This window comes from Lissotriton helveticus, chromosome 5_1 (genome assembly GCF_964261635.1).
Source record: "Lissotriton helveticus chromosome 5_1, aLisHel1.1, whole genome shotgun sequence".
NCBI classification, from domain to species: domain Eukaryota; kingdom Metazoa; phylum Chordata; class Amphibia; order Caudata; family Salamandridae; genus Lissotriton; species Lissotriton helveticus.
Window position 1 is genome coordinate 399,233,793 of NC_136065.1, and position 72,089 is coordinate 399,305,881.

A 72,089-nucleotide genomic window follows, 5' to 3' on the forward strand; every position below is an offset into this window, starting at 1 on the left:
CTATGCCACCCGCCCTTTTCTGCGAGCTACATTCTTTAATTTCTCCAGTAAGTCTTGATCTGGCCAATCTGTCCTTGAGCTCAGCTTCTGTTCCTCGGGCTTGGAAGAATGGTAAAGTGGTTCCATTACTAAAAAAGCCCTCATTGGACCCGGGTGATCCAGGGAAATATTGACCTATTTCTCAGCTCCACTTCCTGGCCAAGTTGGTGGAATCCCATGTGAATTTCACTTTGGCTAAGTTCCTTGAACTGAACGCTATTCTTGCTACAACTCAGCACGGTTTTCGGCCTTGGCACAGCACCGAGTCTGCTCTAATGGTTGTGCTAGAAACTATCCGGGGTAGTCTGGATGTTGGGGACTCGGCAGCACTGTTCCTTTTGGACATAAGTGCCGCCTTCGATACTGTGTCCCATGAAATTCTCCTGAAACGCCTCAAGGAAGTGGGGGTGAGAAGTGTGGCTTTGGCTTGGTTTCGGTCTTTCCTGGAGGACAGGTCCTTTCAGGTCTCTGTTCCTCCATACCATTCTCGGGAGGCTGCTTTGGAGCAGGGAGTCCCACAGGACTCTGTGTTGAGCTCTCTTTTGTTCAACCTATATGTTAGACCCTTGGCGGAGGTGGCTAAGAGCAGGGGGTTGTCCTTGGTCTCTTACGCTGACGATACCCAACTGGTGTTTGCTTTCTCTAAGAAGTGTAATACCAATTTGGGTAAGTTCAAGGACGACCTCCTGGCTATCTCTGACTGGATGGCGGCTAACTGTCTACAGTTGAACGCCAGAAAATCCGAGATTCTCCTCTTTGGCAAGGACCGTGAGCTTTGGTCTGAGCAGTGCTGGCCGGAGTGCCTCAAGCCCGTCCCCCGCCCTAAAGAGGCGGTGAAAAACCTGGGCGTGTGGTTTGACAGCGACTTGACGTTTGACAAACAGACGAAAGCTGCTGCTGGGACCTTTTTCGGGCTATTGCGAGGCCTCAGACCACTGCTCGGTTTCTTTCCCCCCAAGGTGTGTCAAACTATTATCCAAGCGTCCATCATGTCCAGATTGGATTATGCTAAATGTCTCTACTTGGGTGCCAACAAGGCGAGTATTAAACACCTTCAGAGGGTCCAGAACGCGGCGGCGCAGCTTTTGGTTGCATTGCCTATTATCTCACTTGGTTGCACATGTGCTGCCAAGGCTCCATTGGCTGCCAGTGGCCCGGCGTATTGAGTTTAAGGCACTCTGCTATTCACATACGATCTTGACACTACAGGCCCCACCTGGGTTACTCCACTTGTTAGAGTACTATGTGCCGGGGTGTGTGCTTCGATCTGCCGACCTTGCGCTGGCCCGTGTTCCACGCGTCTGGAGAGCGTGGGCTGGTGGCCGTTCCTTCGGCTATCTGGCCACAAAACTCTGGAATTCACTCTCTCTCACCATGAGAGCAATGCCGAATCATTTGGCATTTCGAAAAGCCTTAAAGACCTGGCTCTTTCCCTCACAGATAGTCAAATGATTGCTGTCTCACTGTTTGGTCTCGGGTTCATGGGGTTTCTGGTTGTGCTGGGACGCCTCGTTGCTGAGGCAGCTACGCGCATTACAAATCCTAAATAAAATAAATTAAATAATTGCTAATTCACTATGAGTATACAGATGTGTATTCATATTGCATATACCTTCTACGGTTTGCATTGTTATCTGATATCAACATAGTGCCTGCTAATATCTGTATGTATGATCATCCACTAATCAGCCTGAACATGCCTAGTTAGCATTCTCGTGTAAAACTGTAAACCCACAAAACTTAACAATGCAAACTGTAGAAGTTGTATGCAATATGAATACACATCTGTATACTCATTGCGATTATATATATACAGTCAATAAATACGAACTTTGCCACTACTTGTAAATCCTGGGTGCGACTTTTCTTGGGCTGCAGCAGCGCAGCGCGAGGCGATTGAAATATATATATATATATGTATATATATATATATATATATATATATATATATATATATATATATATATATATATATATCCAAGACACTTTGCCACCAACTATCGCTCCTCTTCACCTCGGGTGCCTCCTTACCGCACGGTGGTGTGCGTTACAATATGTACAAACACACAGTTCCCATGTCTACGAACTGCTCCACAATTAAGGTCACTCCAGTCAAATTTTCGTAGTCTCTACGCCAGGTTTATTTTCCCGCGTGCACACTTATCCAGTCAACAAACGCGTTTCGGCGTGGCCGCCTTCGTCAGTGTTGTCTGATTGAGACTCACTTTTGCATTTAAATAAAGTTTCTTCAAAACATTGTCATGTGATTAAAAACAAACATAAAAAAGGCACTTCAATTATATTCATTGATATGCGGCGGGCATCTTAGAGTGTCCGAAATCAGTGTGATTATAATCATTTGTCAATATAACAGATCAATCATTATATTTCATGCAATTTACTCGCATTTTCTTTCAACAAATGTGGGTATCCTACTTTTTGTGCAAGATAACCACAATTCTTTCGCCCTGAATGGGCGCTTAGCTTGTTCAAATCACAAGCGCACTTTTCAGCGTTTCACTATTCGGTTCACAGTATTAGGCCTGGGTGGTAGTGCCCGTTGTGTCACATATAATTTTGTTATGCTGCCCTGGATGGGCTATCTCAGTACAATTGTAATATGTGACAATGATCATATATAGATGCGGTAAGTATACTTACATTCAAGCTGCAGGGAACAGGTTAGAAGGTGACACACTCTACTCTGAATCTTCTTACAGTGTGGGGATCTTACCCTATGTGTACCCACATTTCCTCTTCGTTATTCAACCCTCCAGGATTCTTTGTTTGGAGCATAATGATGTACCTTGATTCCAAGGTCCTTAGGGGCATATTATCAAGGGGGTTTATCTCCGCTTTTTTGGCTTTAAAAGCAAAGAAAGCGGAGATAAAATTATCTCCCTATTACCTAGCTGTCGCTAACACCAGTTAGCGACAGCTAGTAGGAGATAGCGACCATCTTGGGCCCCACTTTGCATGTCAGTGATATTTATCACTAATGACATGCAAAGTGGGCGTGCCAAGATGTTAGCGACTGGAAACAGTCGCTAACATCGCTATCTCCTATTACCAACTTTTGGAGATATTCGGGCTAAGCGCGAATATCTCCAAAAACTAACACCTGCCCTGAGCAGTTCTTAGCCATGTTATCCAATGGGAGGTGGATAACATGGCTAAGAGCATTAGCTCGGTAATGCATGAATATCGCTGACTTTTCAGCGATATTCATGCATTGCGGCAGTTTTTTTTCGCATTTGCGATAAACCTTGATAATAGCAAGGTTTATCTGCGATAATTTCTGATGATGCTTAGCGTTAAAAAATTCGTTGCTAAGCATCGTTAGCGATAAATATCGCTTAACGTTGGTAATATGCCCCTTAGTTTCTTAACCCAGTCTCCCCCTCTCTCTATTCTTACCAATTGGTCCAGAATGAAAAAGGTTAGCAAATTGCTATTGCTTTTATGCAATTTCTCATAGTGTCGGGCCACAGGGTAACTCTGATCTTTTGAGTTAATAGCTCTCATGTGTTCCAAAATCCTGAGTTTGGTCTGTTTCGTGGTGCTTCCCACATACTTTTTGCCACATGGGCATATTAGACAGCACACAGTAAATTCAGAGTTACAATTGAGTGATTTCGAAATCGTCACCTTTTTTGATCTCCCCGGTACCTCATATTCCTTCACTTTTTGTGAGTTTTTACAGGCCTTACATTTCATACACGGATAGAATCCCAATGCTGGGGCCTTTTTCTTTTTCTTATGTTCATAGTGGCTGTTTACTAGATGGTCCCTAAGGGAGTGGCTTTTTCGATATGTAACCAGTGGGTAGTCAGGTAAGAGTTTGCCCACCACCCCATCTGATTTCAATATGTTCCAATTTCTACGTAAGATTTGGAACATTTCTGGAGATTTGTCAGTGAAGTTAGTAATTAGCCTCACTTTCATATCCCTTGCTTTTACCCTATCTATAAGCAGTTCATTTCTGGGCCAAGCATCACTTTTCCTTTGCGCCTCATCTAGAATGCCTTTACAGTATCCCCTTAGTTCGAATCTCTTCCTGGATTCATTTTTTGCTTTCGTGTATTCTTCCTCAGTGGAACAGTTCCGCTTTATTCACAGGAACTCTCCCAGTGAGATGTTATTCACAACACTGCGTGGGTGGCAGCTCCCTGCGTGCAGGATAGTATTCCCTGCCGTGGGTTTCTTATACACGGCCGTCTGGATTTTATTGTCTTGAATGAATACCCTCAGATCCAGATAAAAAACCTCATCCCTGCTGATGTGGCTGGTGAACCTGAGGTTCTGTTGATTCTCATTCAAGATCTTGATGTATTCTTCAGCCTCCCTCTGTGTTCCACTTAGGGAGGTCACATTCAATAAATGAAATTGAAAAAAGAGCGCTTCCTTGTCATTCCCCTGTGCAGCAATCCATGAATACGGGGCGTTCCAGCCTCGAAACGCGTCGGAACTGGCTAAACATCGAAAGGCTTCGAGGAAGGCAAGCTCAGCGAGGCAGCTAATGCTGGAAGGTCTGAGGCAGCATCGAGTGCACTTCTAAAGCTCAAAGGCTTTGCTCACACAAGTATCCGCACGGCTGCCTTGGCCGTGAGAGGCAGCACCAATTTCGAGGAAGGCTGAACCAGTCGGAATGGAAATGGCCTCGGAAGGGAACCTTCCTTTCCGTGAGGCATGCTATCCCATGGGCGAAAATTCTTGCCAAACCGGACTCTTTCACCTACTTAAGGCAAACTAAATAGCTGAATGTATCACAGGGGACTGAGCCTACTCAAGGTTAACGTTATTCAGCGCTTTTCAGGACTTAAAGTACCAGCATGCACTGCGTGTCCAATGTGCCACGCCCACTTAGGGAGGTCACATTCAATATATGAAATTGAAAAAAGAGCGCTGACTTGTCATTCCCCAGTGCAGCAATCCATGAATACGGGGCGTTCCAGCCTCGAAACGCGTCGGAACTGGCTAAACATCGAAAGGCTTCGAGGAAGGCAAGCTCAGCGAGGCAGCTAATGCTGGAAGGTCTGGGGCAGCATCGAGTGCACTTCTAAAGCTCAAAGGCTTTGCTCACACATATATATATATATATATATATATATATATATATATATATATATATATATGACCAGCTTTCAGGAATCCAGCTGTGTAGGACTTATACCCACACGGATCAGTTATATCGATGATCTTTTTCTAATTTGGGATAGACCACAATCATTGGCATTGGAATTCATCCAGGAATTGCCTGTGAATGATTTGAATCTGAAGTTTACCTATAACATTAGCTGTAACTGCTGTGAATTTGTGGATGTCAGCATACAAATTGTGGGAGGTAAAATGACAACCAGTTTATTTAGAAAAGATCGGCAGGTAACACGGTTCTGCATGCCGCTAGTAATCATCCGACTTCCCTAGTACACAATATCCCCTATGGGGATATGTTGCGGGAACGCGGCAATGGCAGTACCAATGAAGCCTTCTTCATGGAACAAACTAGAATGGAATAAAGGTTCAAACAAAGGGGGCATAGCGAGAAAGTTCTGCAGAGAGCAAAAACCAAAGTGAAAGATAAAACACAGAGGAATCTATTGTGTAATCAGCCATTAGGGCAAGACCCAAGTTCCACCGGTAATGCCAGTGAAGCACCTAAAATGATCACAACGTATAGTAGGAGTGCTAACAACTTAAGGAAAGCTATGAAAGCCCACTGGAGCCTGTTATTGGCAGATCCAATAATAGGGAAACACATGGGCAAATCACCCAAAATTCACATATAGATGTCCCAGATCCCTTAAGGACCAGCTGGTCCACAGTTACCCACAGGAGAGTATTAAAAAGCCAATTGCTATTACCTGCCAAGGGGATTACAATTTGCAACTCCTGCAAAGCTTGCAGAAAAAGCAAGAGTCGTAGAACATACACCACAGGTTCAGGATTGATATAAAACCATCATGAAATCTATCCACTGCACCAGTGATTTTGTTGTCTACGTCCTGGAGTGCCCTTGCGGCCTCCAGTACATCAGCAGCACAAAATTACAACTGAACGTAAGAATTCTACAACATTTTAGAGCATTGACTAACCTTGATTTCAGTTACCCGGTAGCAAGACACTTTGCTGATAAACATCAAAGTGATAGTAACCTATTACAATTCTATGGAATAGATAGGGTTTGCCACTGATGCGAGGAGGTGACAGGGAGAGAAATCTCAGTGTTTTGGAGTCTACATATATAATTGACCTCCATACTAAAACTCCCAATGGATTAAACAGCGGAGAAGAATTGGCAACCCACTTAGGACGTTAAATCCAGTAATTTATCTATTGGAAGCAGTCCTTTTCCTTTATCATTATTAGTTTTAATCTCCTTGTTCTTATAATCACAGGTTGTAAATTTAGACAGATGAGTAACCCTGTGAAACCCAACACCGTAGGCCTAAATGAACAGTATTTGCCACAGTAGTATAGGGTAAAGGCACACATCATGACCTATCTGTAGGGTTGGTCATCGTCCATGTTACTCACAGTGGATGATCTGGCAGGTCCCATCAGTTCCTAGTAATTCTCACAATAATTGTCACTATATAAACCTTTTAGGAGGAACACTGGTACTGGTTTTCCCATTCACTTTCATATAGTGAGGGCACCAATATACAGCCTTTCCCATTAGTTCAGGTGGTACGGGGTAAAAAGAGGAGTGTTTCCCGCTATATGAGTACATGATTTAGGATTGGGTGAAAATTTGACCACTTGGTGGGAATAGTGTGAAGGTAATGAGTACATTACTCAGTACATTTCTAAACACACTAAGGGGTCGATTCCGATCCCGTAAAAAGCGCTCCGAATCGTCGTACGGAGCATTTTTTTCCATACGATTCTTACCCGTAACCGTCCCCGTACGAACGACGTAGTACGATCCACACCCAATGCAGCTATCCGTACAAATCGTACCAGGGACCGTACGAATAGAATTCCTGTACGAATCGCCCTCGGAACCCGCTGTACACGACGTTTGTACAGTTCGCGGCTGCTTTTTACGACCCGGCAAGTACGATCCGTGTTGGGTACGCTCCGCACGACCCTTTTTCTACGGGAGCTGGAAACTGCCGTAAAATCAGAGTTCGCCCCGAAACAGGTACAGAACACCCCCCCCCCCGGGTACGGCGCGTACACCCCATGATCGCAGGGGTACGCGCCGTACCCCCAGCGTACATGGGTTACGTGCCGTACCCCCAGCATACATGGGGTACGGCGCGGTACCCCTGCGATCACGGGGAGTACGCGCCGTACACCCAGAGTACATGGGGGACGTGCCGTACCCCCAGCATACATGGGGTACGCGCCGTACCTCATGTACGTTGGGGATACGGCAAGTACCCCATGTACGCTGGGGGTACGGCACGTACCCCATGAACGCTGGGGGTACGGCACGTACTCCCCGTGATCGCAGGGGTACGGCGCGTACCCCTGCGATCATGGGGTGTACGCGCCGTACGGTGTGTATGTGATTGTGCGCTTTTCCGTACGAATCGCCCTTACCTGACGTGGACCGTACGGATCGCGTCCTGGTGCCCCGGTCCGGATCGTACTTGACGGGTCGTACGGCGTCTGTACGAGTTGTACGGAAACGGCGCCGGATGCGAGTCGTACGGACGGTGATTTTACCGGATCGGAATAGGCCCCATAGTGTTGCATGCCATATATGTCCACTGTTAAATGTATCCGGATTTGCCAGTTACACATAATTATATGCCTGGATACTTCGCTATCAAATGGTAGGATTATTTGTGGAAATCGATTATGTTTATGTTTTTCAGAAATAATCGCCATATTTTGATTGCGTTTTCTCAAGATATCGTGGGTGTTAAATTTATTGACATATTATGTTAACAATGGCGAATACGGACCACATTGGGACCACTTACGAATTGAGGTGGTATTCTTAATCACATATATATGTAATTGTAATTCTGAACGAATTACGTTTAATTTATTACGCAATGGTACTCGATTTATGCAGTGGGTCCGCGACAAACATTTTTTGAATCAACTTTATTGAGACACCGTAAACGATGTAGTCACTATGTTATACAATGTGACTATTTTCTGATACACAAACTAATGGAGTTTTTTCATAAGATTGTATCAATTATGTTTCTTTGATTTTTACTCTCATTAATATGATTTCTTTGATTTGAATGTACATACATATTTACCTTGCGTAGTATGTTTACTATGTTCATGAACTATCACCCTTATTTTGAATGGAATTTGCTTGCACAAATCACTCGATAAGGTTAAACGCCGAAACACGTCATCTTGGTGCATAATAAAGGAATTGTGCAGTCTCCTGGTATGCCTCTCCTTTGTGTTCTTCATTTTGGAGGATGTTACTTTGGAAATTTAACGGCTGCTGTAGCCGCCAGCAGGCATTGTTACTGTGGGAAGGGAGCTGCTAAGTGTAGCGATTCTTTGAAGTTTGTATATATATATATATATATATATATATATATATATATATATATATATATATATATGAAAAGCTTTCAGGAATCCCGCTGTGTAGGACTTACAGGAGGTACCAGGAGGGTTTTTGGCCCCCAAGGACCCTCAGGAGTAAAGTCTACTTCATCCCCCAACCAGTAGTGCACCACGAGCCGTGGTTGCAGAGTGGTAAAGGAAGGGGGCATGGCCACCGAAGACCTCACAGAGTGACATAGTGTCAGTGACATCCTTGGGGGCCAACTACCCCTCCTGTTACCCCCAGTAATTCACACACAGCGGGATTGCAAAGAAGTCTTCAGTGGCCATGCCCCCTTTCAACTGCAAAATGTAATAAACAGACTTTATCACCCGCGACTAAAGGTGGATCATTCATAAATTTGTCAAGGGCATTAATGACTCCATTAACAAACAAAACAAAGATGTGGTAATCAAAGCATACACCCACATGGCACGCAGCCTATTATACAGGTATTCGAATGGTACATTTGTCAGAGTCCGATCTGGTTCGAGTTTAACTAACCCTGTTACTTTAAAATGTCCTTTGATTCCTGGTTGGACTCCAATTCAATCCTTGTGGAGTTGGCGTCAGCGGGTGGCTCAACAGTGGTCTGCTTAGGTTCGGGGTGGTTCCTGGTTGTGCCGTTCTACCTGTTAGGTCAGCGTTCTAGCGGCCAGCTGAATGTCACCCATTTTGTGCTCTCGCGTACTTAGCACTGCGCACTTCAACTGTCATTTTCTGGCGGACGGATGTGCTTTTCGTTAGCGCGTCTTACATCCGCATATCTTCTTAAGTTTTCTGAACTACCTGTCAGTGCGAGGTGAATGGTAATCCAGTAACCTCATTTCCCGTTTGTTGAGACGTCTAGTCTCATTCAGCCACTAATAGCGGAATTCGTGTCCTGAGTTCTTTGAACGCATTTGAGTTCGTCACTTCTCCTCTTTCAAGTTTGGAGCGGAGTTCGAGTCTGCTTCTCTCTGAACCCAGTCAGGTTGTCTTCGTGCTTCAAGAAAGAAGTGGAGTCAGGTGGTTCGTCCTTCCAGAGAGTATCCAGAAATTCGCCAGACCACAAGTAGGAGGTTTCCTTTTTGAATTCCATTTGATAAGCTCTTGAGACTTTCATGTAAAAGACTAACAGCCTGATTCATGAAGCTAAATTGCACTCGCAAAGGGAAAGATTCTCAGAATCTTGCCTTTTGCGAGTGCAATTTTGGCATTTGGGATTCACAATCCCAAATGCAAAAATCGCTAATGAAGAATTAGCTAATATGCGAGGATTAGCATTTAAGGAATCTCTATTAGAGATTCCTTAAATGCTATTCATGACACTTTCAAAAATTGCGATTTTGCAAATTTGGGCCGCTATTTACCGAGAGGTCAGACCTCTCGGTAAATAGCAAAAACGTAGAAAAATGCTTTTAAAAGCATTTTTCTAAGTTGCATGTTGCACACACACATGTCCTTTGGACATGTGTGTGCGCAACACCTGTTCAAATGTGCATTTTAGGGGTGCTACAGGGTGTCCTTTGGACACCCCTGGCACCCTTAAAATCGCTATCTTATTTGCGAGTAGTAAATTGCTACTCGCAAATAAGGGATACTCCCCATTCATTCCTATGGGCCTTTTGGCCCATAGGAATGAATGGGGAGTTATTCCTTTTTTTGCGAGTAGCAAATTTCTACTCGCAAATAGAGAACATGTAGGAATCGCTATTTATTTAGCAATTCCTACATGAATACCGTTTTGCGTGTCCTCAATAGCGAGTCGCTATGATTCGCTATTAGGGCCACGCAAAACGGCCCGTACATGAATCAGGCTGTAAGCCTTTGAGTATCGACAGCCATAATTGGTCTTCCAATTGAGTAGGTTCGAGTAAAGAGAGTTTGAGCTGAACAGTCCAAAACTACTGTTATAACTTCTGGAACTGTGTTTGCCAAAGTTTACTCATTTCATCAGCCAGCACTTGCGACAGACAACAATAGAACTTAGTAGATAGGGGTATTCAATTGTATGCATATAATTAATACTGCTGTGTACCACCATATCTTCTTCACCAGTCAACCAGTCACAGGACTATTAGTGCTACAATATTCTTTGCAGTTGAAATCTACTCTGGACATTCTAAGAGAGAGCTAATTCCACACCAGCCTAAGGTATGAGTTTGGTCTTGAGGGAGAGTAGCGTTCAAGAAGGTCAGTAGTTATGGGAACTGTTTTAATGATGTTCTTAATGTTTTAGGTGTGACTAGCTGTATAGAAGAGTCAGAAGACACCAGTGTGGACGTCTCTCTTGTTTGTCTATCCACTTCCCCTTTCCCCTAATTTCCTGGCCTTGGAGAAATCCGGGTCCAGGGAGGTGGGGGAATTTGGAAATATCAGCTGGGAGCCTCTCTTCAAGTCATCTGCTTCCACGGAGAACCTCGGAATTAAGGTACACTTCTGACAACATTTGACATTTTTAATATATCTTACTCTGGCATGGTTGTTAGTAGGAAAGCAATTAAAAAGACTTAGGGAGTCGTTTGGCATGCCAATATAATAAAGTACCCTTCCATAAAGCTTTATGTTTCATCATATCAAAGGAAGACTTGAAGTCTACAAATGACATGTACATGGCCTCCTTTTTTAAAGTACATACTTCCAGAATGGGAGAATAGACCTGAGTACTTGATCTATAGTGCTAATAATATCGCTAAAACCTGTTTGCAAGTTGAAAAGAACATTAGTCTCTCTACAGATCTATTGCAGTTTGGCCAAGAACTTTTTCCTAAAGGCTTTTTTAAAGGATGTCAATTAAACTAATTGGTCTATAATTTAACAGATCATTTTGAGATCCTTTCTTATAACCAAGAGCAATACAGCTCTGAGCTAGGATTTAGGGATAAAGGGCACTAAACCAATTGAATTAGAAATTACCATAATGTATGCTCCCCACCTCATGTTCACATTTCAATGTATCTCCCAGAAATGGAAAATATCATCCACGTCAGTCTAACTATATAGTGCAGAAAAATTGTTAACCCATACCTAGAGATTATGTGTGTTTAAGGACTGTCAGTGAGAGAGAGACTGCCATGAGATACAATATGCCAATATGATTTTGAAGGCACTGAGAAATTCTTACCATTGTGACAGTTCCCATTGGTCCTTTTGGGCTATCAAAAGGCTTTGTACTTTCCATGACCATCAGCTATTTAATCTTGTTCTTTATCCAGATGGCAGCTAAGATTTTAAATTTTTCTATATTACATATTTTAGCATGCAATGGATGGCTCTTCAATATACACCCTGCCTTCATCCAAGTAGTCTCCTAAAAAGCATTGCAAAGTTTGGAACAATAGAGCATAACAGTAAATGAGCCGTACCTTTTCAAGCATCATTACTGTATTCTACTTAGTTCTCAAACGTTCATTATGCTGTAGGTTCATGTGTTACCAGATTTGCCAAGGTAACCAGGTCATAGAATATTAATTAATTGTGGGGGTAATTCTGAACATTAATTAAATAATTTATGAGTTAATGCTCACATTTAGTGAATACTCTGCACTCATAAATGGGTACATTTGTGGGTGTACGTCAAAATTATATGTGCAAATGCCTATGTATAATCGGTGTCCAATGTGCCACGCCCACTTAGGGAGGTCACATTCAATAAATGAAATTGAAAAAAGAGCGCTGACTTGTCATTCCCCTGTGCAGCAATCCATGAATACGGGGCGTTCCAGCCTCGAAACGCGTCGGAACTGGCTAAACATCGAAAGGCTTCGAGGAAGGCAAGCTCAGCGAGGCAGCTAATGCTGGAAGGTCTGGGGCAGCATCGAGTGCACTTCTAAAGCTCAAAGGCTTTGCTCACACACATATATATATATATATATATATATATATATCCTAAATTCCGTTCCTCGCAAGCACATGCAGCTTCCTCTGCCAGCAAGTAGACACCGGACATGGACCTCGAGGTACTTTACAAATTTATTGCGCAGAAAGAGTCACAGACGTTTCGGCTCAGCGGAGCCTTGATCACATGACAGCGATTACAATGCAAGGTACACCTTTTAAAGTGCTAGTGTGTGATTTAACTGAAATCACCTGTGCAAATACGTGAATAAACATAAAAGACATACTAGGTAGGACACCCAACAGTCTTAATGCGGTATTTTCAATAGATGTAAAATACATTTAAAGAATTTAAAGAATAACATGTGAAATACATTAAATTGCTGTTCTCAATGCTAATCAGAATCCGTAACCTCTATACAATGAAGAATACATTTAAAGAATAACATGTATAATGCAATAAATTGTTATGTTCAATGCTGATAGGAATCCAAAACTCGTTCATCTAACAGTTATTGTAAAATACCATGGACAGTAAAAACGGATAAATAGTATAAAAGGACCTTATTGTTAAAAACATATATCATTTGTCTACCACTTAACTATATACATCAGCGACATTGCCTGTGGACCTAAAAAAATGCAGAATAATATAAAGTGCTATGTGCCAACATTATAAAGTGCAAATTCGTGCTAAAGTGCATCATCCTAACAAATGTGCAAATCTAGCAAAACTGTGCAAATATGCATATTTTACAATTCCTAGGCCCTACTTGGATATTTTTTTAAAAATTGGATTTTTAACTTCATCTGGTGTAAAAAGTGGTAGGGATTTCAAAAAGGTTCTTAACCGAATACCGTCTCTAATATAGCCATAAATATTGCATTGTCATACTGTTAATAATGGATTCCTAAGTCACATTTCAATTCAATCACAAACACAGAGGAATCTATTGTGTAATCAGTCATTAGGGCAAGAACCAAATTCCACCGGTAATGCCAGTGAAGCACCTAAAATGATCACAACGTACAGTAGGGGTGCTAACAACTTAAGGAAAGCTATGAAAGCCCACTGGAGCCTGTTATTGGCAGATCCAATAATAGGGAAACACATGGGCAAATCACCCAAAATTCACATATAGATGTCCCAGATCCCTTAAGGACCAGCTGGTCCACAGTTACCCACAGGAGAGTATTAAAAAGCCAATTGCTATTACCTGCCAAGGGGATTACAATTTTCAACTCCTGCAAAGCTTGCAGAAAAAGCAAGAGTCGTAGAACATACACCACAGGTTCAGGATTGATATAAAACCATCATGAAATCTATCAACTGCACCAGTGATTTTGTTGTCTACGTCCTGGAGTGCCCTTGCGGCCTCCAGTACATTAGCAGAACAAAATTACAACTGAACGTAAGAATTCTACAACATTTTAGAGCAGTGACTAACCTTGATTTCAGTTACCCGGTAGCAAGACACTTTGCTGATAAACATCAAAGTGATAGTAATCTATTACAATTCTATGGAATAGATAGGGTTTGCCACTGATGCGAGGAGGTGACAGGGAGAGGAATCTCAGTGTTTTGGAGTCTACATATATAATTGACCTCCATACTAAAACTCCCAATGGATTAAATAGCGGAGAAGAATTGGCAACCCACTTAGGACGTTAAATCCAGTAATGTATCTATTGGAAGCAGTCCTTTTCCTTTATCATTATTAGTTTTAATCTCCTTGTTCTTATAATCACAGGTTGTAAATTTGGACAGATGAGTAACCCTGTGAAACCCAACACCGTAGGCCTAAATGAACAGTATTTGCCACAGTAGTATAGGGTAAAGGCACACATCATGACCTATCTGTAGGGTTGGTCATCGTCCATGTTACTCACAGTGGATGATCTGGCAGGTCCCATCAGTTCCTAGTAATTCTCACAATAATTTTCACTATATAAACCTTTTAGGAGGAACACTGGTACTGGTTTTCCCATTCACTTTCATATAGTGAGGGCACCAATATACAGCCTTTCCCATTAGTTCAGGTGGTACGGGGTAAAAAGAGGAGTGTTTCCCGCTATATGAGTACATGATTTAGGATTGGGTGAAAATTTGACCACTTGGTGGGATTAGTGTGAAGGTAATGAGTACATTACTCAGTAAATTTCTAAACACACTAAGGGGTCGATTCCGATCCTGTAAAAAGCGCTCCGAATCGTCGTACGGAGTATTTTTTTCCATACGATTCTTACCCGTAACCGTCCCCGTACGAACGACGTAGTACGATCCACACCCAATGCAGCTATCCGTACGAATCGTACCAGGGACCGCACGAATAGAATTCCTGTACGAATCGCCCTCGGAACCCGCTGTACACGATGTTTGTACGGTTCGCGGCTGCTTTTTACGACCCGGCAAGTACGATCCGTGTTGGGTACTCTCCGTACGACCCTTTTTCTACGCGAGCTGGAAACTGCCGTAAAATCAGAGTTCGCCCCGAAACAGGTACAGAACACCCCCCCCCCCGGGTACGGCGCGTACACCCCATGATCGCAGGGGTACGTGCCGTACCCCCAGCGTACATGGGTTACGTGCCGTACCCCCAGCGTACATGGGGTACGGCGCGGTACCCCTGCGATCACGGGGAGTACGCGCCGTACCCCCAGCATACATGGGGTACGCGCCGTACCCCATGTACGTTGGGGATACGGCAAGTACCCCATGTACGCTGGGGGTACGGCACGTACTCCCCGTGATCGCAGGGGTACGGAGCGTACCCCTGCGATCATGGGGTGTACGCGCCGTACGGTGTGTATGTGATTGTGCGCTTTTCCGTACGAATCGCCCTTACCTGACGTGGACCGTACGGATCGCGTCCTGGTGCCCCGGTCCGGATCGTACTTGACGGGTCGTACGGCGTCTGTACGAGTTGTACGGAAACGGCGCCGGATGCGAGTCGTACGGACGGTGATTTTAGCGGATCGGAATAGGCCCCATAGTGTTGCATGCCATATATGTCCACTGTTAAATGTTTCTGGATTTGCCAGTTACACATAATTATATGCCTGGATACTTCGCTATCAAATGGTAGGATTATTTGTGGAAATCGATTATGTTTATGTTTTTCAGAAATAATCGCCATATTTTGATTGCGTTTTCTCAAGATATCGTGGGTGTTAAATTTATTGACATATTATGTTAACAATGGCGAATACGGACCACATTGGGACCACTTACGAATTGAGGTGGTATTCTTAATCACATATATATGTAATTGTAATTCTGAACGAATTACGTTTAATTAATTACGCAATGGTACTCGATTTATGCAGTGGGTCCGCGACAAACATTTTTTGAATCAACTTTATTGAGACACCGTAAACGATGAAGTCACTATGTTATACAATGTGACTATTTTCTGATACACAAACTAATGGAGTTTTTTCATAAGATTGTATCAATTATGTTTTTTTGATTTTTACTCTCATTAATATGATTTCTTTGATTTGAATGTACATACATATTTACCTTGCGTAGTATGTTTACTATGTTCATGAACTATCACCCTTATTTTGAATGGAATTTGCATGCACAAATCACTCGATAAGGTTAAACGCCGAAACGCGTCATCTTGGTGCATAATAAAGGAATTGTGCAGTCTCCTGGTATGCCTCTCCTTTGTGTTCTTCATTTTGGAGGATGTTACTTTGGAAATTTAACGGCTGTTGTAGCCGCCAGCAGGCACTGTTACCGTGGGAAGGGAGCTGCTAAGTGTAGCGATTCTTTGGAGTTTGTGTATATATATATATATATATATATATATATATATATATATATGAACAGCTTTCAGGAATCCCGCTGTGTAGGACTTACAGGAGGTACCAGGAGGGTTTTTGGCCCCCAAGGACCCTCAGGAGTAAAGTCTACTTCATCCCCCAACCAGTAGTGCACCACGAGCCGTGGTTGCAGAGTGGTAAAGGAAGGGGGCACGGCCACCGAAGACCTCACAGAGTGACATAGTGTCAGTGACATCCTTGGGGGCCAACTACCCCTCCTGTTACCCCCAGTAATTCACACACAGCGGGATTGCAAAGAAGTCTTCAGTGGCCATGCCCCCTTTCAACTGCAAAATGTAATAAACAGACTTTATCACCCGCGACTAAAGGTGGATCATTCATAAATTTGTCAAGGGCATTAATGACTCCATTAACAAGCAAAACAAAGATGTGGTAATCAAAGCATACACCCACTTGGCACGCAGCCTATTATACAGGTATTCGAATGGTACATTTGACATTTTTAATATATCTTACTCTGGCATGGTTGTTAGTAGGAAAGCAATTAAAAAGACTTAGGGAGTCGTTTGGCATGCCAATATAATAAAGTACCCTTCCATAAAGCTTTATGTTTCATCATATCAAAGGAAGACTTGAAGTCTACAAATGACATGTACATGGCCTCCTTTTTTAAAGTACATACTTCCAGAATGGGAGAATAGACCTGAGTACTTGATCTATAGTGCTAATAATATCGCTAAAACCTGTTTGCAAGTTGAAAAGAACATTAGTCTCTCTACAGATCTATTGCAGTTTGGCCAAGAACTTTTTCCTATAGGCTTTTTTAAAGGATGTCAATTAAACTAATTGGTCTATAATTTAACAGATCATTTTGAGATCCTTTCTTATAACCAAGAGCAATACAGCTCTGAGCTAGGGTTTAGGGATAAAGGGCACTAAACCAATTGAATTAGAAATTACCATGATGTATGCTCCCCACCTCATGTTCACATTTCAATGGATCTCCCAGAAATGGAAAATATCATCCACGTCAGTCTAACTATATAGTGCAGAAAAATTGTTAACCCATACCTAGAGATTATGTGTGTTTAAGGACTGTCAGTGAGAGAGAGACTGCCATGAGATACAATATGCCAATATGCTTTTGAAGGCACTGAGAAATTCTTACCATTGTGACAGTTCCCATTGGTCCTTTTGGGCTGTTAAAAGGCTTTGTACTCTCCATGACCATCAGCTATTTAATCTTGTTCTTTATCCAGATGGCAGCTAAGATTTTACATTTTTCTATATTACATATTTTAGCATGCAATGGATGGCTCTTCAATATACACCCTGCCTTCATCCAAGTAGTCTCCTAAAAAGCATTGCAAAGTTTGGAACAATAGAGCATAACAGTAAATGAGCCGTACCTTTTCAAGCATCATTACTGTATTCTACTTAGTTCTCAAACGTTCATTATGCTGTAGGTTCATGTGTTACCAGATTTGCCAAGGTAACCAGGTCATAGAATATTAATTAATTGTGGGGGTAATTCTGAACATTAATTAAATAATTTATAAGTTAATGCTCACATTTAGTGAATACTCTGCACTCATAAATGGGTACATTTGTGGGTGTAGGTCAAAATTATATGTGCAAATGCCTATGTATAATCGGTGTCCAATGTGCCACGCCCACTTAGGGAGGTCACATTCAATAAATGAAATTGAAAAAAGAGCGCTGACTTGTCATTCCCCAGTGCAGCAATCCATGAATACGGGGCGTTCCAGCCTCGAAACGCGTCAGAACTGGCTAAACATCGAAAGGCTTTGAGGAAGGCAAGCTCAGCGAGGCAGCTAATGCTGGAAGGTCTGGGGCAGCATCGAGTGCACTTCTAAATCTCAAAGGCTTTGCTCACACACATATATATATATATATATATATATATATATATATATATATATATATATATATATATATATATATATATATATATATATGACCAGCTTTCAGGAATCCAGCTGTGTAGGACTTATACCCACATGGATCAGTTATATCGATGATCTTTTTCTAATTTGGGATAGACCACAATCATTGGCATTGGAATTCATCCAGGAATTGCCTGTGAATGATTTGAATCTGAAGTTTACCTATAACATTAGCTGTAACTACTGTGAATTTGTGGATGTCAGCATACAAATTGTGGGAGGTAAAATGACAACCAGTTTATTTAGAAAAGATCGGCAGGTAACACGGTTTTGCATGCCGCTAGTAATCATCCGACTTCCCTAGTACACAATATCCCCTATGGGGATATGTTGCGGGAACGCGGCAATGGCAGTACCAATGAAGCCTTCTTCATGGAACAAACTAGAATGGAATAAAGGTTCAAACAAAGGGGGCATAGCGAGAAAGTTCTGCAGAGAGCAAAAACCAAAGTGAAAGATAAAACACAGAGGAATCTATTGTGTAATCAGCCATTAGGGCAAGACCCAAGTTCCACCGGTAATGCCAGTGAAGCACCTAAAATGATCACAAGGTACAGTAGGGGTGCTAACAACTTAAGGAAAGCTATGAAAGCCCACTGGAGCCTGTTATTGGCAGATCCAATAATAGGGAAACACATGGGCAAATCACCCAATATTCACATATAGATGTCCCAGATCCCTTAAGGACCAGCTGGTCCACAGTTACCCACAGGAGAGTATTAAAAAGCCAATTGCTATTACCTGCCAAGGGGATTACAATTTGCAACTCCTGCAAAGCTTGCAGAAAAAGCAAGAGTCGTAGAACATACACCACAGGTTCAGGATTGATATAAAACCATCATGAAATCTATCAACTGCACCAGTGATTTTGTTGTCTACGTCCTGGAGTGCCCTTGCGGCCTCCAGTACATTAGCAGCACAAAATTACAACTGAACGTAAGAATTCTACAACATTTTAGAGCAGTGACTAACCTTGATTTCAGTTACCCGGTAGCAAGACACTTTTTCTACGAGAGCTGGAAACTGCCGTAAAATCAGAGTTCGCCCCGAAACAGGTACAGAACACCCCTCCCCCCCCCCCGGGTATGGCGCGTACACCCCATGATCGCAGGGGTACGCGCCGTACCCCCAGCGTACATGGGTTACGTGCCGTACCCCCAGCGTACATGGGGTACGGCGCGGTACCCCTGCGATCACGGGGAGTACGCGCCGTACACCCAGAGTACATGGGGGACGTGCCGTACCCCCAGCATACATGGGGTACGCGCCGTACCCCATGTACGTTGGGGATACGGCAAGTACCCCATGTACGCTGGGGGTACGGCACGTACCCCATGAACGCTGGGGATACGGCACATACTCCCCATGATCGCAGGGTTACGGCGCGTACCCCTGCGATCATGGGGTGTACGCGCCGTACGTTGTGTATGTGATTGTTCGCTTTTCCGTACGAATCGCCCTTACCTGACGTGGACCGTACGGATCGCGTCCTGGTGCCCCGGTCCGGATCGTACTTGACGGGTCGTACGGCGTCTGTACGAGTTGTACGGAAACGGCGCCGGATGCGAGTCGTACGGACGGTGATTTTACCGGATCGGAATAGGCCCCATAGTGTTGCATGCCATATATGTCCACTGTTGAGGAGGAGCTTCGCGCGCACCCAAGATGGTCGCGTGAGCACAGGGCTCCCAGACCCTCGCCACCTCCATCGACTATCCTGTACTTTATCCTGGTTCGGACGACGGGTGTTTATTGGCATAGTTCTACTGATCATTTATCTGTTTCAGAAAACTTTTTTGGACTTCGGGGTCCAGAGCTTCAGACTGTCGCAGTTTTCTGGCCTGCTCCATGGTGACGCCCCGAGCTATCTTGTCTGGCCTGCCGTCCAGTAAGTGAACAACAACGGACTACCAGACTTGCATGGGCTGGCGACCGCTTTTGGTTTCGATTCCTGTCCGGAGATCAACCTGACTTTGTCAGCTGTGTGGACGGCCGGACGTGCCTACACTTTTGGTCTATCCGCTCCTGCTGCCGATTTGTCGTGGCTTTTGGTTCTGGGACTGGCACCACCTTCGCCCTTTCGGTCCTGCATTTGACACCGCAGTCACCATTTTTACCCGACAACAGGCGACCCGTGCGGGTCCAGGATCCAAGATGGCCACCAAGCCAGAGAGTGGGAAGCGCGGGCCTAAACCGGGCGTGGGAGGGAGTGCTTTGCAAACGAACATTATGGACCGGTACACCCTTACTAAAGGATCGCCGGGAGCAGCATCTAAACCCTCGACGACAATGTCGGAGGACTCATCGATTGAGGAAGAGCCCTCGTTGCGGGATCTCATGGGCGCCATCACCGGTATGAAGGCTTCACTGGGGCAACAATATGAGGCCTTGACTCTCAAACTGGATACTGTGTCGATTGATGTCAATCTGATCAGGGCGGATTTGGCGAAGACGAACTAAAAGGTCAAGTCCCTAGATCTTAAGACAACTAGTCTGGTCACCGACGTCTCTGACTTACAGGCTGAAGTCGGGAATCTGAGGAAAGCCAATGACTATTTCTCTGGGCGCCTAGAGGACTATGAAAGCCTTGCCAGGCGCAATAACATCCGCCTGATTGGGGTCCCGGAATCATCGACTGCTGCCTCGACGGACTTATTGGTGGAAGACCTGGTGCTGAATCACTTGGCGCCCAAGGGTCTCAGCAAGTTTTTCGCTGTCGAGCGTGCACATAGAATCCCCGGCGGCACACCTAAATCGGGTGCTAACCCTCGACCCATCATTGCGAGGATCTTTCATTTCCGGGACAGAGACGCTATCCTGCAGGCTTCGAGGCAGTCTGGTCCCATTGCCTTTGAGAACTCTACTGTCAGCTTCTATCCGGACTTTACACAACAGGTCCAGAAACAGAGGCTGGGGTTTCAAGGGGTCAAGAAGAGACTCCGGGAAAGGTCTATGAAGTATGCCATGCTCTTCCCGGCCCGTTTGCGGGTGGTTCATAGGGATCGTTCTTTTTTCTTCGACCATCCTGGGGTCGTGAGTGACTGGCTTGACTCGTTGCCTACGGATCAAGAACCTTTTGAGGACTCTGGCAGGTCGGATCGGGCGGACGGTGGCCTGACGGAGCAGGAGTAGATGTCGACTTTGACCCCGTGCCCTTCACGTTGGCTTTGAACTGTGCTATGCTGTGTCATTAATGTTTGCAAGTAATAGTCTTTTTGGGGGTGGGTGGGGGGTGAACGGGTCCTTTCTCCTCCTGGGTTTTCTTTTCGTAGATTAGTTGGGTGATTGGGCGACAGGCACACTGCAAGTTTATGGGGCTCTTTGGTCTTCAGCAGGGGTGCGGGGTGGGGGGTATAGTTGTTTTGACATTGTTGGGGGGACTGGGTTGTTGGTTTGAATTTTATCGTTACTTGCAAGGCCAAGGAAAGGCACACTCCTGTTTTTTGCAGTTGCTTCGGGTGTGGGGCGGGGGAGGGGCTGAATTCGGGGATGGGGGTAGGGGACTTCGGATATTGTGTTGGAACGTGAACGGGTTGGGGGATGGGATTAAGAGGAGGGTGGTGCTGCAATTGCTGAAACGTTTGACTCCAGATGTTGTCTTACTGAAGGAGACTCATTTGCTCGGCAACAAGTGCTACGCTCTGAATAGGCGTGGTTATCGCCTTGTGGCGCACTCGGGTTTCACTTCGGGCTCCAGAGGGGCGGGCATTCTGGTTCGGACCTCCCTCCCCTTGGCTATTGATGATGTCATACTGGATGATAAGAGACGATACGCCGCCATTGTGGGGCGCTGGGAAGGGAAGGTTCTTATCCTGATTTCCGTGTACGTGCCCCCGGGCCTCCAGGCCTCCAGGCCACCACATTCGCTGATCTGAGTGGACTTATCCTGGGTCTCCCCGAGGGTCTGCTTTTGGTTGGGGGTGATTTTAATGCGGTGGTCTCGGGGATGTGTGACCGTCACCCTCCCAGGGAACTGCCGAAGGCCCAGACCTGGTTGGGTGACTTCCTGGAGACGCTGGGGCTCACTGATTGCTGGCGATTGCTTCACCCGGGGCAGTTGCAATATACCTATCATTCTGGTGCTCATGGTAGTCTCTTGAGGTTAGATCATATATTACTGCCCTCGGCCCATGCATCCCTCATACGGGAAGTTAAACATCTGGCAAGGGGTATCTCGGACCATTCTCCGCTTTGGCTGGTGGTTGATGCACGGCAGGGCTCGGCAGGCCGAGTGGCTCCGATTAACCCCTGGTATTTGAAGGACCCCAAGGTCAGGGCTGAGCTGGTTAAAACACATGATTGTTATTTTGCGGAAAATGTGGGCTCTGTTTCCTCCCCTAGTGTACTTTGGGAAGCTTACAAGACTGTCATTCGTGGCCGGGCCCTCTCGTTGATTGGTAGCGTGAAGTTGGCCAACCGTGCTGAGATGGTTCGCCTTGAGGGGGAGGTCACGGCCCTGGAGGGGTGCTTGGAATCTGGGGTCACCGCTGAGGGGTTACATCTACTGGAGTTGAAACAACATGAATACAGGGCTCTGGTCACTGAAGCTGCTAAGGAAATGGGAAGGGAACAGCAGGGCCGCCTGTATGATGTGGGTGATAAGGCTGGTAAATTGCTTGCTTGGCTGGATAAGAGGGAGAATGCAAGTCGTGTCGTCCCTGTGATTGTTGCGGAGAATGGAGAGTGTTGTACAGACCCTGCTGATATTGTTACATGTTTTGCCGATTATTTCCGCGAGGTGTATTCCCAGGTGTCTGATCGATCTGAACAGGACTCCCACCTGCTATTGAGTGACATTACACTTCCCCGATTTCCTGACATTGATAGAGATGCTCTGGATGCACCGCCTACTGTGGATGAGATTGCCGCTGCTGTCCATTCGGTCCGATCCGGCAAGGCTTCGGGCCCGAATGGACTCCCCATTGAGCTATATAAACTACGCCCGGACTCGCTGGCTCCACATCTGCGCTCTATGTTTCTTGAGTCTTTGGAGGTGGGTTCTCTCCCGCCAGACCAGAGACTGGCCACTATTGTCGTCATCCATAAAGATGGTAAACCTCGGGATCGCTGTGCCTCTTTTAGACCCATTTAGTTGATTAATGCGGAGCCTAAAATCTTGGCCAGGCTGCTGGCGACACGTTTGGCGACTGTCATTGGGGACCTGGTTCACCCTGATCAATCCGGCTTTATACCGCATCGCAACACGGCGCTTAACCTCCGAAGGTTGCATGGCGTCTTGGCACGGGCCGAGACGCTACGTGAGCCCGCCATCTTGGCGTCCTTGGACGCTACGATGGCGTTTGATACAATAGAATGGCCGTATTTGTGGGCGGTTCTTGCCAAGTTTGGTTTCGGTCCGGAGTTCGTTCGGTGGGTCAAATTGCTTTACGCCGGTCCCATGGCTCAGGTGGTGGTCAATGGTCGGGTCTCTGCACCCTTTGCACTGGGCAGGGGGACGCGACAGGGTTGTCCCCTGTCCCCCTTGTTGTTTGCTCTTGCCTTGGAACCGCTGGCGGCCTGGTTGAGGTGGGAGCCGTCCCTGAAGGGCATTAGATGGAATTCGGAGTTTGAGGACCGTGTATCTCTCTACGCTGATGATATTCTGCTGTATCTCACATCTCCCCGTAAATCCCTCATTGTACTGTTCGATGTCTTAACGTCCTTTCGCAAAAACTCGGGTCTTGTCATCAATTGGTCGAAGTCCTGTGTATACGTCCTGTCGGGAGACGCCCCCCTTCTGCCAAGTGGTTGTCCTATCGCGATTGTGAGAGATGGATTTAAATACCTAGGCATTTTTATCACTCTGAAACCTGAACTGCGGTTTGACCGTAACTTGCTGCCCCCTCTTCAGCGCCTTCGGGCAGATGTTGTCGCTTGGGGGAAACTTCCTCTCTCTCCCCTAGGTAGAGCGGCATTGCTTAAGATGATGTCACTGCCCCGCTTCCTCTACGCATTGCAAAACACACTTGACGTTGTCCCGGCTAAATATTTCCGTGAGGTTGAGAGTTTACAGAGACAACTGGTGTGGGGGGGTAGGCCCCGGATCGCCATCGTTAAACTGTCGGTCCCGTGGTACGACGGTGGAATTGCTTTGCCTGATATCCGTCGCTATTATTGGGCGTCTCAATTGGGGGCAATAAATCATTGCATGTATGGCCCTTTGCCGAATCCGGCCTTCGCGATGGACAAATGGTTGTTACCGGGGGGTGACTATAATAGAGCCCTCTACTCGAAACTTACCCCTTGAAACGTGACGGGCCCCACTAGGACGGCTGTCCAGGTGTGGAGACGTGCTTCCATGGCGCTTGGGTGGTCTGATACATTGACTCGTGCCACCCCACTGTACGCGTCCGATAGACTTGGCTCACTCTGGCAGTCGAAGGGGTTTGATAGGTGGGACTTGATCGGTATTAGCAAGATTGATGATGTTTGGACTAAGGGGAGAATGAAGACGTTTGAGGAATTGAAAACCGAGTACGCTCTGAGCGATCGCGAATTTTTTCGCTATGCGCAGGTCCACCACGCGGTGATCTCGGTTTTCCCTTCGGGTGTGGAGATTCCGGAGTCGTCCCCGCTTGAGGACAGGGTACTGGACGGACATGTTCCTGATAGTACGATTTCGCTTATTTATAAAAAATTGATCAACTCCAGGTCTGATCTCCTGTTTCGCCTTAGAGAGGTCTGGATTGGTGATGGGCTGGAGCTGGACGATGAGGACTGGCAGGCGGCGATCTCCTCCCCTAAAGAGGTGGCCATCCAGGCGCGTCTTAGATTTGTGCAACTCAAAATCCTGCATAGAGTGTATGTGACTGGTCCCCGTTTGGTACACATGAGTTTCTCTGTGGATGGTTTGTGTCGGCGTGGGTGCGGTCTCCTGGGCACCTTTTTACATATCATCTGGGAGTGCCCTGAGATAGTGCGATTCTGGACCCGTGTGCTGTGGTAAATAAATAATTAAATACCGGTTCTATTTTTCAGGATACTCTATAAACAGATAGCTCAATAAATAAGAGTCAGGATTCGAGGTATCTTGAGTCTACAGGCTTTAATAAGGCATAAAGGACAGGAACAGGACAGCCTGCATGGGAATAGGATGGCAGCTGCCGGGGACAGGATCTGGGAGCATAAGGGGTAACTTTTTAATATGGGTGCACAATATATATACTTAAACAAAATACATTACATCCAATACAGTAGGCGTAGCAGTGGGCGTTTCTAGTAGCAGTCGCGAAAGATAAGGCATAAAGTGGGTGTAACAAGAGGCGTGTACAGGGCGTATACATAGACATGTGATGTAAACGTAACAGAAGTGTCATAAACGGGGCGGAAACATGGAGGGGGCTACCTGAGCAGCTGGGACCTCTAACCTAGTGGTGCGCGCAAACGGGCAATGACGTGTTACCAGGGAGAACTGGGGGCTATGACTTCTGCGCTAGAAGAGGAGACTAAAGTCTGGAGTGTCAGAGCGACATGTACCTAGGGCATATCTGGTATCTGGTGTTTAGAGTACATGTTGATAGAATCCAAAAGTTATCAGGGCAAAGGCTACTTGATACTAGGACTAGTGCGTGCATTATTCTACATGTATTGCGGGTGCTAGGAATATTCTATGAATATTAATACAGTATTTCTCTTACATGGAGACATAAAGGCTAGACCATGACGGAAACTATTGATGCGATTCAGTAGCTTAGGAATGCAGAGAAGGAGGGCTGGACTGATAACTAGAAGCATAACATACTCTTGGCAGACTGGGAGGCAGAGCCAGGCCGGGCCGGGCACTGCGAGGCAGGAAGTAAGCGAAGGGTCAGGGATGCAGGTGGGGGCTGTATTGCTCCTCTGAGAGGGTTTCAGGAGACAGGAGCTGAATCTGAGTCCGGGCCCTTTTGAGGCCTAGAAACGGGGACTTTATTCTGAATTAACGTGCACACTGTAAAACGTGGCAACATAGGTCTAATACTCGTAGCTTTCACGAGAACTGGAAACTGGCATACTAGAGATGGACACAACTATAATTGCGTCTTTAATCGATCAGAGGGGAATACATATGCATATTTATCATGCACATATAACATAAGATGGGGAACACGTAGGCACATATAACATGGCAAAATTTACTTTTCCACATTCCCTCCTTGTGCCCTACGTTTCCATCAGGAAACATCTATATTCATGATACCATCTATCATTTCATATAGCATCATTTGCTCGTCTCGAATCGTCTTGGAACGGGATTTAGGACTAGGAATACAAGAGGTAGCACAAATGCCGCAAATCGCAGGGCCACATTGTATACAGAGGCAGCAACTGAATATGATCATTACTGCAATACCTAGGAATGACAATACTTTCCATCCCCAGGCAGATATAATACTCCAGAGCCAACCGGACCATGTCCAGGTGCCTGGATTCTGGTGTAATTGATGGGCAATTTTATGAAGTCTGGTTATAGCTGAATAAACAGACGGCGCGTTATTAGGAATGAAAATGCAGCAACTAGATCCGATGACTCTACATGCTCCTCCTCTATCGGCCAGTATGACGTCAAGAACGAGACGATTTTGGAGCACGACAAATCTCATAGCAGATTGCTCTTCAGTTAAGTTACCTAGAGCAGAAGTAGTCTCATTCACTACTGCTTCAAGGGTTCTGGTAAGTCTACGTATTAACTTACTATTCTGGACAGGTCCTATAAAGAAGAAGAAACCTTTATTGAAGTCTTGATATTGTTCTAGAGTAGTTTCAGTTTGATCGACAATTGGGGACTCGATCTCCCTTCTATGTCTAACGTGTACTAGATGTGTGTTTCTGTGATAATCGGATGGGGCTAGAAAAACTGGTGGCAGTAGGAAGGCAATGTAACATGTTCCATCCCAATCGAGGGGCAGACGGACATATGCGGTCTGACCACAAACAAAATAAGAATGACGTGAGGCTTTGAAAATAGATTTCCCACTGTCACTATACTTGACAGTAGTAGTACAATCACTATGTCCTACATGTGCGGAACCATTCTTTCTGACACATAATTCGCCTTTGACTGGTAGTACTGAAATAGCAGGCAAATCTGGAGTAGTATCAGACTGGACATTCAGGACCATGAAATTCGAAGAATAATTACCTAAATCATATACTTCATTTTCTAGATCTAACCCTGTTCTATGGGAGAGACCTTTCTTGTCTGGGAAACATGTTCTATTCAGAAGGGACATATCTGTGGTGGATGACGTTAACGTGGACCATGCTCCACACGAACCATTATGTGAAAACGGATAAGGAAAGAGAGGCAGAACGCCCTTTGGTGTCTGGAAAGGGGGGAGTCGACCACACACCCAGCAATTAGTGGCATTGCTGGTCTGGTGTGAATAGTGTAACATTCTGATAAATGTGTTATTTCGCATAGCAAGACGATAGGATAGCTCATGAGGAGGCAGATCACTAAATGTGTGCTCTACTGTAGCATTAGAAAACATATTTACATGTGAAATTGGAAAACATAAATGTAAAGCATAACTTGTGCAGGTAACCATTAGACTCAAAAATAGCAAAAAACTTAGAACAATAATACATTTGATAGAGTTTTGACTAACTCTCTCACTATGGGGGTCTATCTCATGTAGTGTAGCTCCTATTTTCCCAATAGGCTCTGCGCATTGGAATAGTACCTACAGCAGTAAAGGCCTAGGCCAGACGTTAACTAGGTCTACTACTGTCGATACTAGACTTAATTTTTGGGTTTGCCAGCTAAGCTCAGAGTTCGCTAGAAACTTTCTCGAATGTTCAGGTAAGAATTACCTCCCCTGATTAGACAAGAAGGGATTTAGTTTCTGACAACCATAGAACATGACAACTTTGCTCTCCCCTAATCAAGAGTCAATCTCAAGAGTCGTGTGAGCACAAGGCAATTATTTTACTCAGTCAGTACGTGCATTCTTAGTCTCATCAGAATGTAGAGAAAAGGAAGAGACGGGCGTGTTCAATGAAAGGTGTTATTTATTGATCAGTCTCTTTTCTCGTACAAGAGAAATGGATCGATATTATTGCAATACTTATAGTTAAGTAAAGTGCATACATTAAAAGCAATAGTATAAAATAATACTGTAAAAACATTGATATGGTTTCTGAGCCATATGATGTTTTAAAATGATTAAAATATATTTACATACACATATACATTTGACTAAACGTACTCAACTGGTGTTTCTAAATACGCCGACCCCGTGTACCTGACCTAAGTCTAATGCGTGGGCGGGAATAGAAAGTTACAGTTTAAGTTAAGTTTGTTTTTGCCAAGTGAATAACTAAAGAATTCTCTGTGAGGGGTTATTCAGTTCTGTACCTGGAATTTAGGATGAATGAGGAATGGTATCTCTTTCTCTGCTCTCGATATTCCAGGCTGCCTGCGAGGGCTACCCGGAAGCGCCGGTGCTGGGTCTCTCGGCTTGAGATAGCAGCGCGTCTCTCAGCGCGTCAGGAAGGCGGGGCTGCTGCCAGCGGGGTCTGCTTCTGCTCTCGGCTTCGGCAAGGGTGGCTGCTCCGTCTTGTCACCACGCGTGTGTTTGCATAGGGCAAGGTCGGCAATATTTATACCTTAAAGGTGCCGAGATTGACGTAAGGATGGACATAGATACGTCAATAAAGATGTCATACGACTTGCTCGTTAGCACATTCTTTACTAAAGTTCTCTGTGAAATCAAAACAATGGCCGCACGGATTATCCAGGTTGTCATAGGTTTGATTTGTTATGAGAACGTCGTATGCCTTATCAGGGGATGGAGGAATGTCGCTTGTCTAATTAGATCTCAAGCGTTATGACCTAATCAGATAACACGTTCCTGTGCCGTAGTGTGACTGCGTCAGATAACGGTATCTGCATCATGGGGGTTTTCTTGCCTCATGGGCTGACTGTTAGTTAACTTGATAGCTAGTTTAACCAGAATAGGGTCAGGAATAGGGGGATCGATTCAGAACCTATAGAAATACACGACACCCACTCCACGCTAACTATGGTCATATCTACTAATCTATGCATAGTATAACATAGTACAACATACTATAGAGTATAGTGTATACCTTACCACCCCAAAATACATAAATGCATTTTGAAATTTTCAAATATACTGAAAAATTGCAGTCATATATATCGTATGCACTTAAGCTATGAATTAAATGCAAAAGTAAAACACGTATTGTTATGCATTATTGCTTTTTGGTATATGAGAAATACACATGAAATGGCTCTTAATATGGCTATACAGAAAGGAAGTTCGAGACCATTTCATCACATAATAAAATATTTGTGAACATACCAGCGGGCAGCTAAAGTCTATATAAAGTATCTAAAAATAGAAATCTTAGTTCTCTAGGAATAGTTTCTTACTTTAAGCAGAATATCAGTGTCCCGGAAAAAATATAGGAAGAAAAATATTTTAGGGGCTTGCTGAAAAAATTGCTGTCCGTGAACTGGATTGTAATTGTTCATGTGACTTTATTTTTAAAGTTGAAGGCCGAATTCAGGGAACGCCGTGTGCGAGTTTACTCAAAAGTCTCTATTTCTGTTCTGGCGTGAACATCATAACATTCAGGCTTTCGAAAAAACTGTCAACAGCTTCATGGGAAAGTTCCACTAAGTCGGAAATAGGGGTAACCATGCATTCGTGCGCATGATTGTCTCCATTGACATTCTGATTCGCATTGCTGACAGAAGGTCGTACCTGTTCGATGTTGCTTTCATCTTGAACTTCACTACTCTTCAATCGTAGTGGTGAAGATTCCAGGAATGCCGTCATCAGGATTGGCAGCCTTTGAGGGCAGCACAAAGCGTGAACCTTGGTAGGAACCAACAGTGTATCTGCATCCACCGGCGCATCCGATTGTAGCGTCAGACAGGTGTCTAACACGCATTCTTCTCCGCATAGCAGACACCTTAGTACAGGTAAAACACACCTTTGCCACATTGGTCGAAATGATAGAAACCAAGTCATATTTAGGTCTCTAAGCCGGGAGAGTCCCAGGATTTTTGATATCCGGTCCCGGTATCCAATGGCTAGGATCGTATCTTCCATTGTCGCGAGAGTTTGATCTGTGACATGGGTTGCCATAACGAAAAATAAGGACTAGGAATAGGATTCCTGCAATTAGTCCCAGGATCAGGGGAAGTCCGCCAAAAATCGAATGGACGAAATCTGGAAAAATACCCAGTATGGCTTTGAATGGTGTTAATGCCATCGAAAATACTGTCTTAAATACCTTTGAGACCCCTGTGGTATCAGAAATATTTAAGATTTCGCTCAGGATTTCCGCGAAATGTACGGGGGAATTAGTTGATAATAATGTATGTATCTCTGCAGTCGTCCTTGCGACTTGTAGATCATACGTTTCTTTTGATGACGTGAGCCTTGTAGGCGTCTGTAGAAGCACTGTTTTCATTCTGCTTAAAGTGTCTATTCGAATAGAAGTAATTTTCAAACTGGGCCATGCCCTTGCCTCCCAGTCTGGAAAGGAGCTGGGGAACAAAAAACGTCCACAGCACTTGACCTTGGCCGTCGTAGTGACTAGATAAGGAGTCCCGGGCATAAGACTACAACATCTGCGGTCTACAATAAGAATGTAACTCCCATTATAGAGTCTTTGAAAGAATGGTTCTATTACAGTTGCAGGTGCGCCTTGCTGGTGACATGAAAGGTTGTATGAATTCCCTTCACAGGCTCCGTGCACACTAATACCGTTACACAGAAGCGTGCCGCTTAGTGACATAGCACAATTGTTGCCACTAAGAAACACTTTCTGTCCTTTATTACTGACACATGCATGTGAATAGGGCAGGTTCCAAGTTGTTTTAAGGTACCCCTTTCCCAATTTCTCGTACATGCCAGCCTGTATATATTTTTGGCAGTATTGAAACCTGAAGGTTGAGATTGGAATATTTATGATTCCGTGGATTATCCATTCACTGACAGGTCGTTCTGACATTGTCATTGGTAATCTTTCTAGTTTTTCAATGCTCAAGATTGTATAATCAGCACCCTTCTGCGCCATACCGATTTGTCTATCAGTAAGGTTAAAGATTTGGAATAGTGACGTTGTGTTGATTAAACGCCAAGGCACATAGCCTGAACGCAGATTTTGTAACGTCCAGCCAAGCTGTACAATAGAACGCAATTGTGACTGACCATGTTGTAATAACAGTAAGTCTTGCGATAATATATCGATTGCTGAAGACACAATGCTGTCCAATGAAAAAATTCTGGAGGACAGAGTCATTAACCCATTGTCCACTACAGAAAGTGATTTTTCCAAATTAATACGGTCAATTTCCCGTATTCTCTCTGCTGTTTCAATTTGAGTAACCTTCCAGGCTTCATTGTATGCTGCATATACAGAGGCTGCTATGAAACGCTTTTGACGCTGTTTGCGTGGTCCCATTATGAAATCACGCAAGTCAGCACCATCAGTAAGTAAAGTTAGGTGTTGCTTAATTTCAGGCAGTGTGGAAGTTTGTAGCCATTGAAGGCATAATTTGCCCACACTGTAGGTGGTTATTATCCCTGGGTGATGTCTTTGAGGATATCTAGGGTCTGGCCTGTTCATTTTGAAACCCTGTGTTTTATTCAGGAATCTATCTTGACAGTTATTTGTATCTGTGGGCCAGATCAACCATTGTTTCCAATCAGGATGTGTTCTGTTTTGGTTAAGTATATGGTTTACGTCTATTTCTTCATCTGTATCAGAGCTATTGCTAAACATTGTTGGCTTTGGAATAGACAGGTTATTTAAATCTTTGATTTTGGCTAAGCCAAGACAGGTGGTTTGTTGAACAGTGTCATTTAAAAATATCATTTGTTCTGGGATCATGCAGGCTCTAAACAAAGCTTCTAAACCCTGTACTTGCCATTCTTTTGTACCCCAAACACTTTTCAAATCAACATTTTTGTCCCAATAATCAAATCCAAAAGTATTCATTTTTTCAAAGAATGAATCTGAATATATCAATTTTGTGTTGGTTATCATGGTTTTGGTCCCTGTCTTGTTTGACAATTTGTAATAAAATGTTTCAGCATTACTTGTGTTAAAACCTTGAAAGTATGAATATTTGTCATAAACGGTTCTTGAACTCCCTTTTGGAGGTGTTGGACAATGTTCCCATTGATTATAATTTAAAACATTTCTAGGTTGTGCAGATTTATGCAAGAAATGGTTACCATAATGGTTATAGCAATACATACTATCATAATTTGTAGAACCTTGCAAATAATCATGTTTTGTAAATTTAGCAGACATTACTAAGTCAGACATCATATTGTTAATACTTTCAAAGTCCCAATCATCAGCAAATGAGTTTGGTTTTGCAAAGTCACTCAAGGAGATCTTGATTTGGTGTGGATATTTCAGGATCTCGACCGGACCATAAATTTCATAGTAAGTGTTGTCCCAGGCTACCCCACCAGGTATTGGAATTGCTGTGAAGTTGGCTGAAGAAAGTTCTGAAGAAAGTTCTCTTTTCTCGACGTGCGAAGATGTGTGTGGTTTGAGGACCAAGTTGATGTTCTGACTTGCTGTGTCCATTTTAGCATATTTTCCCTCAATGAAGCGTCCCAAAGTAAATACCATGATGAGCCAAAGTATGAGGATAAATGCACCAAAACCCATCCAAAATTCAATCCATGGAGAAATCAGATATGTTTCTTTCAGTTGTTTCAAAAGTTCCTTAGCTTTGTCTTTAAAGGATTTGGATGATGGCTGTGTCTTTGATTCACTGAAACCTTCAGAGGAATCATCGAAGTTGATGAAGTAACCAGATGCAGTTCTGTCAATTGTTCCAATTGGTTCAGGATTTTTGTTTCTTGCATTTTCACTTGGTACTTCAGTGTAGATTGGTGTGTCTCTGCTAAATGTTTTTATTTGGGTTTTCAGAGGTCTGAGTTCTATTGCATTGTTGCATAGTCCTTGTTGTTCTTCTGTAGGCGTTTCGAATGTGATGAGCCTCTTTGATAGGACCTCTGTAATGGTAGCAAACCTTGGTGTTCTGCTACTTATTGGGAGTCCACTTGGCCTACTGTTTGTTATTGGCCACATGTTGTGGTTTTACCAGGTCGATGGATACAACTCGGTTCTCCTTTTTTCCAGCAAGTGGCGGTAGTATAACTGATCTTGTCCCGTTGACAGACAAGACAGGAACTGCTTTTCTGTAAGAAGGCCCAAATTCCTTCTTTACCGCGATCTTCTCCCTGACTAGATCCCCGACTTTTGGAATCCAGACAGGTCTTGCTGGGACAGGTGGTGATTCTTCAGTGGTTGTTGGCTGTTGTTTCAACTGTATGTTGCTCAGGTCTTTTCTTGTTTTGTTTAAGTCCTGCAAAATAGCCAAACGGTCTTTGACATCAAAGGTTTTTCCTATTACCACTGAAGTCTGACTATCAAGGTCAGAGATCAACATCCTAGTTCCGAATAATAATTCGTACGGACTGAATCCCCTCAGAGAATTTCTTGGCAAGTTATTTAGACTACGTTGGACACTTATTAGATGTTTGACCCACCCAGCTCCCGAACCTAATATCCTTTCTATTATAGATTGCTTTCTGCCTTGGTTTTTTCTTTACACCATCCCATACCCTCAGGAAGGAAGTGAGAAGATTCCCGCTGGGCTGTGCTCATTTGGCCATGTTTCCCCCCCAGGCTGGTTTGCCTGAGTGAAAGAAATGGTCGAACGTAGCATGCTCTTAGCGTATATGCCATTTAGACTCGCAAATCTTGTATAACAGTCCGGACGTCAGCCGAGTGCTGGTGATCTACATTATAAGTGGAAACTAGCCTGTATATGTTAATCGCAAGCCATTCTTTTTAGTGGTGATGTTATCTGCAGTCAGATTCCACCGTATTTTATTTTTTCTCTCCCCACTGCGATTTCTGTTGCAGTTTGGGCAGTTTTTTACAAACATGGTATGATGTAGGCTCATGCCTGGCTACCAGTACCGTGATTGTAAATCTTCCAGAGAATCTTTTAGTTTGAGGTGTCCAAGACCCTCACCCATATGTGCGTCTGCGATTAGCAAGCTTCTCCTGTCCATGTTTGGAATCACTCTATCCCCCACTCCAGGGATTCGAGCAAAAGGGACGGAGTTTGCATCGATTATGTATGTATAATTGAGTGGATAGTTGATCGGTAACGCTGAGCAGTCGCCTTTTGATGACGTTTTCACTGCCAGCAATGTTTCACCGTCAATGTATTTTAATGTACGCTTTTTTCGATCTACGGGAGCCGGTTTAGTGGCTGCCGCTGCGGCTGCTTCAGCCAATGAATTCCCTACAACGTGAACGCCATCACGCTGATGACTCAGTGAGTGAGTCACGTGAGTCTTTGGTAGTTCTTTTTGTAAAAGAGCTATTTGTTCCCAGAGCAGTCTCTGCTTTATTGGTGCATCTGTGTCATCTTTGTAACCGTTCTGAATCCATGTCTGCAAATCGCTGTTATATGATTTGACGCAGTAATATGAATCTGACACTATAAGTGTCGGGAATTCGCGATCCGCATTATCTAGCGCCATTTTCAATGCGATTATTTCAGTTTGTTGTTCTGAATTAGTTTCTACTGAGTGTGATTTTGTTAATAGAGGTTTTAATATACCTCCGCGCCACACTTCTTTTGTAATCTCACATGTGGGGTTGTATGCTTGTTCTCCCCAAACGGACGGTTGAGCATGTCCGTCTGTGTAGATTACACAGGCGTAATGTCGTAGAGGCAGGAAGTCGATTGGCAGAGGATACGTCTTTTCATATTTTAGATTTTTCAATTCTTCTAGTTCTGGATCAAAGTAGTAGTATACTTTGTCCGTTGTGATTGAATTCACCCATTGTATCCATTCCGGATTCAATGTTGTTGTTGGTAAATTACACGGTGTTGTTAGTGCCTCAAAGGCTGATTCTGCTGTTCTGACTGTGATATGTCTACCGTCAGCTATGTCTTTTTCTCTAGCTATTGCGGTTTGAACTGCACGAATGATTTTTTCTGTGTTACTGAATTTCTGTTCAGCTTCTGTGTACATGTGTGATTTGACTGCAATTGGTACCTTATCTCCCTCATTAGAGGTTAGGTACGTGAATCCGCATCTCCCTGGGATGACTCGAATCACAAGGTTGCGTGTATTATCACGTGTTTCTAATTTTGTTTTAATTAGCATGTCTGTTTGTAAGGATCTCAAAATTTCTGTGTGTGTTTGAGTCCAACTGGATCTTTTAAAGTCTGGCTTAATTAGATCATAAAGGGGTTTGACCCTTTCTGCGTAATTTGCAATGTATGTTCTTCCGAAATTTAGGAAACCTAGAATTGACTGTAGGTTTTTTAGTGTTTTAGGAGCTTGGATTACGGCACATTTCTCTAGGAAATTGTCTGCCAGGCTTTTACCTTCACTTGATAGCTCATATCCTAAAAATAGGACTGTCAGATGGGCAATTCTGGACTTTTTAAAGTTGAATTTGTAACCCTCTGCAGCGAACCCAAGTATTATGGTGTTCACTCTTTTCAAGTGAGTCTCCAAGTCATCATCTGTTAAGTAAATGTCATCAACATAAGATAATGCTTCATCATCATATAGTTGTAGTAATTCTGTTACTCTCGCTGAGAATACCCCCGGGCTGTTCTTGTACCCCTGGGCTAACCGACAGAATTGTTTTTGAGTGCCATTTACTGAGAATGCAGTTAAATATCTGCTCTCTGGTGCTATGTTTTGACAAAAGAATCCATTGGAGATGTCCAAGGTTGTTTTGTATTTTTTGCGCACTATGTTATTCATTAGTGCAGCACTGTGTGAGTTTTGCACTGCAAAAGTTTTGCAACATGTGTTAAGGTGTCGGTAATCCAAAACTAGACGATATGAGTTGTCTGGTTTGGCGACCGGAAACAAAGGATTGTTCATTTGTGAGGTGCAAGTTTCAATCACCCCCTGGTATTCTAGCTGATCTAGTATTTCATTTACTTGTTTTTTAGCTTCTTGCTTAATTGGGTACTGCCTTTGTGCAGTCGGTTGTGATTTTAACTGGATTTTGTGAGGAGGGGAGTCCTCATCCCATCCTACATGATTTTTATATAAAGCAGGTGCTAAGGCCACTGCCCACTTTCTAGCAAGTGTGTATTTTTTATGAATCGGGATTTGATTCGAGAAGGCAGGCATAATTACTTCTTCGCCATGAGGGCACTCCCTGACAAACTCTGGTGGCCAGTCTTTTTCAGCTAGAAGGATGTCATAGCCCTTGGAGAGGTTATCCCAAAATAGTCCCCTTATTTTCCTAGTCTTATCTCCCTCTATACGTAATGTTATCTCGTATATCTTGTGGGGCTTGCTAACTCTGGTATCTGCAGTTTCCACTTGAAGGTATTCATTCGTGTCCACTGTCTCCAGATGATTCATAAGGACTTTGCGAGCTATGCTCACCTCTGCTGCGCTGTCTAGCATTGTCTGAGCCCACTCTCCGTTTTTCAGTTGTGTCCTCAGTATTCTCGGCATTGTTAACTACCTTGATACTGGCTACCTTCTTTTTTGGAAATTGTAATTTCTTTTTCAGTTGAGCAGGTTCCTTGTCTTTGGACTTGGCGTGCTCTTCTGATCGTCCTCTTCTTTCCGATTTCTGCGAGGAATTCTGGAAAGATTGAGAGGGACGCGTATCAATGTCTTGATATCTATCAGGTTTTTTAATATTATCCCTATTTCTAAGGTTATATCTATTCCCAGAGGGGTCACTCTGCGGTGACCTCTGTCTTTGGTTTGGAGATTTCTCTCTTCGCCTAGGAGACCTTCCTCGGGACTGGAATTTCTTTTCTTTAGGATTGGATTGTTTGTTTCCATCCCAGTTCTTTTTCGGTGAATTATTATTATTAAAAAATATTTTTTCTGGACTTGTAGTCAGTTGCGGTTTTACTGGTATTCCACCTAGACTATCTCTGCCTAGTTCTTCATAGGATTTTTCTATGATTCTGGCAATTTCAGCTGGTTGGTCTGCTATATCTGTCTCTTTTAACCTCTGGCGGATCGCCACGTTTGCTGCTTCACCTTTTATGTTGGCTAATAATATAGCCGAGACCTGCTTGAAGTCTTTCAGTAATTTCATACCAAGAGTTAAAGCAGGTTCTGGACCGTATTCATCTTGAATTTGTTTTAGCACATCTGGTATTACCGAAATGGATGGAACACCGTGCGTTTTTGTATAGATGGAAGCAAAGACTGTACCCCAAGTGTCACAGTCCTCAATGTGTGGTGCGATTCCCATTGGGAGACATATAGTCAGAATCCTGTGTTTTTCTAATGGGGTGGTGTCAGGAAACACCGCCTCTATTTGGGTGATTTTCTGTGCCAACCAGAATGGTATTTGTTCCCGTTTAGCTGGAACTTTACCTAGGCAGGATTGGATGTTCTGTGGTGTAATTTTATTTGTGTTCCCCTGGTGAGGGGTCAGCTGTGGTAGTTTAATCGCTGGCTGAATTGTTGAAGTCCGCATTACATACTGAACTAATTGTCTATGAATTTTTAGTAATTGTTTCAGCTGTGTTAATAGTTCAGCTGCAGGCATCCTATCGATGTCTGGATGTGGTGTGTATCCGGCTAGGACCGGCCACGTTGCTCCTGGTCTTCCTAAAGGACCGAGCCTTGTAATGTGATTGTTATGTTTTAGGGCGCCATCAAATAAGAGCAAATGCTCTTGGAATTTGAGTGGTACTTCCACCTCCTCGAAAGGAGTGTAAATGTCAGGTGGTACCTCAATTTTGTAATAGTGGAAGTACTTTGTTACAGCATTAGCTGCTGGAAAATGCATCCATGTATAGTATACCTCTGTCTGCCGATATTCGTGTGCCTCGATTACGAATATGACTGTGCCACCTCTAGGTGTCAGTCCATTTTCTATAAGTTTTAAGGTTATAGATCTCATTTTGGCGACCTGGATGAGTATTATATCCGGGTCTGCTTCGAGTGCTGTAGTATCAGCTGCTGCTATTTCAGCTGCTAATCTAACTGCTTCTCTTTCTTCATCACTGTCTCCCATTTTACTGACAGGATGGTATTATGTTTATTTGCAGATCAGGTTTCTTTATGGAAACAGAGATTAGATGCACAATATTTTGGAACTATTTATCCTTCAACGTTGACTAGACCAAGAACCATACATAGGAGTTCCCTCCTGCGAGGTTTTGGAGGATATTACCTTTCACCCACTCCAGACGTCTTTGGAGTATGTGGGAAAAGGGGTCTGAGTGAGAAAGCACGACTGAGTTACTCTAAATGCCTTACGTTAGTTTTATCGCCCTTTCCAAACGCGTTGGGCGCCATGTAGTGTAGCTCCTATTTTCCCAATAGGCTCTGCGCATTGGAATAGTACCTACAGCAGTAAAGGCCTAGGCCAGACGTTAACTAGGTCTACTACTGTCGATACTAGACTTAATTTTTGGGTTTGCCAGCTAAGCTCAGAGTTCGCTAGAAACTTTCTCGAATGTTCAGGAAAGAATTACCTCCCCTGATTAGACAAGAAGGGATTTAGTTTCTGACAACCATAGAACATGACAACTTTGCTCTCCCCTAATCAAGAGTCAATCTCAAGAGTCGTGTGAGCACAAGGCAATTATTTTACTCAGTCAGTACGTGCATTCTTAGTCTCATCAGAATGTAGAGAAAAGGAAGAGACGGGCGTGTTCAATAAAAGGTGTTATTTATTGATCAGTCTCTTTTCTCGTACAAGAGAAATGGATCGATATTATTGCAATACTTATAGTTAAGTAAAGTGCATACATTAAAAGCAATAGTATAAAATAATACTGTAAAAACATTGATATGGTTTCTGAGCCATATGATGTTTTAAAATGATTAAAATATATTTACATACACATATACATTTGACTAAACGTACTCAACTGGTGTTTCTAAATACGCCTACCCCGTGTACCTGACCTAAGTCTAATGCGTGGGCGGGAATAGAAAGTTACAGTTTAAGTTAAGTTTGTTTTTGCCAAGTGAATAACTAAAGAATTCTCTGTGAGGGGTTATTCAGTTCTGTACCTGGAATTTAGGATGAATGAGGAATGGTATCTCTTTCTCTGCTCTCGATATTCCAGGCTGCCTGCGAGGGCTACCCGGAAGCGCCGGTGCTGGGTCTCTCGGCTTGAGATAGCAGCGCGTCTCTCAGCGCGTCAGGAAGGCGGGGCTGCTGCCAGCGGGGTCTGCTTCTGCTCTCGGCTTCGGCAAGGGTGGCTGCTCCGTCTTGTCACCACGCGTGTGTTTGCATAGGGCAAGGTCGGCAATATTTATACCTTAAAGGTGCCGAGATTGACGTAAGGATGGACATAGATACGTCAATAAAGATGTCATACGACTTGCTCGTTAGCACATTCTTTACTAAAGTTCTCTGTGAAATCAAAACAATGGCCGCACGGATTATCCAGGTTGTCATAGGTTTGATTTGTTATGAGAACGTCGTATGCCTTATCAGGGGCTGGAGGAATGTCGCTTGTCTAATTAGATCTCAAGCGTTATGACCTAATCAGATAACACGTTCCTGTGCCGTAGTGTGACTGCGTCAGATAACGGTATCTGCATCATGGGGGTTTTCTTGCCTCATGGGCTGACTGTTAGTTAACTTGATAGCTAGTTTAACCAGAATAGGGTCAGGAATAGGGGGATCGATTCAGAACCTATAGAAATACACGACACTCATACATGTCAGAAACCTGTCTAACCGTTTCACCCGAGAGGGACTTAGACAATTAAACTGGCTGACTTATTTTACTAGACCGGAGTTTCTTTTTATACTCCTGCTGCGGAGTTTCCTCTAACAGGGGAGGCTTGAGTTCAGAGTCTGTTTTTAGGCAGTCTGTAGGAAGGAGGCAGTCCTTTGCAAAAGTCCTTTCACGCACTCCATGGAATTTCTTGATGTGGGACAGGTGGACCCATCCTTTCCTGCCCTCCAACTTCACGGCGGTCCTTGTTGTTAACAAGACGAGACGGGGCTCCTTCCAGCGGGGCTCCAGCGGACTTGAACGATCAAAATTCCGCACCAACACGAGGCTTCCTGGAATGACTTCATGCGGTTTCACCTCGGTGTTGTCTGGAAATGCGGCGGCAACCTGTGAACGACAAGAGTGTAGGGCAGACATCAAGGAAGCTAGGTAATCTGTGAGCATATTACTGGAAACATCGGTAATACTTCGGGGTCTAGGTGTACCCCACATGTTTGGGGGGCGGCCGAATACGACCTCATACGGGGACAGACCTGATCTGGAATGTGCAACCATTCGCATATAAAATAGAGCAACTGGCAGGGCAACTAGCCAGTCTACACCTTTTTCTTTACACACTTTTGCAATGCGGATTTTCAGGGTCTGATTATGTCTCTCTACGAGACCGGCTGCTTCGGGATGGCGCACACAATGGAACTTCCACTGGTATCCCAACAGAAGGGAAACATGTTTCATAAGCTCGGATGAGAATGGCTGGCCGTTATCTGAATACACGACCCTAGGGAGTCCATAGCGGGGAAAGAATTCACGAACCAACTGCCTGGCAGTGGTCGCGGCTGTGTAATCTGGGACTGGATATGCTTCTGTCCACCTGGACAAAGCGCATACAACTACGAGGACATACTTGAAACCTCGACATCGCTCCATCTGAATATAATCCATCTGGAGGACTTCAAAAGGGTGGTCAGGAGGTTGGAATCCACCTTGTTCCACCGGGACACTTTTACCTGGATTGAATTGACAACATATCATACAAGTACGGACTTTCTGCTTGGCTGCAGCTCGTAAATGTTTGTTGAACCAAAGGTTTTGGATACTGTCTAACATAGCTTTTTCTCCTAGATGTGCTGGACTATGTGCGGTATTAATAATGACTTGAACCATCGAGTCGGGGAGAAACCATGTGGCTTTTCCCTTCGTCACCCATCCTTGATCTGTCTGGACCCCTCCTTGTTCGGACCATTTCTTGATTTCTTCAGGAGTAGCATGTGACTGTATGTCTATGACATCTTGAGTAGGGTCCTTAACTGTCATACAAGTAGTCTGATCTGGAGTGAGTGTCTGTGTCATGTTAACTGGAATGTCTGGAGTCTGAGCTGTAAGCTTGGCTGTTCGATCTGCTAGATCGTTACCTTGGGAAATAATGTCAGTGACTTTCGTATGGGCCTTGCACTTCATGATAGCAATAGCTGTCGGTAAATGTATTGCATCTAACAGAGCTTGAATGAGGAGACCATGCTGAATCTTGGTTCCATGAGAAGTCATAAAACCTCTCTCCTGCCAGAGCACTCCAAAGTCGTGTACGACTCCGAATGCGTAACGTGAATCTGTATATATGTTTACTTTCATGTTCTTGGCACGTATGCAGGCTTGGGTCAGAGCGACTAGCTCTGCTGCTTGAGCAGACAGGGTGTCAATACGATGTGTTTCTATAACTTCAGTTTCAGTAGTCACTGCATACGCGGCTACTAGTTCTCCTGTACTTGTTCTCATACATGAACCATCCACATAAAGTGTCAGGTCAGGATTAGGTAATGCAATATCTGTCAGGTCTTGTCTTAGCTTGGTCATAGTGTTAACAACTTCCACACAGTCATGTGTGGCAGGATTTGAAGTAACTGACGGTAACAGTGTAGCAGGATTTAGAATGTTGCAGAGTCTGATTTCTATGTGTGGCTGGAACAGTGTCAGTTCATAACCTGTTAAACGTGCAATTGTCAAGTGCTGAGTCTGTGTTCGGTTTAAAAGAACTTCCACGGAATGTGGAACTTGTACTATCAGGGAGTGTCCTAATACTATGGAATCGCTTTGTCTGATAGCTAGTGCTGTGGCTGCAACTGACTTGAGGCACGCAGGCAGAGCCTGGGCTACTGGATCTAATGTGCTCGAAAAATAAGCACAGGGCTTGTACTGTCCTGCTTGATCTTGTGTGAGAACAGATAATGCTGTACCATCACGTTCTGTGACAAAGAGTGTAAAAGGCTTACTATAGTTCGGTGTTGCTAGAACAGGTGCTTGGCATAAGGCTTTCTTTAATTCATTGAAAACAAATGTATGTTCCTGGGTCCAAGGGAGGACAGTCGATACGGCTGCCTCCTGTGTCGTTAACTGTATCAGTGGCTTGGCTAGAAATGCATACTGAGGAATCCATTGTCTGCAATAAGAAGTGAGGCCGATAAAAGCTCGTACCTCCTTCTGTGTCTTGGGCTGTGGAAGACTCGCTATTAGCTGGATACGGTCTGGTGTCAACTGCCTACCCCACTTGGACAGTAAGTGTCCTAGGTATACCACTTGCTGGACACAGAATTGTAATTTGGAAGGGGACACCTTGTGCCCCTGCTCGGCCAGAAAATACAGGACTGTTAGTGACGCTCGCTCGCAGTCTCGTTCAGAACGGGCTGTGATCAGTAGATCATCGACATACTGGAGCAGGGCAGTGTCAGTTGGCATGTGAATATTGTCTAGTTGTCTCTTAAGTGCTTGACTGTAAATGCTAGGACTTTCTGTGAAACCTTGAGGAGCTTGTGTGAATTTATAGCTTCTTCCATTTAAACAAAAACCGAAAAGGTACTGGCTGTCTGGATGAATGGGGACACTGAAAAATGCGTTCTTGAGATCGATAACAGTGAAAAACGTAGCTTCAGAATCAATGGCTGTCAATAGGGATGAAATATCTGGGACTACTGGATACTGAGGTATAATACATTTATTAAGTTCTCGAAGGTCAATCACTAATCGATATACTGGAGGTGCATTTGGATCAGTACGTTTCATGACTGGAATGATAGGAGAATTACATACATTGGAGTCAGTTTCTACAACCACTCCTTGGACAATAAGCTCGTCAATAATTTTGGATAAGGCTGCTACAGCCTCAGGTGGCAATCTGTACTGTCTGATTCGTGGCAAAACTATACCTTGCTTGAGAGTCACACGATGGGGTGTGATTTGCATATAACCAACATCAGTTGGACCTTGCGCCCATAAATGCTGTGGTACATTCAATAATCTTGGATCAAAATCACGTAATACATAGTGACCTTTATTTTCGGGACATGCTTTCGTGAGTAACAAATCAGTAGTTCGGGACAATGGACCAACTTCTAGAGTAACTGGTTTTGAAATTTCGTTAACAATCGGCTTTCCTGAAAATCCAAGGGAAACATTTCTAGAGCCTGAGAGCGGAGCCCCTGGAACTTCGTCATGACTGATAGTAGTCCTACTTGCCCCTGTATCAATCAGAAACTTTCTGTCTTTCCCTAATACTTGACTGTGTACATAGGGACCCTCTTGATCTACAGGTATCTCGATGAGAGGCAAGACTACCTCCCTCTTTAGGCTGTTTCATGAATATTGTTGGTACTCTGGATAATCTGACTGGGCATACTGGTACATCTGCTGTGTAACATGCTGTGTTGCAGCGATAGGCTGCGGTACTGGAACTGTCTGTTGTGCATTCTGTGGTGACTGAGAAGTCTGTGAAACTTGTTCTTGTCTAGGCGGACGTGGTCTTTCTTTAGTCTTGCCAGTAGCTATGTTGTGTTTCAGAACTGCACACTCGTTTATAAAATGACCTGGCTGTTTACAGTAATTGCAAGTCCCTTTAACGGGAGCTGCAGGATGACTGGCTTGATTCTGACCCCTCTTCCGACTGTCTTGCGGAACAGATTGTGCAACTAATACTTTCATTTTCGTGTCTTTCATACGTCTCCTCTCGTGATCTTGTTCTTCCCTGATTCTGTTCTGGTGATACTGGAGCATCTGTAACATTTGGGACGGAGTATTAGCTTGCCAACTACTTTCAACTTTCAAAACTCGATTTTTAACTTGTGGACTTAAATTCTCGACTAGTTTGGTAACAAAAAGATGAGGGTACGACTCGCTACCTGTCTTCAGACCACTGTTAATAATAAAACATTTTTCAAATCTAGAATAAAAATCACTAGTGTCTTCGTCTTGTTTCTGTTTACATGCTGAGATTGCATCCCAATCTTCCTTTTTCGTGGTTAGTAACCTTGGCAACACCTGGATCAATAACTCGGGCAATTCTTTAACCTTTCCCCCTAGACCGGTACCTGGTACTCGTGAAGTATCTTCAGCTTCTAGAGCTGTCCAATCTATCTTTTTCTCTCCCACCTCCCATTCTTTTTCCTTGAGTTTTTCATATACCCCTGCGAGCAACAGGACCTTTAACATTTTAATGATATCTGGATACGTGTATTCTCCCATACGGAGCATGTCTTTTAATTCTCGATGGAACCCTGCTGGATCTTTGTCGTGACAGGGGATTAACTTCTTCATCTCTAAGAGTTCCATCTTGGTGATAGGGGTGTAAACAAATACTCGTTCTAGATCACCACCCGTCGTCCTAACTGGGTGTACTTCTCGTAACGAATGCTGTCTATCTATGTAAAATGATTTACTTTCTGGAGGTGAGACATGAACAAAATGCGGATTCAGAAACGTTCTATATTTGTGGCGCTGTTCTAGAATAATACTAATTAAATCGGTACCTAGACCTCTCCATCTATACTGGAGTAACTCGTTCAGAACATCATGTAACGGACCTGGATCAGAATGTTGTCCCTCATACAGTGTAATGAGGTGCTGGATCATATACATACCCACCAGTCGCTGCTCGGCTGGGGGCAGTTTCAGAAACAATTGTGCCACTATTTCGTCTGGAAAAGTGGTAGAATCAGTAGTCCATCGGACTGCTGATCGGGCTAGTTCTTGTTCATGCATGGTACTAAGTTCACTATAACCGATTCGTGATTTCAGAATGTGATCGGTAGCTTGAAATACTTGTTCGAGAGAACCTTGTTCTGGTGCTGGAGGAGGGAAAACTTTCTTGTGATCTAGGCGTGAATGTCGGTCGGAAAGTCTAGTTTTACCTACATACGCTATTCTGGAGGGATTCTCGCTGTCTACCTCTTCAGTAGAAGAGTCGTCTTCTTTCTCGGTTGCTTGTAGTGCTTCTCGTTTCTCGTGTAACTTTATTATTTCCCTACGTATTTTCTTGTACATACTCTCTATACAGTTCTGGGTCTTGTGTCTTCCCTCGGCTATATGGTCACTCCACCTGGTCAGGACTTTCATTTCTTCCGGATCTTTTTCCGGATAATCTTGTTCTCTTATTAAACAATTAATTAAAAACTTTAAAAGCATGAGCTGGATCTCGACTTTTCGTTGAGCCATGGCATCGCCAATACTTCCTGGGTCTGCTCCTGTACGGATAAAATGATATATTCTGTCTAGATAACCTTTCATATTCGGCAGGGTGTCCAAATATTCGGTCACCCGTCTTACACGCAATGAATATATAACCATATTATCATCACCTGGGACTGGATCATAACGGCATTCGGTAAGGGCTCGCTTGATATCGGCAACTGACTGATGCTTGGGCGAACGCTGTAACGCTCGGGCATGTAGCTCGATTAATGTCACACGTCTGTGCTGAGGCGGGGTTCCAGGAGGACTTCCCTCCGAGGCCCCTTGACTAGAATCGTCGACGGGTATTGTACGGGCTGGGAGAGTGACTGATGTAGCGGATACATGTACTGTAGGCTGGACCGGGGGTACCGTAACAGGTGCTGTAACGGGTGCCCCGGTGGCTGGAGGAACAGGAATTACATTATTTACGGGAGCTGGCGGAACAGGATTTGCATATTCTGGGACTGTGTCGTCCAAATAGGACGAGAGAAAAATATCAGCTGCGGTCGGTTTGTGACGTAGCTTAATCGGAACTAATGATGGCGGAAAATTACTGGATGCTTCCGGGGTTGCTTTTGGCAAGCCCTCGGCAAGAAGAGGATACATACCCTTTATAAGGGCATTTCTCTGTCTGTCTGACTGTTCGGTTTTAACTCGTTCACCTACTTCGATTAATTCCCTTTCTTGGGCTCTTTCTGAGGATTCCCTACTTAATTCTGTTTTTCTGATTTCTTTTTCGGTTCTTTTATGAGATTCTTTGCGCCATAACTCGATGGCATCTTTCTGGGACTGTCTGGATTTCTTTTTCCATAATGCTTCTTCTACTCGCATGATGCACTCGGCATCCCATGTACCTGATACAGGCCATCTATATTTCTCGTCTAATTCCTTGGTATACTCGACCCATAATTCTAGATATAATATGGCACTTAAGCCATGCTTATGATACATGAAGTGACCTGGACTGTCCCTAGGCGGGACAGGAACTGCTTCCTCTAACAGACCTTTTCTGGTTTTTAACTGACGTAATTTCGAGAACAGAGGCATGACTTAGACTGGAATCTGGACACAAATACAATACACAATAAACACAATAATAACTTGAAAAACAAATCACTCATACCACGACATTGAGAACACATGAAATAACATTTAAAATGACAGTTCGGACAGAATATTACCTGGAATACTTGAGAACAGGACACATGAATTTCTCGAGAACAGAACTTACTAGAGTTACTAGATGCACTGCTAAAACAGTACGAAACTTACCGGTCCCATAAAGAGACACGTCAGGACCCGCGTCCACCTAGGTGAACACTTCGTGTTGGATCTGTGTACCCAAACCCACGGACCAGAGACAAATTAATTGACCCTGTCTAGATACTACCCCAGCAACGGTACTCACCGGGCAGCAAGAACGGAAGGCCTCGGACTGGACTGGACTGCTACGACGACGGACTACGAACTTCGGACTTCAGTTACAGGTGGGCCTCCGGATACCTCGGACCTTGGACTCTCGGCTTGGGCTCTGGTCGGGACTCGCCGCGTTCCTCCACCGCCTCGTCTGGACGCTGGACCGCAACCTCCGTCTCCTCCGTGGGCCTGAGGGATACTTGAAGCAGAAATATCTGCACGTGCACGGTATGGTTCCGTCACGGCTGCAGAGGATCAGGGGGCCTGCGTGGCTTCTCCGGCGCGTGGGGAAAGGGCAAGTCCCTGTTCGGGCGCCATTATGTGGTAAATAAATAATTAAATACCGGTTCTATTTTTCAGGATACTCTATAAACAGATAGCTCAATAAATAAGAGTCAGGATTCGAGGTATCTTGAGTCTACAGGCTTTAATAAGGCATAAAGGACAGGAACAGGACAGCCTGCATGGGAATAGGATGGCAGCTGCCGGGGACAGGATCTGGGAGCATAAGGGGTAACTTTTTAATATGGGTGCACAATATATATACTTAAACAAAATACATTACATCCAATACAGTAGGCGTAGCAGTGGGCGTTTCTAGTAGCTGTCGCGAAAGATAAGGCATAAAGTGGGTGTAACAAGAGGCGTGTACAGGGCGTATACATAGACATGTGATGTAAACGTAACAGAAGTGTCATAAACGGGGCGGAAACATGGAGGGGGCTACCTGAGCAGCTGGGACCTCTAACCTAGTGGTGCGCGCAAACGGGCAATGACGTGTTACCAGGGAGAACTGGGGGCTATGACTTCTGCGCTAGAAGAGGAGACTAAAGTCTGGAGTGTCAGAGCGACATGTACCTAGGGCATATCTGGTATCTGGTGTTTAGAGTACATGTTGATAGAATCCAAAAGTTATCAGGGCAAAGGCTACTTGATACTAGGACTAGTGCGTGCATTATTCTACATGTATTGCGGGTGCTAGGAATATTCTATGAATATTAATACAGTATTTCTCTTACATGGAGACATAAAGGCTAGACCATGACGGAAACTATTGATGCGATTCAGTAGCTTAGGAATGCAGAGAAGGAGGGCTGGACTGATAACTAGAAGCATAACATACTCTTGGCAGACTGGGAGGCAGAGCCAGGCCGGGCCGGGCACTGCGAGGCAGGAAGTAAGCGAAGGGTCAGGGATGCAGGTGGGGGCTGTATCGCTCCTCGGAGAGGGTTTCAGGAGACAGGAGCTGAATCTGAGTCCGGGCCCTTTTGAGGCCTAGAAACGGGGACTTTATTCTGAATTAACGTGCACACTGTAAAACGTGGCAACATAGGTCTAATACTCGTAGCTTTCACGAGAACTGGAAACTGGCATACTAGAGATGGACACAACTATAATTGCGTCTTTAATCGATCAGAGGGGAATACATATGCATATTGATCATGCACATATAACATAAGATGGGGAACACGTAGGCACATATAACATGGCAAAATTTACTTTTCCACATTGCACGAGGTGATGAGTGAGGTTACGGGGGTGCGATCAATGCCGGAGGCTAGGAGATGCTTGCTGAATGTTTGGGAACCAAACGATTACTCCGTATCGCAGCTTCGATGGGTGACCTTGGGCAATATGATCGCCAAAAGAGACATTGCGCAACTGTGGGGCGCTCAGGGACCACCCGGGATTCGGAAATGGAAACAAAACATGGACTGGTGCATGTTCAGGGAAAAAACTGTATATATTTCTCGGGGTACCCCCCGCAAATGGGGGAAGATATGGACTCAGTGGAACACTTACCGTGGCGATATATGTACTCCCCTCTCCCTGACCCAGATGTCGCACCTACGTCCCCGTAACCCGAGGGTTCCTCCACTTACTACTGTGTATTGATTACATTTTGTTCCTTCTGCCCCCCCCCGCGAGACTCTTTCTCGATGGAACAAACGCTCATTGGTTGACCTTCCCGCTCACACACCATGTAATGCAACGTTGTTTATATTGCTGTCTCTCTTTTTCTTTATTCCTTGCAAGTTGTTTGTGTTTATGTTATAAAATTAATAAAAAGTTTCAACAAAAAAAAATATATGTCAACTGTTAAATGTTTCCGGATTTGCCAGTTACACATAATTATATGCCTGGATACTTCGCTATCAAATGGTAGGATTATTTGTGGAAATCGATTATGTTTATGTTTTTCAGAAATAATCGCCATATTTTGATTGCGTTTTCTCAAGATATCATGGGTGTTAAATTTATTGACATATTATGTTAACAATGGCGAATACGGACCACACTGGGACCACTTACGAATTGAGGTGGTATTCTTAATCACATATATATGTAATTGTAATTCTGAACGAATTACGTTTAATTAATTACGCAATGGTACTCGATTTATGCAGTGGGTCCGCGACAAACATTTTTTGAATCAACTTTATTGATACACCGTAAACGATGAAGTCACTATGTTATACAATGTGACTATTTTCTGATACACAAACTAATGGAGTTTTTTCATAAGATTGTATCAACTATGTTTCTTTGATTTTTACTCTCATTAATATGATTTCTTTGATTTGAATTTACATACATATTTACCTTGCGTAGTATGTTTACTATGTTCATGAACTATCACCCTTATTTTGAATGGAATTTGCTTGCACAAATCACTCGATAAGGTTAAACGCCGAAACGCGTCATCTTGGTGCATAATAAAGGAATTGTGCAGTCTCCTGGTATGCCTCTCCTTTGTGTTCTTCATTTTGGAGGATGTTACTTTGGAAATTTAACGGCTGCTGTAGCCGCCAGCAGGCACTGTTACCGTGGGAAGGGAGCTGCTAAGTGTAGCGATTCTTTGGAGTTTGTATATATATATATATATATATGAACAGCTTTCAGGAATCCCGCTGTGCAGGACTTACAGGAGGTACCAGGAGGGTTTTTGGCCCCCAAGGACCCTCAGGAGTAAAGTCTACTTCATCCCCCAACCAGTAGTGCACCACGAGCCGTGGTTGCAGAGTGGTAAAGGAAGGGGGCATGTCCACCGAAGACCTCACAGAGTGACATAGTGTCAGTGACATCCTTGGGGGCCAACTACCCCTCATGTTACCCCCAGTAATTCACACACAGCGGGATTGCAAAGAAGTCTTCAGTGGCCATGCCCCCTTTCAACTGCAAAATGTAATAAACAGACTTTATCGCCCGCGACTAAAGGTGGATCATTCATAAATTTGTCAAGGGCATTAATGATTCCATTAACAAACAAAACAAAGATGTGGTAATCAAAGCATACACCCACATGGCACGCAGCCTATTATACAGGTATTCGAATGGTAAATTTGACATTTTTAATATATCTTACTCTGGCATGGTTGTTAGTAGGAAAGCAATTAAAAAGACTTAGGGAGTCGTTTGGCAAGCCAATATAATAAAGTACCCTTCCATAAAGCTTTATGTTTCATCATATCAAAGGAAGACTTGAAGTCTACAAATGACATGTACATGGCCTCCTTTTTTAAAGTACATACTTCCAGAATGGGAGAATAGACCTGAGTACTTGATCTATAGTGCTAATATTATCGCTAAAACCTGTTTGCAAGTTGAAAAGAACATTAGTCTCTCTACAGATCTATTGCAGTTTGGCCAAGAACTTTTTCCTAAAGGCTTTTTTAAAGGATGTCAATTAAACTAATTGGTCTATAATTTAACAGATCATTTTGAGATCCTTTCTTATAACCAAGAGCAGTACAGCTCTGAGCTAGGATTTAGGGATAAAGGGCACTAAACCAATTGAATTAGAAATTACCATAATGTATGCTCCCCACCTCATGTTCACATTTCAATGGATCTCCCAGAAATGGGAAATATCATCCACGTCAGTCTAACTATATAGTGCAGAAAAATTGTTAACCCATACCTAGATATTATGTGTGTTTAAGGACTGTCAGTGAGAGAGACTGCAATGAGATACAATATGCCAATATACTTTTGAAGGCACTGAGAAATTCTTACCATTGTGACAGTTCCCATTGGTCCTTTTGGGCTGTTAAAAGGCTTTGTACTCTCCATGACCATCAGCTATTTAATCTTGTTCTTTATCCAGATGGCAGCTAAGATTTTAAATTTTTCTATATTACATATTTTGGCATGCAATGGATGGCTCTTCAATATACACCCTGCCTTCATCCAAGTAGTCTCCTAAAAAGCATTGCAAAGTTTGGAACAATAGAGCATAACAGTAAATGAGCCGTACCTTTTCAAGCATCATTACTGTATTCTACTTAGTTCTCAAATGTTCATTATGCTGTAGGTTCATGTGTTACCAGATTTGCCAAGGTAACCAGGTCATAGAATATTAATTAATTGTGGGGGTAATTCTGAACATTAATTAAATCATTTATAAGTTAATGCTCACATTTAGTGAATACTCTGCACTCATAAATGGGTACATTTGTGGGTGTAGGTCAAAATTATATGTGCAAATGCCTATGTATAATCGGCACTGAGATGTTACCTGCATGCAGGCAAGGTATGTAATGATGTTATGCTGTTTTATAATAGTGCACCTACCACAGGTTTCATAATATCTGTGAAGCTGCTAAGTGTTGAAAGCTCAGTGATGGGCTGTCAAATTGAGATGCTCCGGTGGAGGATCTTGTCTTGTGATCATCAACAACAACCTCTGGTTATTCCTCCATAGTGCTTGTTTAAAATTCCTCTCCAAATCCAGATTGTTTTATGCTTTTCACCAAGTTTTTTTTTGCTTGTCTTCTCGTGTCAAGTGGTTTTGTGTTTTTATGCCTGATCTCCAAGTGTTCTCTGCAACCCTATATCCAGTGTTGTCTAGTCAATAGACCACCAGACTAGACCACTGCACTGATGCTCTGATGGGCAAGATATCTGTGTCCCAGGCTAATAGTAGTAGATTGCATGCTATTTTATGTGTAGCAGCTAATTTCTGGGCCCCACCAAGATCAAAAGATTGAGTAATATTTCTACTCTGCTGAATTATCTTTCATTGCATTTATTGTCTTTTTCTTCATTGAGATATAGTAGAACATGATCTGTATGCAATAGTTGTCAAACATTTGGTGTTTTTGGTTGATCTAGCTGAAGTGCAAGCGTTCTGTGATGGGCATCCCAGCTAGGATGGCGCTGTCTAGTTATTGCTGGTGTCAATGTATGTAGAAGTATGTTAACGTCTTGACTTAAAATTGCCGGTCATGTGAAATTTTGTCTGAATACGGAAACAGGGGTTAGTTAACTGGGCATAAACATAGGTGTATGGTGTGCAAACGGTTTTGTGAATAGTGCTAAGTAGCTAAAGTTGTTTTATCAACCATACATGCTTCTTTTTTGAGCTACTGTAAATACCTGGATAATATTAACTGTCTTACTTTCAAATTTATCAAATAGCTGTTGAAAAAAATTAAGCTGTCTTTTAAAAATTCCAAATGCTATTATATTGCAGATAACTAGCATTATTAGATGAGTAACCAATCTTTCTCAGAGATAAAAAAACTTTGGACACATGAAATTGATGGGTATATCTTATAAAACATAAGATCAAATAGGACATATCCACTCTGATGGTGGAGTGCTCCCTTCTTCAAAATATTAAGAAGAGTAAAAAAAAAGAGTATTGAACTTAAACAATTACAAATATTTTTATGTTAAATATTATTTTTAATTAATTGCATTTAACTATTTTAAATGTAGAATAAATGAAGATGTACTACAGCACTATTAACAATTGTAAATTAAACTGCCATTATTTTGAATATTTTCAATATATTACATTAAATGTTTTAAAGTTCAAATTAAAAACACCTAAAGAAAAAATATACATTTTGTTATTATGCATTAAAATATAAAGGGGTTGATTCTGAACTCGTTCGAGAGGGCTCCGATTCGGATTTGGAATTGCCTAAACCGATCTGGAGCCATTGTTCGTGACCGATTTGTTCCCAGTTCCGAATGACCAAGTACGATGGCTGGAAAGCCTCTGGCTGACCGAATCAGTACCGGAAGGCATTCGGAGAGCTAGAGCCCTCCGGAGCTGAATCGTACAGCTCTTGGAGTAGGTTTTCATAGCGAACAAGTATGATGAACAATTCAGACAGCATTTCCAATTCGGTTTGCCCGGATCAAAAAGACTTTAGGAATCGGTCTTTGGGGGCCCGTAGCAGGCCCCCCTTCACCCGGAGTCCTCCGGATCGGGCCCGTGGGAGTACCCATGGGTACCATCTTCTCAACCATATACAGTGTGGCAGGCACCAAAGGGTGCCAGCCACAGGGTGCACGATTATCCCCAACCACCCCTTGTGTCAATGCCAACCTTTGTTCGCGTTCGGAACAAAGGCTCCCATTGAAGTCAATGGGAGCCCGACCAAATCAGATCTGGATGCATTCAAATGCATTGTACTCATTCGGTCAGACTCGCCCTATTCGAGTCGTCCGGAATGCATTCCGGACCAAAGTCGTTCGGTATGCTTTCCGAACGAGATCGGAATCGGGCCCAAAATGTGATGTATACAATTAATTTTAAATAATTTATTTATGAAAATGTATATATATCAACGAATAAGCCTCTGAATAACAAGGAATACTGAGACACTACTTGTATGCAGTAATCCAATTTAATGCATAGCTTTGCCGACGCCTTTCAGCCGTAGTATTAGGAAGCTATGCATTAAATTGCAACATTGAGTATATGTATACCTTTGGGCATTTACCAAACTGCATGTTGTGGCATTGATGAACTCACCTATGTAGCTTGTTATTTTCAGGTGCATGAAATGTGCAGATAGGTGTTTTGAGCCACAGTTCAAGGAGGTTATTTAGATGTATTTCACATGATTTATTGCATGTTCCAACATGGCGGTCACTCATTATGTTCGTACATGGTACCTGTTGCTTATTTTCTCATTGAAGTGTTTCACTGTTTATTGCAAGTATGTACAATGGCGTTTGTCAGCTTCACTCTCAAAAAGTGGCCAGGGTTACAGCTGAAAAACATCAGGGAAGCTATGCATTAAATTGGATTACTGCATGTAAGAAGTGTCTGAGTATTCCTTGAGATTCAGAGGATTATTCATTGCTTTCAAGGCTACCAGAGCCCAACTCAGACCCCCATTGCGAGCCTTGGAACTCAGGGACTGTTTCTTGATACCTGGTTTAAAAAGAGAGTTCTTTCATTATTCAATAGTTTATGAGATACTGCAGACCGAAAGCGCTTCAGCTCGACACCTTGAGCCTTGCTCACCGATGGGCGTGCTTAACAAAACTGCAGTTTTTAAAGAGAAAGTGCATGTTCTTCTAATAAAACTAAAAGAAATGCCACAACCAATTCATCCTTTCATACAGCCTTTTTTCCACGTTCCTAGATTTCATTAAGTCATAAACCATTGAAATTCATTGCATTTCATAATCACAAATGTTACATCCATAAGTAATATTTATGTTGCATATACATCATTTATCTTAAATATACAATTCCTTTATATTCTGATTCGAACACCCTCTCATAAATCTTGCTACTATGTGCAAAATATTATCCTTATTCTTACGTTTTCTCTTTTTTTCCTCAAAGAAGGGGAGAGAGTGGTGAGAGGACATAGTGGGTTTCTGTTTACCGCTTGAAGCAGCCTTCCAGGCAGGAGTGGCAATATGCAAACAGAACTATATATATATATTACTTCCTGCTGGTTTTAATTTATCTTCAATCACAGTGAGTGAGTGAGAGAAGAGGAATGCTAGTTTTCTTCTCCCAAATATAAACACAAAACCAAAAGGGCAGCTAGGAAAAACTTACCAGAGAGGACAGTGATAGGGGAAATCCAAAGATTTTGAAGTAGACGCCTCACCCACTTAACACTGGCATTCTTCATCATTGGAACCTATCCACACCCTGGGATGATGGTACAACCAGGGAGGATTCAACCAAAAAAGGGGTGAGTTCATATATACATCATAGGTGGATATGTGGCATGGATCCAGGAGGTATGAGATAAAAATGTCTCTTGATAATCCCAGGGAAATGTCCTTTAATAAGTGGGTACCTTAGATATTACTAAAAGCAGAGATTGGGTCTTGATTTTGAGCTGCAATATCTAAAATAAAACCCTATTAAAGGCCACATGTGTCGGCCCGCCTTAAAAGCCCATAAGAGTCTTTGGCCTTCGTCAGGGCTGGAAGTGTCCCTGAAAATGTAAGCAGTCATGCCTTGCAAAAAATGAGCCCTATGCCTCTCCCCTTGAATCAAGGAAACTTTCCTTCAAAACCCTTTATTCAGGTGGTTCAGATGTCATGCACATCTGGCGGGAGGCACCCTCCTGTAGTCACACATTCATCAAGGTAGTGTGCCTGTGAACAAAACATGAATCGTTCTGCATCAGACTGCCACTTAACTTATCCAGCTATGATTTATGTAAGAAACACCACCTTTTTTGGTTGAGTCCGCCCTGGTTGTAACATCATACCAGGGTGTGGATAGGTGGCGATGATGAAGCATGCAAATTTTAAGTGGGCAAGGCGTTTACTCCAAAATCTTTGGATTTCACCCATGACTGTCCTCTCTGGTAAGTTTTTCCTAGCTGCCCTTGTATGTTTGCGTTTTTACTTTATGTCCTTACCTCCATTATTACAGGGGGTGTTGCAGTACCAGTGGTTGGCCATGTGTGGTGCTAGATTTACTCTGCTCTGAGCTGGAGTACTTTTACCACTGTCTGGGTCCTTTTTGGCTGCAGTTACTTTAGAAGTGCAATTTGTGAATAGGAACAGGCTTACTCTTTTGTGGTTGAGTGTGTGTCCCTCTCTAAACCCTTACCTAACCGTCTCAATAAAACCCACCAGTTTAGTAGTAGGTATGCCCCTTTTTCAAGCTATTCTTCGATCCCTCCCACATTTACCACTGGGTAATAAATGTAACTCTCTATAAAAAGGTAGGAGAGGTGGAGCTGGGTGTTTACACTCATAGATTTGTAAATTGCCTTTTGTAGGTAGTAAGTAGTACTGCTGTAGTACTACTTTAGGTACTACAAAATTGACTGTTTGAATCTGGCCCTTTGTTTGTATTTAAGGTAATAGAAAATAAATATCTGAAAAGGCACCCTGTCGTCTGGATCCCCACTATGGGATTGCCATTTAACTGTAAAACTAGGGGCCACATGTACAAACAATTCTGTTTGTAATTCCCAAATAGTAATGTTATACAATTCATTATTTGGTAATGGTTAACAGCAATGCACAAATGTGTATTTTACACATTTTGCGATTCCCATTGAGTTGCAAATAGACCCACCTCATGAATATTAATGAGGCAGGTCTCGGTTTGCGACCCATTGGGAATAACATAAATCACAGGGATGGTGGCTTGCTGGGAGCAGCAGACCACCATGTCCCTCACTACTTTTCAATAAAGTAATCTTTTTTTTTTATAAATGCAGCCCATTTTCCTTAAAGAAAAATGGGGTGTTTTTCAAAAAGAAAACTGAAATGTCTGTTGGACGACTGCATGCTCCTAAAAATCAGTTTACAAACTTACACAAAGGAGAAAGGAGCTCTTTGAGACCCCTTCCCATTTGGCAATGGGTTGCCACCTACTTGAAGTAGGTGGTAAAATGCGATGTTTTGAAACAGCATTTCGTTTGCAGAACATTCACACATACAACATCAATTCGGTATTATGAAGTGACGCGACCACATAAACGCTTTGTACATGTGGCCCTAGGTACCCTTTCAAAGAAAACTTCTATATGAGAGAATGGATGTTTGTCATTGCCAGAGAAGACCAGTCTGTAAAACACAATTGAAAGTTTACTGGTTTTAGGTAGGTAATAGTCAATTGTTTGTATTTTTGAAGCGTTTAATAAGCCTTTGTATTGATAAACTAATATACTATCTATTTGATTTGAAGTGTAATAAATAGTAAACTGGTCCAAAGCTGTAGTGTAGCTCCTATCTTCCCAATAGGCTCTGCGCATTGGAATAGTACCTACAGCAGTAAAGGCCTAGGCCAGACGTTAACTAGGTCTACTACTGTCGATACTAGACTTAATTTTTGGGTTTGCCAGCTAAGCTCAGAGTTCGCTAGAAACTTTCTCGAATGTTCAGGAAAGAATTACCTCCCCTGATTAGACAAGAAGGGATTTAGTTTCTGACAACCATAGAACATGACAACTTTGCTCTCCCCTAATCAAGAGTCAATCTCAAGAGTCGTGTGAGCACAAGGCAATTATTTTACTCAGTCAGTACGTGCATTCTTAGTCTCATCAGAATGTAGAGAAAAGGAAGAGACGGGCGTGTTCAATAAAAAGGTGTTATTTATTGATCAGTCTCTTTTCTCATACATGAGAAATGGATCGATATTATTGCAATACTTATATTTAAGTAAAGTGCATACATTAGAAGCAATAGTATAAAATAATACTGTAAAAACATTGATATGGTTTCTGAGCCATATGATGTTTAAAATGATTAAAATATATTTACATACACATATACATTTGACTAAACGTACTCAACTGGTGTTTCTAAATACGCCTACCCCGTGTACCTGACCTAAGTCTAATGCGTGGGCGGGAATAGAAAGTTACAGTTTAAGTTAAGTTTGTTTTTGCCAAGTGAATAACTAAAGAATTCTCTAGGAGGGGTTATTCAGTTCTGTACCTGGAAGTTAGGATGAATGAGGAATGGTATCTCTTTCTCTGCTCTCGATATTCCAGGCTGCCTGCGAGGGCTACCCGGAAGCGCCGGTGCTGGGTCTCTCGGCTTGAGATAGCAGCGCGTCTCTCAGCGCGTCAGGAAGGCGGGGCTGCTGCCAGCGGGGTCTGCTTCTGCTCTCGGCTTCGGCAAGTGTGGCTGCTCCGTCTTGTCACCACGCGTGTCTTTGCATAGGGCAAGGTCGGCAATATTTATACCTTAAAGGTGCCGAGATTGACGTAAGGATGGACATAGGTACGTCAATAAAGATGTCATACGACTTGCTCGTTAGCACATTCTTTTGCAAAAGTTCTCTGTGAAATCAAAACAATGGCCGCACGGATTATCCAGGTTGTCATAGGTTTGATTTGTTATGAGAACGTCGTATGCCTTATCAGGGGCTGGAGGAATGTCGCTTGTCTAATTAGATCTCAAGCGTTATGACCTAATCAGATAACACGTTCCTGTGCCGTAGTGTGACTGCGTCAGATAACGGTATCTGCATCATGGGGGCTGTTCTTGCCTCATGGGCCGACTGTTAGTTAACTTGATAGTTAGTTTAACCAGAATAGGGTCAGGAATAGGGGGATCGATTCAGAATCTATAGAAATACACGACACCCACTCCACGCTAACTATGGTCATATCTACTAATCTATGCATAGTATAACATAGTACAACATACTATAGAGTATAGTGTATACCTTACCACCCCAAAAATACATAAATGCATTTTGAAATTTTCAAATATACTGAAAAATTGCAGTCATATATATTGTATGCACTTAAGCTATGAATTAAATGCAAAAGTAAACACGCATTGTTATGCATTATTGCTTTTTGGTATATGAAAAATACACATGAAATGGCTCTTAATATGGCTATACAGAAAGGAAGTTCGAGACCATTTCATCACATAATAAAATATTTGTGAACATACCAGCGGGCAGCTAAAGTCTATATAAAGTATCTAAAAATAGAAATCTTAGTTCTCTAGGAATAGTTTCTTACTTTAAGCAGAAGATCAGTGTCCCGGGAAAAAATATGTAGAAAAATATTTTTAGGGGCTTGCTGAAAAAATTGCTGTCCGTGAACTGGAGAGAAATTGTTCATGTGACTTTATTTTTAAAGTTGAAGGCCGAATTCAGGGAACGCCGTGTGCGAGTTTACTCAAAAGTCTCTATTTCTGTTCCGGAGAGAACATCATATCATTCAGGCTTTCGAAAAAACTGTCAACAGCTTCATGGGAAAGTTCCACTAAGTCGGGAATAGGGGTAACCATGCATTCGTGCGCATGATTGTCTCCATTGACATTCTGATTTGCATCACTGACAGAAGGTCGTACCTGTTCGATGCTGCTTTCATCTTGAACTTCACTACCCTTCAATCGTAGTGGTGAAGATTCCAGGAATGCCGTCATCAGGATTGGCAGCCTTTGAGGGCAGCACAAAGCGTGAACCTTGGTAGGAACCAACAGTGTATCTGCATCCACCGGCGCATCCGATTGTAGCGTCAGACAGGTGTCTAACACGCATTCTTCTCCGCATAGCAGACACCTTAGTACAGGTAAAACACACCTTTGCCACATTGGTCGAAATGATAGAAACCAAGTCATGTTTAGGTCTCTAAGCCGGGAGAGTCCCAGGATTTTTGATATCCGGTCCCGGTATCCAATGGCTAGGATCGTATCTTCCATTGTCGCGAGAGTTTGATCTGTGACATGGGTTGCCATAACGAAAAATAAGGACTAGGAATAGGATTCCTGCAATTAGTCCCAGGATCAGGGGAAGTCCGCCAAAAATCGAATGGACGAAATCTGGAAAAATACCCAGTATGGCTTTGAATGGTGTTAATGCCATCGAAAATACTGTCTTAAATACCTTTGAGACCCCAGTGGTATCAGAAATATTTAAGATTTCGCTCAGGATTTCCGCGAAATGTACGGGGGAATTAGTTGATAATAATGTATGTATCTCTGCAGTCGTCCTTGCGACTTGTAGATCATACGTTTCTTTTGATGACGTGAGCCTTGTAGGCGTCTGAAGAAGCACTGTTTTCATTCTGCTTAAAGTGTCTATTCGAATAGAAGTAATTTTCAAACTGGGCCATGCCCTCGCCTCCCTGTCTGGAAAGGAGCTGGGGAACAAAGAACGTCCACAGCACTTGACCTTCGCCGTCGTAGTGACGAGATAAGGAGTCCCGGGCATAAGACTACAACATCTGCGGTCTACAATAAGAATGTAACTCCCATTATAGAGTCTTTGAAAGAATGGTTCTATTTCAGTTGCAGGTGCGCCTTGCTGGTGACATGAAAGGTTGTATGAATTCCCTTCACAGGCTCCGTGCAAACTAATACCGTTACACAGAAGCGTGCCGCTTAGTGACATAGCACAATTGTTGCCACTAAGAAACACTTTCTGTCCTTTATTACTGACACATACATGTGAATAGGGCAGGTTCCAAGTTGTTTTAAGGTACCCCTTTCCCAATTTTTCGTACATGCCAGCCTGTATATATTTTTGGCAGTATTGAAACCTGAAGGTTGAGATTGGAATATTTATGATTCCGTGGATTATCCATTCACTGACAGGTCGTTCTGACATTGTCATTGGTAATCTTTCTAGTTTTTCAATGCTCAAGATTGTATAATCAGCACCCTTTTGCGCCATACCGATTTGTCTATCAGTAAGGTTAAAGAATTGGAATAGTGACGTTGTGTTGATTAAACGCCAAGGCACATAGCCTGAACGCAGATTTTGTAACGTCCAGCCAAGCTGTACAATAGAACGCAATTGTGACTGACCATATTGTAATAACAGTAAGTCTTGCGATAATATATTGATTGCTGAAGACACAATGCTGTCCAATGAAAATATTCTGGAGGACAGAGTCATTAACCCATTGTCCACTACAGAAAGTGATTTTTCCAAATTGATACGGTCAATTTCCCGTATTCTTTCTGCTGTTTCAATTTTAGTAACCTTCCAGGCCTCATTGTATGCTGCATATACAGAGGCTGCTATGAAACGCTTTTGACGCTGTTTGCGTGGTCCCATTATGAAATCACGCAAGTCAGCACCATCAGTAAGTAAAGTTAGGTGTTGCTTAATTTCAGGCAGTGTGGAAGTCTGTAGCCATTGAAGGCATAATTTGCCCACACTGTAGGTTGTTATTATCCCTGGGTGATGTCTTTGGGGATATCTAGGGTCTGGCCTGGTCATTTTGAAACCCTGTGTTTTATTCAGGAATCTATCTTGACAGTTATTTGTATCTGTGGGCCAGATCAACCATTGTTTCCAATCAGGATGTGTTCTGTTTTGGTTAAGTATATGGTTTATGTCTATTTCTTCATCTGTATCAGAGTTATTGCTAAACATTGTTGGCTTTGGAATAGACAGGTTATTTAAATCTTTGATTTTGGCTAAGCCAAGACAGGTGGTTTGTTGAACAGTGTCATTTAAAAATATCATTTGTTCTGGGATCATGCAGGCTCTAAACAAAGCTTCTAAACCCTGTACTTGCCATTCTTTTGTACCCCAAACACTTTTCAAATCAACATTTTTGTCCCAATAATCAAATCCAAAAGTATTCATTTTTTCAAAGAATGAATCTGAATATATCAATTTTGTGTTGGTTATCATGGTTTTCATCCCTGTCTTGTTTGACAATTTGTAATAAAATGTTTCAGCATTACTTGTGTTAAAACCTTGAAAGTATGAATATTTGTCATAAACGGTTCTTGAACTCCCTTTTGGAGGTGTTGCACAATGTTCCCATTGATTATAATTTAAAACATTTCTAGGTTGTGCAGATTTATGCAAGAAATGGTTACCAAAATGGTTATAGCAATACATACTATCATAATTTGTAGAACCTTGCAAATAATCATGTTTTGTAAATTTAGCAGACATTACTAAGTCAGACATCATGTTGTTAATACTTTCGAAGTCCCAATCATCAGCAAATGAGTTTGGTTTTGCAAAGTCACTCAAGGAGATCTTGATTTGGTGTGGATATTTCAGGATCTCGACCGGACCATAAATTTCATAGTCAGTGTTGTCCCAGGCTACCCCACCAGGTATTGGAATTGCTGTGAAGTTGGCTGAAGAAAGTTCTGGAGAAAGTTCTCTTTTCTCGATGTGTGAAGATGTCTGTGGTTTGAGGACCAAGTTGATGTTCTGACTTGCTGTGTCCATTTTAGCATATTTTCCCTCAATGAAGCGTCCCAAAGTAAATACCATGATGAGCCAAAGTATGAGGATAAATGCACCAAAACCCACCCAAAATTCAATCCATGGAGAAACCAGATATGTTTCTTTCAGTTGTTTCAAAAGTTCCTTAGCTTTGTCTTTAAAGGATTTTGATGATGGCTGTGTCTTTTGTTCGCTGAAACCTTCAGAGGAATCATCGAAGTTGATGAAGTAACCAGATGCAGTTCTGTCAATTGTTCCAATTGGTTCAGGATTTTTGTTTCTTGCATTTTCACTTGGTACTTCATTGTAGATTGGTGTGTCTCTGCTAAATGTTTTTATTTGGGTTTTCAGAGGTCTGAGTTCTATTGCATTGTTGCATAGTCCTTGCTGTTCTTCTGTAGGCGTTTCGAATGTGATGAGCCTCTTTGTTAGGACCTCTGTACTTGTAGCAAACCTTGGTGTTCTGCTACTTATTGGGAGTCCACTTGGCCTACTGTTTGTTATCGGCCACATGTTGTGGTTTTACCAGGTCGATGGATACAACTCGGTTCTCCTTTTTTCCAGCAAGTGGCGGTAGTACAACTGATCTTGTCCCGTTGACAGACAAGACAGGAACTGCTTTTCTGTAAGAAGGCCCAAATTCCTTCTTTACCGCGATCTTCTCCCTGACTAGATCCCCGACTTTTGGAATCCAGACAGGTCTTGCTGGGACAGGTGGTGATTCTTCAGTGGTTGTTGGCTGTTGTTTCAACTGTATGTTGCTCAGGCCTTTTCTTGTTTTGTTTAAGTCCTGCAAAATAGCCAAACGGTCTTTGACATCAAAGGTTTTTTCTATTACCACTGAAGTCTGACTATCAAGGTCAGAGATCAACATCCTAGTTCCGAATAATAATTCGTACGGACTGAATCCCCTCAGAGAATTTCTTGGCAAGTTATTTAGACTACGTTGGACACTTATTAGATGTTTGACCCACCCAGCTCCCGAACCTAATATCCTTTCTATTATAGATTGCTTTCTGCCTTGGTTTTTTCTTTACACCATCCCATACCCTCAGGAAGGAAGTGAGAAGATTCCCGCTGGGCTGTGCTCATTTGGCCATGTTTCCCCCCCAGGCTGGATTGCCTGAGTGAAAGAAATGGTCGAACGTAGCATGCTCTTAGCGTATATGCCATTTAGACTTGCAAATCTTTGTATAACAGTCCGGACGTCAGCCGAGTGCTGAGGATCTACATTATAAGTGGAAACTAGCCTGTATATGTTAATCTCATGCCATTCTTTTTAGTGGTGATGTTATCTGCAGTCAGATTCCACCGTATTTTATTTTTTCTCTCCCCACTGCGATTTCTGTTGCAGTTTGGGCAGTTTTTTACAAACATGGTATGATGTAGGCTCATGCCTGGCCACCAGTACCGTGATTGTAAATCTTCCAGAGAATCTTTTAGTTTGAGGTGTCCAAGACCCTCGCCCATATGTGCGTCTGCGATTAACAAGTGTCTCCTGTCCATGTTTGGAATCACTCTATCCCCCACTCCAGGGATTCGAGAAAAAGGGACGGAGTTTGCATCGATTATGTATGTATAATTGAGTGGATAGTTGATCGGTAACGCTGAGCAGTCGCCTTTTGATGACGTTTTCACCGCCAGCAATGTTTCACCGTCAATGTATTTTAATGTACGCTTTTTTCGATCTACGGGAGCCGTTTTAGTGGCTGCCGCTGCGGCTGCTTCAGCCAATGAATTCCCTACAACGTGAACGCCATCACGCTGATGACTCAGTGAGTGTGTCACGTGAGTCTTTGGTAGTTCTTTTTGTAAAAGAGCTATTTGTTCCCAGAGCAGTCTCTGCTTTATTGGTGCATCTGTGTCATCTTTGTAACCGTTCTGAATCCATGTCTGCAAATCGCTGTTATATGATTTGACGCAGTAATATGAATCTGACACTATAAGTGTCGGGAATTCGCGATCCGCATTATCTAGCGCCATTTTCAATGCGATTATTTCAGTTTGTTGTTCTGAATTAGTTTCTACTGAGTGTGATTTTGTTAATAGAGGTTTTAATATACCTCCGCGCCACACTTCTTTTGTAATCTCACATGTGGGGTTGTATGCTTGTTCTCCCCAAACGTACGGTTGAGCATGTCCGTCTGTGTAGATTACACAGGCGTAATGTCGTAGAGGCAGAATGTCGATTGGCAGAGGATACGTTTTTTCATATTTTAGATTTTTTAATTCTTCTTGTACTCAAAAAATTGTCAACCAGGCTATACTTGATAATTCATATCCTTCGTATAGAACTTTTAGATGGGCAATTCTGGATTTTTTGAAGTTGAATTTGTAACTCTCTGCAGCGAAACCAAGTATTATGGTGTTCACTCTTTTCAAGTGAGTATCCAAGTCATCATCTGTTAAGTAAATGTCATCGACATAAGATAATGCTTCATCATCATATAGTTGTAGTAATTCTGTTACTCTCGCTGAGAATACCCCCGGGCTGTTCTTGTACCCCTGGGCTAACCGACAGAATTGTTTTTGAGTGCCATTTACTGAGAATGCAGTTAAATATCTGCTCTCTGGTGCTATGTTTTGACAAAAGAATCCATTGGAGATGTCCAAGGTTGTTTTGTATTTTTTGCGCACTATGTTATTCATTAGTGCAGCACTGTGTGAGTTTTGCACTGCAAAAGTTTTGCAACATGTGTTAAGGTGTCGGTAATCCAAAACTAGACGATATGAATTGTCTGGTTTGGAGACCGGAAACAAAGGATTGTTCATTTGTGAGGTGCAAGTTTCAATCACCCCCTGGTATTCTAGCTGATCTAGTATTTTATTTACCTGTTTTTTAGCTTCTTGCTTAATTGGGTACTGCCTTTGTGCAGTTGGTTGTGATTTTAACTGGATTTTGTGAGGAGGAGAATCCTCATCCCATCCTAAGTGATTTTTATATAAAGCAGGTGCTAAGGCCACTGCCCACTTTCTAGCAAGTGTATATTTTTTATGAATCGGGATTTGATTCGAGAAGGCAGGCATAATTACTTCTTCGCCATGAGGGCACTCCCTGACAAACTCTGGTGGTCAGTCTTTTTCAGCTAGAAGGATGTCATAGCCCTTGGAGAGGTTATCCCAAAATAGTCCCCTTATTCTCCTAGTCTTATCTCCCTCTATACGTAATGTTATCTCGTATATCTTGTGGGGCTTGCTAACTCTGGTATCTGCAGTTTCCACTTGAAGATATTCATTCGTGTCCACTGTCTCCAGATGATTCATAAGGACTTTGCGAGCTATGCTCACCTCTGCTGCGCTGTCTAGCATTGTCTGAGCCCATTCTCCGTTTTTCAGTTGTGTCCTCAGTATTCTCGGCATTGTTAACTACCTTGATACTGGCTACCTTCTTTTTTGGAAATTGTAATTTCTTTTTTAGTTGAGCAGGTTCCTTGTCTTTGGACTTGGCGTGCTCTTCTGATCGTCCTCTTCTTTCCGATTTCTGCGAGGAATTCTGAAAAGATTGAGAGGGACGTGTATCAATGTCTTGATATCTATCAGGTTTTTTAATATTATCCCTATTTCTAAGGTTATATCTATTCCCAGAGGGGTCACTCTGCGGTGACCTCTGTCTTTGGTTTGGAGATTTCTCTCTTCGCCTAGGAGACCTTCCTCTGGACTGGAATTTCTTTTCTTTGGGATTGGATTGTTTGTTTCCATCCCAGTTCTTTTTTGGTGAATTATTATTAAAAAATATTTTTTCTGGACTAGTAGTCAGTTGCGGTTTTACTGGTATTCCACCTAGACTATCTCTGCCTAGTTCTTCATAGGATTTTTCTATGATTCTGGCTATTTCAGCTGGTTGGTCTGCTATATCTGTCTCTTTTAACCTCTGGCGGATCGCCACGTTTGCTGCTTCACCTTTTATGTTGGCTAGTAATATAGCCGAGACCTGCTTGAAGTCTTTCAGTAATTTCATACCAAGAGTTAAAGCAGGTTCTGGACCGTATTCATCTTGAATTTGTTTTAGCACATCTGGTATCACCGAAATGGATGGGACACCGTGCGTTTTTGTGTAGATGGAAGCAAAGACTGTACCCCAAGTGTCACAGTCCTCAATGTGTGGTGCGATTCCCATTGGGAGACATATAGTCAGAATCCTGTGTTTTTCTAATGGGGTGGTGTCAGGAAACACCGCCTCTATTTGGGTGATTTTCTGTGCCAACCAGAATGGTATTTGTTCCCGTTTAGCTGGGACTTTACCTAGGCAGGATTGGATGTTCTGTGGTGTAATTTTATTTGTGTTCCCCTGGTGAGGGGTCAGCTGTGGAAGTTTAATCGCTGGCTGAATTGTTGAAGTCCGCATTACATACTGAACTAATTGTCTGTGAATTTTTAGTAATTGTTTTAGCTGTATTAACAGCTGTGGTGCAGGCATCTCGTCGATGTCTGGATGTGGTGTGTATCCGGCTAGGACCGGCCACGTTGCTCCTGGTCTTCCTAAAGGACCGAGCCTTGTAATGTGATTGTTATGTTTTAGGGCGCCATCAAATAAGAGCAAATGCTCTTGGAATTTGAGTGGTACTTCCACCTCCTCGAAAGGAGTGTATGTTTCAGGAGGTTCCTCTACTTTGTAATAGTGGAAGTACTTTGTTACAGCATTAGCTGCTGGAAAATGTATCCATGTATAGTATACCTCTGTCTGCCGATATTCGTGTGCCTCAATTACGAATATGACTGTGCCACCTCTAGGTGTCAGTCCATTTTCTATAAGTTTTAAAGTTATAGATCTCCTTTTAATGACCGGAATGAGTGTTATATTCGGGTCTGCTGCTTGCATGGTAGCATCAGCATCTGCGAGTTCAGTTGCTAATCTAACTGCCTCTCTTTCATCATCACTTTCAGCCATTTTACTGACCGGATGGTATTATGTTTGTTTGCAGATCAGGTTTCTTTATGGAAACAGAGATTAGATGCACAATATTTTGGAACACTGTTTATCCTTCAACGTTGACTAGACCAAGAACCATACATAGGAGTTCCCTCCTGCGAGGTTTTGGAGGATATTACCTTTCACCCACTCCAGACGTCTTTGGAGTATGTGGGAAAAGGGGTCTGAGTGAGAAAGCACGACTGAGTTACTCTAAATGTCTTACGTTAGTTTTATCGCCCTTTCCAAACGCGTTGGGCGCCATGTAGTGTAGCTCCTATCTTCCCAATAGGCTCTGCGCATTGGAATAGTACCTACAGCAGTAAAGGCCTAGGCCAGACGTTAACTAGGTCTACTACTGTCGATACTAGACTTAATTTTTGGGTTTGCCAGCTAAGCTCAGAGTTCGCTAGAAACTTTCTCGAATGTTCAGGAAAGAATTACCTCCCCTGATTAGACAAGAAGGGATTTAGTTTCTGACAACCATAGAACATGACAACTTTGCTCTCCCCTAATCAAGAGTCAATCTCAAGAGTCGTGTGAGCACAAGGCAATTATTTTACTCAGTCAGTACGTGCATTCTTAGTCTCATCAGAATGTAGAGAAAAGGAAGAGACGGGCGTGTTCAATAAAAAGGTGTTATTTATTGATCAGTCTCTTTTCTCATACATGAGAAATGGATCGATATTATTGCAATACTTATATTTAAGTAAAGTGCATACATTAGAAGCAATAGTATAAAATAATACTGTAAAAACATTGATATGGTTTCTGAGCCATATGATGTTTAAAATGATTAAAATATATTTACATACACATATACATTTGACTAAACGTACTCAACTGGTGTTTCTAAATACGCCTACCCCGTGTACCTGACCTAAGTCTAATGCGTGGGCGGGAATAGAAAGTTACAGTTTAAGTTAAGTTTGTTTTTGCCAAGTGAATAACTAAAGAATTCTCTAGGAGGGGTTATTCAGTTCTGTACCTGGAAGTTAGGATGATGAGGAATGGTATCTCTTTCTCTGCTCTCGATATTCCAGGCTGCCTGCGAGGGCTACCCGGAAGCGCCGGTGCTGGGTCTCTCGGCTTGAGATAGCAGCGCGTCTCTCAGCGCGTCAGGAAGGCGGGGCTGCTGCCAGCGGGGTCTGCTTCTGCTCTCGGCTTCGGCAAGTGTGGCTGCTCCGTCTTGTCACCACGCGTGTCTTTGCATAGGGCAAGGTCGGCAATATTTATACCTTAAAGGTGCCGAGATTGACGTAAGGATGGACATAGGTACGTCAATAAAGATGTCATACGACTTGCTCGTTAGCACATTCTTTTGCAAAAGTTCTCTGTGAAATCAAAACAATGGCCGCACGGATTATCCAGGTTGTCATAGGTTTGATTTGTTATGAGAACGTCGTATGCCTTATCAGGGGCTGGAGGAATGTCGCTTGTCTAATTAGATCTCAAGCGTTATGACCTAATCAGATAACACGTTCCTGTGCCGTAGTGTGACTGCGTCAGATAACGGTATCTGCATCATGGGGGCTGTTCTTGCCTCATGGGCTGACTGTTAGTTAACTTGATAGTTAGTTTAACCAGAATAGGGTCAGGAATAGGGGGATCGATTCAGAACCTATAGAAATACATGACAAAGCTTTAGTATCTTTCAAACGGATATTATTTGCATTGTAAAAGGTTACATTTCTCAAAGCTTTGGGGGACTATCTCCACTGCAAGGTTTTTCATTGTTATAAAATATCTTACCCTTTCTTTACATAAGTTCTATATGTTTAGTCCATTTTTTTTCGTCATGGTGAAAGCAAATGATTGGTTGATTAAAACTCCTTCTTCCCTTCTGCAAGCAATTTCCACTATTGCTTTTTGAGTTTAAAACGTCTGTATTATTTTCTGAATCACTCTTAAAAATAATGCAATTGCATTATTTTTATATCTATAAAGTTTATTTGAGTAAGCAATAGTAGCGCATTTCAACAATTAAACATACCATATTTCTAACATAATGGGAGAAGTAATTGTTTGCACTGGAATGAAAACAACAAGCAAATTTGAAACGCAAGTTACAAACAGAAAGGCATGCATTGGACTTATTTGCTGTCACCATGCTACCCCATAGTAAGTTATTCAATCTACCTACATTTTGCTTTATCTGCCAGGCACTTCAGGTAGTGGAACACCTCACTTTTACCTACACATAACAGAGGGGAAAGACTGTTCATTTTCAGTTCAAATAAAGCAAATCCCTAGTTTAACTATATTCAATAGCAGGTCAATTAGTATTTGCTTGTCCATAATTACTGAATTAAAATTATTAATTGGCAGGCGACCTGACTAAGTAAAAGGTTTTGCCGGTGTATTCGCTGTTTTGTCCTAGCAAACAACTGAGATTTTTTTTGACAAGACTGTTGACAAGGTAAAAGACGAATTTTAAGTTATGGGCCTGCACTAGTAGCCCTAACTCTGTATCCAAAGCTAATGATTGGACAACGTAAGGCACCTGACCTATTTCCTTTCCAAAAGTGTGTCCAGAAGAAATACCCTACCCCAAAATTCTCAAACCCCTATAGGGCACTAATTGCAGCCAAATGTTTGGTCTTTGTAGCATAAAAATGATTACACTAAAAGATTACGTTAAACCTAAATACTTGTCAGGATTTACTTGTGCATTTACTTAGCATTTGATATCCACCGTGTTTTTTTTTTTTGCTTGTTAGAAAATATTATAGTCTTGGTTTTGTCTGTATGTTTAGTCTTGGTTTTGATTGTATGTTTGCTTTTCATACACTATTCACTAACAGCCAATTTCATGAAGCAAAATTGTGATCGCAATAGCTGCGAATCAGCAATTGCGATCGCAATATGAAGAAAAGGAATTCATGATAGTGAAAAGTTTAAAATAGCGAATTCGCTAAAGAAAAATTGCGAGTTCGCAAAGTAATTTGCAGAATCCTAGAAGAAGCCCTTTAGCAAATCGGAAATTGCGAGAAACTATGGATTCTGCAAATTAATTTGTGAAATCGCGAAATAATCGCTATCGCTATTCAAGAAAAGTCGCAAAAAGCGAAAAACCTGAAAATCGCTATTAGCGACACGCAATCTAAGGAGAACCCAAACCAGGTGGTAATCATTAAGGAAAAAAAATATATCTTCAACAAACTACCCACAGGTGCAGGCCTGACCAAACACACTTAAGGATACGCAGCTGGAGCATGAGGACTCTCACAATGCCAGGACTCTACATGGTGGTCAGGCGGCGAAGGCTTCAGCGAGCAGCACGTAACAGACGCAGGATACAGGAGCGAATATTTCGCCAGCGGATCACCCTACTGGGCCAAACTGCGGAGCAAATCTACTCCAAGTACCGCCTGAATGGGGCAATGATCACTAAGCTGATCCGGGACCTAGACTCCCTGATGCAGGACCCAACAAGGAGGACCAATGCCGTGCCCACCCACGTACAGGTCTTGTGCAGCCTGCACCTCCTGGCTTCCGGAAGCTTCCAGGGGGTGGTTGCCGTTGCAGGGGGGATCTCCCAGAGCACCATGTCCCGCTGCCTAAGGAGTTTCCTGGAGGTAATGCTGACCCGGCAAACCATTACATCACATTCCCAACCACCCAACAGGACTTGAATCAAACCAAGCTGGATTTCTACAACATTGCACAATTCCCCCATGTAATTGGATGCATAGACTGTATCCACATCCACATCTGCCCACCTGCACAAACAGAATACATGTACCGGAACCACAAGTCCTACCACTCCCTGAATATCCAGATGGTGTGCAACGCTAAGACAATCATCACGGACATAGTGGCACAATACCCGGGGAGCACACATGACTCATTCATATTCCGGCACAGCGGCATGCACACACGACTGGCCAGGGGAGACTTTGGCGAAGGACACCTTCTAGGTAAGTACACATGCCACTAAATGGTACATTGTCACCATGTTGCTGCGCATAACAGGCACTCACCCTCTGCTCCTTTCATTCAGGTGACAGCGCCTATGGTCTCCGTGAGTACCTCCTCACCCCATACCTCAACCCTGCCACACCACAGAAACGGCGTTACAATGCTGCACACATCCGCACTAGAAATTGCATTGAGAGGACATTTGGCCTTTTGAAGAGCCGCTTCCGCATACTGCACAAGACTGGTGGGGCCCTCAAATACGAGCCTGAAGTCTGCTGCCGCATCGTGGCCGTGTGTCCAATACTCCACAACATTGCTACCAAGCGCAGGATACCTGTAGAGATATCTGGCAGTGAGTCGGAAGGGACAACCGCCCACCTGCACATGTGCGGCATGCACGCGGGGAAAATCCAGCTGAAGGACACAGACGCCGCAATCAAATCACAATTAACTGTTTCTAGTGCACCCACTCCCCTCACCCAACACTTCACTCATGCATGACAATTGAAATAATGACATGAGTCCGATGTACTGTTATTGAATAAATATTAATGTTGTTTTCACAATAATATTGCATTATTTTCAAAAGATACATTTGAGGTGTATTGCGTCATACATCTCCTGATTTGTTAGAGGGCATGCTTTTCTCATCAGCATGTCCCTGCATGATGAGCAAAAATGTCAATGGCGCCTCCGGCCCGAGGCTCCGATTTGCCTCTCCACATCTTCCTCCGGATTCGCCCATGATGCCACAATGGGCCTGCTGCTGCGGCGGGGAACTCTAACCGTTGGCAAAGACAGGCTGCTGTGGCTAGATGTTCCCTCACTAGCGCCATCCCCTCCTGCCTGGCCGTGGCCAGTAGCCTGCAGAGCCTGAACTGCAGTGGTTGCCTGCTCAAGTGCCCGTGCCACGACCTGGCAGCATTGGAGCATCTGGATTTGCATGGCCAATGATCTTCGGGACATCTGGGAAGTTGCGTTGCCAATTATATAATTGGAGCGCGTGTACGCCGAGAGGCCTGTTAGGAGCTGGCGGTGGTGGCGCCGGGTGAGGTACCGCTGGGTCAGCATGGCCTCAGTGTTTGCCTCCACTGCTGTGGTCATTCGCTCCATCCGGTCAGACAGCTTGTCGTGTATTTCTATAGGTTCTGATTCGATCCCCCTATTCCTGACCCTATTCTGGTTAAACTTACTAGCTAGTTAACTAACAGTCAGCCCATGAGGCAAGAAAACCCCCATGATGCAGATACCGTTATCTGACGCAGTCACACTACGGCACAGGAACGTGTTATCTGATTAGGTCATAACGCTTGAGATCTAATTAGACAAGCGATATTCCTCCAGCCCCTGATAAGGCATACGACGTTCTCATAACAAATCAAACCTATGACAACCTGGATAATCCGTGCGGCCATTGTTTTGATTTCACAGAGAACTTTAGTAAAGAATGTGCTAACGAGCAAGTCGTATGACATCTTTATTGACGTACCTATGTCCATCCTTACGTCAATCTCGGCACCTTTAAGGTATAAATATTGCCGACCTTGCCCTATGCAAACACACGCGTGGTGACAAGACGGAGC